The following is a 69,373-nucleotide window of genomic DNA, read 5'->3' as shown; positions in this document are numbered from 1 at the left end:
GAAAACACACAGATCACCAGTGGCCTTCATCAGACCTAGGATCCAAGGAACATGCTTTGGAGGAAAAGGTTCAGAGGTCTGGAGAACGTTCATTCCAGGCTGACCAGGGCCTGGGTCTTCTTTACAGGGACTGTCAGGATAAGTAGAAAGGTGAGGTGGAGCTTTAAATAAAGCTGTTTGGTGTAATAACCTGAATCTCCCCACTTGTCTACCTCTTCCCTGTTCCTGTGTTCTCCTAATGGATGTTGTACCCAAGTCTAGCATGACAACCTCCTCAAGAGCGTAAGAATTGTCACATGTCACTCTGGACCAAGGATATTGGCACTTTTGTTTTCTGGTTAAAGCACCTTAGTCGTGACCTACTTACTGCATGTTCTACCCCATTGCTTTGTGCTGGTTGCGCGCTCTCTCTCTCTCTCTCTCTGTATGCATGTTTGTATGTGTGTGTATGTATGTGTGTCTATTTTTCATATCAATGATACCTTTTCACAGCCAAAGCTGACCTTTTATTTGCCACTACTCTTTCCTTAGCCTCCTGATTCCAGGTTTGGGCCATCATACTCTTTTTTTTTTTTTACACCAAATACTACATTTTAATATTTTTAGTGTATAGTTCACAATCTGTAGCCAGGTACTTACAACATTCTGAATAATGACAGACTGTGTATATAGTAGGGATCTTTTTTTTTTTTTTTTTTTTTTTTTTTTGTTTTTTCGAGACAGGGTTTCTCTGTGTAGCTTTGCGCCTTTCCTGGAACTCACTTGGTAGCCCAGGCTGGCCTCGAACTCACAGAGATCCGCCTGGCTCTGCCTCCCGAGTGCTGGGATTAAAGGCGTGCGCCACCACCTCAAACTTTCCTGTTGCTTAATGACAGTCTATGAATCAATTGCATAAAGCATACTCTCTCAGACAGGACTTAGGTGATGTGAGTATCAACTGGAGGGGCCCAGACATATAAAAGTGTAGCATATGCATTTGTACACAGCATATGACATTTGATAACAAGAAGTGACCATCTTACTTGTCCATATCTCATCAAATTTAGAGTGTAGTTGTTACATATGTTACTTGGATCCTAACAGCTCCCTCGGGGTAGGGGGCTTGAAGGCACAGCGTCAACGACACAGACACCAGGAGTCCATTGAAAGCAAATAATGAACTCATTTATTTAATAACAGGGTAGGCCTTATATACCCTCCTTCCAGCACCAAGTCTGTGTGGTCATCCCTCATTGGCTGGGCACAATCAGGAACTCTGACAGTGATTGTTGCTAGGACCTCAGGCAGATTTGGCATGATCAGGAACTTTGACAAAGACTGTTGTTAGGCCTTTATGTAGATTATGTAGGATCAGGAACTCTGACATTGACTAGGAACTCTGACAGCTTCTGTTGCTAGGCCATCAGGCAGACTCCAGGTTGGCTCTTAAGGGAGTACATTATGTGCATGCCTTGGCTTCTGGTCTGAGCCAATTTTTTCGACCCTAGGCCATCATACTCTTTCTGGGAGTATTTGCATTTGATGATGCCTGAGGGCCCTCAGACCTGTGCTGACCCAATACTCTGGTGTCTCCAGCCTGACTTGTAAACAGCTTATCCCATCTTCACTGACAGCTTCATGGCTGGAGTCAACTAGGGGGGACATTTTCAATACATGTGTGATTTCTCTTTGTTACACACCCCAAACTGTAATAGTCCAAGGATCCCCAGGTCTTTGTCCCTTCAGGGGACTCATCTGTCCTCCTTTCCATCAGCATGATATAATTTCTCAGCAATCTTTATTTCTCATCTAATTGAGTATAGATCTTAAGGAGGGGAAAAGCCATCCTTGGGCAGTGTTTGGAAAGTGGGCCTTCAACCCCTACAGATAAAAAGTTTCTAATGAGGGAGAGAGCTGGATATCTGGCTTTGGAAGGAGGAGGTGCTGAAGGCCTTCTCCTGTGACCCTGGGGAGGCTCCTGGAAAGGACATCTTAGCTTCTTGTGAATTGGCAGCAGAGCTAGCTAGCAGGTGAGGACTGTCCCATATGACATCAGCAGTCCCTTCCCTCAACAATTTCTTGTAAGTGGGAGAGCCCTGGTATCCTCCGTGATGTCACCAGTGCTGTGGTGACACCAGCCTCCCTTGGGGCACTCATTCATTGCCTATCAGGTTCACCCATAGACATGTTGGCAAGACTGAGTAGGCTACTTGGGAGAGAGAAAGAAGAGTGTAGATAGAGTGGAGAGAGGAAGAAAGGAGCTGGCAGTTGGCCTCAGTATAAAACAAGAAATAAATGGTCCTGGGGAAGGCTAAAAGAGTTCTGGGAAGGGGCTGGGTACCTTTCTGGATATGTTGGGCTCAAGTCTTCCAGGGGTAGGGCTCAAGAGCTGAGAGCTTCTGGGAAGCAATGGGCCTATCCTGCTTCTCTGGGTTCCTAAAAGCAGACCCAGAGTCAAGGATTTCTGATGGTCAGTTCAACAGAGAGCCAGGAATTATCAAGGCTGTAGCTGCTGTGCTGGAGGCCCTCTGTTTTCCCTTTGAGTGGGACTGGAGGCACAGAAGGACTAGTGAGGTTTCAGTACCATCACTGCAGTTCACACTTCTGGATTCCTTTAGGTTGTATGCCACTAATAGCAGGGAGAGGAAACTGCCCTGGCAAAGCCTGAGGTTCTCATACTTTACATCACAGCCACTAGCAGGGCAGGAGCCACCTAAGCACTGCTGTCTGCCAGTGAGTCCTAACATTTCTGTGTTCCCAGCTGTGGGTGGCACGTACATCTCCAGTTTAGCCTGAGAGCTGTTAGAAGCAGTAGACCAGGACACAAATGGTCCTCTTCCTGCCATCTCTGGGTATCATGAGCTGTCAGTGATGATGGCTCTGTGACTCTAGGGAATGGACATGTTCTGCACCTGCCTGGCTTCTCCACTAATAAGAGGGTATGCAGGAGGCTGTCTCCTGGGTTAGGAAGGCAGAGGAAACCAATTGACTTCTGAGACAGCCACCTCCGTATAGCGAATTGTGAGAACTGACATCCACGGGGGTGGGGGGACCTCAAGTCTGGGCTTTCAGAACCTGCTAGGGCACAGCCTCATCTGCCAGTAACTTTCTGGGCATCCTTCTGTGTGCCAGGTTTGACTGAGATGATAGTGTAGGGACTTGACTTCTGGGATTGAGTATTCCTGAGATAGTTAACCTTGGCTAGAATGCCTTGTCTGTGTAACACAGCATGTGAAAGGACACAGTTCATCTCCTATCACTCATTCATTCTGGGGTCCATCAAGTACACTTCTGAAGCCACAGTCCAGATTCCTGGAGAATTGGCAATCCAGGATGAGCATGGTGCTAGTGCTTCATTTCTAGGGCTGTCAGTAAATTTCAAAGGGTGAATAGGGGCTCTGGTAAAGCTCTAGGGCAAAGGAATCCTAATCTGTTCTATTGTGCTTTCTGCCTGCCCTTCTCATGATCCACTGGGTAATGGATATAATAGTGGCTGTGCCACCTTTCCTAAGGGCATATCACAGGTAGCTCTAAATCAAGGAATTTGGCTTTTGTGTAGCTCTGGGTGAAGCATCATAGCAGTGACATGCAACATCCTCTCCCATGGTTGATTTTCCCACTGAGAATGTCTTTATGTAGTCATTTCTTGCCTCTCAATAGCCAGTCATCTTTCTCAAACTTGAGTGTAGAAATGAGCCATCCTTCTTCCTGGGAGTGTTTGCTCTTGGTGTCTGAGGGCTCACCTGTGGAGCCCCAGTCCTTATTATCAGCAGGCTGACCTGTCAATAGTTGAGCAAGCGCACCTTTGCTAACATCATGATGGCTGCAGTGTATTCTGCTGCAGCTTTGGGGAAATTTTCATCATCACCTATGGGACTTGTGTTCTGACAGGACACTCACAATCCATTACCACCTCCACACATTTAAAGAGCCCCATGGATATTCCCCAATGTGACTGTTCACTTTGGGGGACTGATGTTTCCTCCCCATCATCCTGACCTAATTTCCTAACAACCTTTATTTTTTTATCTTACTGATCAGAAATTTTAAGGTAGGGAAGACATTTTGGGCCATGTTTGGAGAGTGAGTCTTTGAACACTCAGAAATGAAATTGTGAAGAGATTCTAATGAAGCAGAGAGATCCCTGGCTTTGGAAGGATGAGGTGTTGAAGGTCTTCCCTTGTGTCTCAAGGAAGACTCCTAGGAAGGGCAGCTTGGCTTCTCGTGATTTGGGGAAGAGCTAGTGAGCAGTATGTTGAAGACTGCTGGCGGTGACCCTAACTCTGGACATTCTGTTGTATCCTGGAGAGCCCTTACTATTCCTTGTGATATTATCAGTGTTGTTACTACAGCAACTGCCCTTGTGGTATTCTTCAGTGCCTTCGATGCATGGGCAAGACTGAGCAGGCTACTTGGGTGAGAGAATAAGCCAGCTGGCCTTTGGTCTCAGCATAAAACAGCAAGAAGTAAGTGGTACTGGGGAAGGCATAGTGAGTCCTGGGCAGGGGTTGGGGAGCTTCCTAGAGGAGGTAGGGCTGGAGCAGCACTTACAATAGTGGGGCTCAGCACCCGAGAGCCTCTTGGAAGTGATGGACCTGTTCTGATTCTCTGGCTTCCTAAAGATCAGCCACAGAGCTAAGGGTTACTAAAGGTTGGTTTGACAAAGCCATGAATTGTCCAGGCTGAAGCTGCTCTTCTGGGAGCTCCTTAATTTCATCCTAAGTGTCAAAGAAGGCCAGCAGGAAGCACAGAGTGACTGCTGAGCTGTCCTTCTCAGGGTAGAGTGTTGCTGCACTTCATTCTCAGTGGATTCCTTTAGTTTCCATGGGAATCTGATGCCAATAATAGGGAGGGAAACACTGCTGGCCATGCTCCAAGGTCTCTGATATTCAGAATCTTTGGTCCTAGACACGTGATTAGGACTTGGTGGTGCTAAGCAGTAGGGACTCCAGGACTTACCTGCATCATATCCAATATGAGCTCATCACTGCTTCTCTCTGGTCTTGTTCCTCATACTCTGAGACAATGCCACCTCTGCACACGCTTTGGAATTCTAATTCTGTGGATGTGGGTTTGTGTAGCTGTGTGTTCTCCCAAATCCTAGAAGTCCAGGATCTATAGTAGGGCATGAGGATCTGACTGTCCCAGTTTCTAGGTGATATCAACACTGAGGTCAGGGAACTCCACTTAGAACAGCACTGCTTTTGGCCTGTTTGCATATTAGAATCCCTTGAAGACTTTGTAAAGTCATCCTGAAGTTGAGACTCCTTCCTGGAAATACTGAATATGGGCGCTGGGTATCCATGTAGCAATAGGAAGTCAGAAACAAAAATCTCTGTTGTGAAGACAGGAGAAATGTCATCACAGTTTTATTTTGTTTTTGGGGCAGGGAGCATTCCCATCCCATAGAATCCTGAGAAGCTCTCAGAGAGCAAGTGTACTTCTCTAGGCCCACTAAAGGAGCTTCCTTTATTTATACCCCTACCTCTCCTGGCCTGTGGTCAGGATAACAAGTTTAATAAGTACCAGGATAGCCCCATGCATAGGTGCTAAAGGATGTGGCACCCACTGGGCCAAGGTAGTTCATGACCAAGCCTAAATTCATGTGATCCTTGATGTCTGTGTTCATGGGGTTCTTTGCTTCTGGGGCTATGCCCTACCACAGGTATGAGCTTGAGATGACAGAGTTGGGCGATGAAGAGATGGTAACATTTGACCTGCAGAAATTTCAGGAGGCGATTATTGAGGCCTTGGAGAAGTGCAAGGATAAAAATGTCTTCAACACGTAAGTGACTGACTTGGCTGGGACTCCAGCACTTAAGAGAGACTGCTTCTGTCCTCCTTTGTCTTTTATCCCAAAGTGAAGGCTCTGGTTCCAGCCTGTCTGCCTCTAAGCAAGCAGCCTGCCTTGTGGCCCTTGGACTTGCGCCTCGTGGACTCAGTTTTGCTAAGTGTGAAGAGACGGTGAACCCCTCCCACTGTTGTCCCACCAGCCTCAGGAGCCTCTATATAGAAAAACAGCTGGCACCATGAGGCAGACATCAGGCCGCCCTGGATCTATGGGGCTTGGGCAGGGTTTTACAGAGCTGGTTTCCATGGGACTCATAGATGAATTTTATTCCCTTTGGGGCTCCTGTCTTCCCTCTGAGGGTATTTACCCTTTACTGGCTGATGTTCCCCAATCCTATGGACAGATAAGCACAGCTGGGGGCCACTTCATGTTCCTGGAGGCACAAGGATCCCTTTTGGTTTCCAGGATTTCAGAAGTACTTTGTTTTCCTGGAATTTGGCTGTTCTATGGATTTGGCCTGCCTCTAGGTGATGCTGTGATGCTCTAGATTGGCTACCATGGGCTCCAGTCTGGGGCTTTCCAGGGACCATGGACCTTGCAGGGATGGTGGCACCTGAGATGGAGGCTGGCTGGGGTTCACCCTTTTTTTTGGTGGTTGTTCCTTATCTTACACAGCTTGCTCGAGGGTGAGAAGGCTCTGCTGGAGATAATATTGCAAAGGTTGAAACAGAAGAACACAGAGTTTCAGGAGGAGGAGCGTCTTAGACTGCAAGAGTGCTGTGAGAAGGTGAGGAGGACCTGTGAGGAGCTCCTGAGAAGATCAGAGACCTCTGAGTCAGGCATCAGCAGGTACAGTGAGCCAGCAGGGGCAGGCTGCCCAAATGTCTAATCATAGACATGTACACATGCACACACCCATGTGACCATGCACCTACTTATCCAGCAGCTGACCAACATACCATCCAGTTGTTCATTTGTGTGATCATTCACAAGTATTTCTGGGAACTTAGCCTCTTGTGAGAAACTGAATGATTGACAAGTAACCCCTCCCTCTCTGCTAGAAGTTGCAGTCCATTGAGGGAGACAGGTCAGTCACATATCACACACGTACATGTCATTGCAGTAGGAGGGGCCCTGTGTAGGGATCCACTTAGGGGACATGACAAAAACTTGAGTAAATTCAGCGACCTGTGGCTCATTTACTTTGTTGGGGTCATGAGGGGTCCCCAGTGGGAAGCACGGTTTCAAGAAGTGCTCAGTGCAAATGCCGATTGAGTGTTTCGCATTGTCATCTTTTTGGGGGGCATGTGACCCTTCTCCCTTGTTTTGTTCTTTTCACTTTGCTTAGGTATTGGTTCACACTGATATGAGCCTAAGCGGTATTAACTTGTCAGCCCTGTTTTCTGTGAGTGGTGCTGGAGAGCTCTCCATCCTGAAGCTTCCAGCCTGGAGCTGAATGGATGAGCATAGATGTGGGAAGGACTTTTGACAGGCAGGCAACTTAGGGGTGGGATTTGGGGCTTCAAGAGAAAATATTCTCAACATAGTCTAATCAAATAGAGCACACTGCCCTAGACATGAGTAGCAGAGTTGTGGGTCTCTTTCAAACAGCTGGTGTGCTTAATCTAAATTCAACTGTTGATCCAGCATGAAGTCCTCCTCATTACTTTCTGCTCACGTATGATTTCTGTGGTGTGTCTGTGTGATGTATGCATGTCTGTGCAGATGTGTACTTTGGTGTATTAGAAGGTCAGATAACGTCACCTGTGTCTTCCTCTGTTGCTCTCTTCCTTATTCCCTTGAGCCCAGGTCTCAGTGTTACAGAACCCAAAACTTCCTGTTTGGGCTAAGCTGGCTGCCCATAATTCTTTGGATTTTCTGGTCCTCTACCAAGTGGAGTCTCCCATCTTATTCTGTCTCATCTAATTGCTACAAGGTTAAATTGCTCAAAAAGAGACTTGGTGGCTTTCTCTTAATGTTTATACATTTTTATTACTTTGGAATCAATGTTTTTAATAAATAGCAAAAATGAAACAATAGAGCTATTTTAAAAATAAAAAGTAGACTTCTTTCCTCTTGCTACACAAGTAACACCACAGGAAATATCTAGTTTGTCTCAATGGCCTCACAAAACAATCCTAGGATGCATCTTGTTGCTGACTGTATCATGTGCATGGATGTGTCTTAACACAAACTCCCCCTCATAGCTGTGCAGAGTGCTACATTTCAGAAAATCACTGAAGGTGATTTCATTAGCCTTCTCCTGCCTGACATGGAGACTGTTTTCATTGTAATTATTGAAATGTAATCTGTTGAAATGTTCCTGGGTAATGACCATGAGTCACTGGTCTCCTCTGCAGTTATCAAGGTCTTCTGTGGAGGAGCCAAGGCAGGTTTAGTGAAGAGACTATGATGGGTCCACTTGGAGCTAGCTGGAAGACTTGTTGTGAGCCCTCCTCCTCGGGGACTTGGTCTTGTATGGTCCAGCTTAACTCTGCAGACCTTGTAATTTCCTTGTAGGATCAGGGAGTCCTGGGAAGGAAAAAGGTCCTGGAGGGGTAAATAAATACAGGCCAGAGCAGCAGAGCCTGGCTGAGTCTAAGAGCCTTGTAGACAGTAGGAAGGACCCACTACCACTCCCTGCAGCAGAAGAGGTGTTACAGCAAGCTAGTCCTCTCCCTTGCCTCTCTGGGTTCAGTGTGTGCGTGTATGCATGTGAGCACACACATGGGGGAAGACATGTGTGCATGAGTTTGTGTTTGTGGTATGTTTTTGTGAATCTGTATTGGTGTGGGAGTGTCTGTGTAAGCCTCTTTATGTGCTTGTGTTTGTGTGTCTGCATGTATTTGAATATTTGTGCGTGTGTGTGACTTTAAATATATACAGGCCTTTGTGTACATGGTATTGTCCCTCAGTGTGTGTGTATGTTCCCAGGTATGGGTGAGCATGTTTGTGCCCATGTTGCCTGTAGGTGTAGGGATATGTGCCTTTGTGGGTATTTGTGTATATTTATAATCTATGTGTGAGTGTGTGTTTTGGCATTGAACATGACACTAGTGTGTATGTTTCTGCATACATCTATGTTCACTTGCTCATGGAACATCTTTAACAATGATGGAGACCAATTTTCATAAGAAAGTACTGTCTGTCCTGTTCTGGATATTAAGACTTTGCATCCATCAAATAATCACATGCGGCCACCCAAATTTCGGCATGTAGCTCCCTAAAACAAAAGGACACAAAAACTGCTGTAAACACAAATGTTTTCTGGTGTTTGTAGAGGCAAAGATATTTACCTGGAAATATATCCTTTGGAGAAAACCAAAAGAATGGGGTACATGAAGGCGTGGAGGAGGACACTGTGGCAGATGAAGGTGCCTGAGAAGTAGGAAAGGCTGGCTGAGGGTGTGTGTCCCTTCTCTGCTCTGGAGGAATGGTAGCTACACGCTTGACAGTCAGGTGGTTCCAAGTGTTCTCTCTGCACCATGTTTTGTTCTTACCCTCACTTCCGGCCACCATTTTCTTTCTACCCTTTGCCCAACTTTGGCTCGGTTAACTTGGCCTGGGAGCTGGACCTGGATTTTATTCCTTGAGAAATTCTGAGTTGCAGTGTGCTTGCAGCTGCTTCTCAGTCCGGCAGGAGTCCCATAGCCATGATTAGCGTGAGAACAGCAGCGTCTCAGTGTGGCCCACTTAGCTCGTGTTATTCTAAAGCACTAACCCTGTGCTGTTTGCAGCACTCAGGAACTGAATTAAAGTCAGCCTCGTGGAGGGTTGGGAGAAATGAGAACCCTCAGACATGGCTGGTGGTGTGAAACTGTATCGCTCTGTGTAAAAGGCAGTACAAGTCTTTGAAAGTCAAACTGCACTTACTAGGTGACACTGTTATTCTAGGATGAGAAAGAGGTGTCCACAGAGAAATTAGGGGACATCCGGGTTTTATCAGCCTCCCTCATAGCAGCACCAAAATAGATACTATCCAGATGGCTATCAATCAGCCTAAGGGTGAAAACGTACAATGTGCTTGAGCCCTTCCATGGAGTATTGTTCAGCATGAAGTAATAAAAACAATCATTTGGCCTTGGGTTAGCCTTGTGTTACTCAAACAAATCCCTGACCCAATCACCTTACAGAGTACTGGTTTGTTTTAGCTCCTGGTTGTAGAGATTTTTCTAGTTATCTGAGCTCATTGCTTTGGACCCAAAGTAAGGCTGACTATGATAAAAGGAACAACTTTTGGAGAAAGCTTCTTGACTTTGAGCAACTAGAAAACAGTGAGTGAGAGTAAGGAGATGATGGTGGACCACCATTCAGTGGTCCTGTGCTGGCTTGGGGACTTGCTATGCAAGCCTGGCTAACAGGCCCAGGACTCCAGAGCTCCTCCTGTCTGTACATCAGGTTTATAGGGCAGGCACTTCATTGACTGGGCTGTCCATTGCCCCTGCCCACTGCATTCTTCTTCAACAAAAGCTCACTTTCTTCTCCATAGTACCCCAGGTAATCTCTTCTCATGTTGGCATTAACTGGGAAACTAAACATGTGGCTGCAATGTAGTATGTTTGTATGTGTCCATACATGTACTTGTGCATGTTCAGGAGACTGTGTGTATGCATGTGGATGTGCAAACGTCTGCTAAGAACAGAATCTTTGAATGAGCGGGAGCCTGAAAGGCTCCTTGAAAAGTTTCAGGACCTGCAGAAGCAGAAGGAGCTTTACCCAGGAAAGCAACTTAGCAGAAAAGCCAGGGCGTCACTTGGATGGTTGTGAGATGAAGTAGGGGCCCAAGCTGGGAGTAGGGGTTAGAGCTGTGTAGGCCCCCTGTACCTGGATCTCTGTTCTTGTTGGAATTCTCCCCATCTGCATAGTTCTCAGCCACAGCAAGGGAAAGAAACCCTCAGAGTATTGTGCTGGTTCAGTCAACAAGAATTTCTCTCCAAGAATCAATGTTTGATCTTTAGTGTTCTGGGGGGATTGTGTACCCTTTCCTCCATTCTGAGCTCTCTTGGCATGCTCTGAATACCTTGTCCCTTAAGTGTCCCCACAAATCTCCTTAGGGCATGCCCCAACCTAGGAGGATGAGGGTTAATTGCGGAAGACAGTGCATCCTCCTGACACTTTGTTTTTCTTCCAGAAATCATCTTGAGACAATTTCCTACTCTTGGGCAGATTTGTACATAGAACACTCCTGATTTCAGGCTCTCTGCAGTTTGCATTGGTTTCCTGTGAAAAGGTTTCTCTGGTTATAAGCAGATTTAGGGGTTAGGGGGTTGATCCCATGTAGGGTTCTGTGCTATAGGAATAATCACAACCTTCACTGCAGTGTTGTGTAGGCTCCTCTAGAGGGCAGTGTTCTGTAGGCTCCTCTAGAAGGCCTCCATATAGTTTCCCAGGCTGCTCACATTCACCTGGTACCAAATCAAGCTGTGCATCTCTCCTGTACTGTCTCTCAGACATTGCTATGCTGCTATTTTTCCAAAATAATGTATCTGGACAATGTGTTCTTTTTTTTCTATTTCAGCACAATGTGTTTATCTAAGTTCAACTTCTAGCAGTTTTAAAAGATGAGAGAAAATCCAGGCCCAGATACTCTCTGACCTTTCCCCCTTGGAGATGCAGGAAATGACCTGTGCTGAGATGTCACAGTAGATTAGCTGGGGGAGGCTGCAGAGCTGACCTTCCTGTGTCCCAGCTGCCTTCCTTTAGATTTGAAAAAGTCCAGCATGAGCTAGACCAGGCCACAGTCCAGGATGAGAGCCTCCTGCAGACAGGGCTGCTGCAGCAGAGCACTGAGTGTGCCAGGCAAGTGAGCCACTGTTGAACCCTCTCCTCAGCAGCCATGGAATTCATGGAGTGGGTTTTTTCCTTGACATTGATATGCTTTAGGAGAATAGGCCCCAATTTTGTCTAGTCAGTGGCCCAGCAAGGCTGCATCTGGGTCTGATTGCCTTTCCTTTTTTAATAGCACCCCTTCAGAGAACTGAGGAGGCTGAAGGAAGCCATAGCCACCTTGAATACATGACATTCTCCAGTCTGGGATCAAGGCCTCCTCAAAAAGGACACCAGCTTATAGCTGAGAATTCAGCAGTGAGACAAATATCAGCCATCCCCAGAGCACAGGATTCTCTCTCCAGTTCAGCACTGAAGCTGTCTCCGTGCCACACACAAATGTTGCTGAAGATAATGCTCTGCAGAGGTGGCAGGAGTCCCTCTCTCCTCCTGCTGGTCATTTGTTCCTCTATAAGAAAAATGTCTGGAAATGTTCTAGTTTCACAGCCTAAATTGAGGTGACCAGTCCTGATGTCAAGGTCACCTTTCATGTCTTTGGACCGGAAGATGCTCCACATCAAGAAGATGAACTTTCAGACATTTATCTCCTTAAGAGTGGGAAGGTTTGAGCAGAGGAAATGCCATGGCCAAGGGAGACCTGGGAGGTACATTTCCACACAGAGATTGCAATTTCACTCTTGCACAAGTTGCAGCAGGGAGGGCTTCAGAGAAGTGCTCAAGCCTATCTGGAGCTGCTGGGCATGCAGGAGGAGTCTGATAGTGTAAATTACTGCTTGTCATGATGGGTCATCAAGGATACTTTAGTACACGTGTGTCAAGTGAATTCAAAAGAGTGAACAAAAGCCTGTGATATGTGACCTTGGTGAGGACTTGAACTACAAAGCCCCAAAGAGCTGGGCTTACACTCAGCCTTGAAAAGTCTATTACAATCCATGACTGCCTTCCTACCCAGTATCTAAGGCCAGCCACATGTACATCAGTGCCACTAAATCTGCAGCAAGACAGTACTGCTCAGCTTAATTTTTTTGTCTGGTTTCTCCTTGGATTTTTGGTTCAATTTGGTTTGGGGTTTTGTTGTTATTTCTTTTGTTCTTGTCATTGATTTGATATTTTGGTAAGGCTGTACACTGTATATAATGACTGCCATTTTAAGCCCATGTTGATTAAAATGCATATTTTTATGAATAAAAAGGAAATTTCTTGCTCTTCTCTCTTAAGACGTTTCTTTACTCAGGCATGGTCTCCCAGTACTTAATCCCAAACCTCCCAGAGTTTTCACTGTGGTAGACGGACCTTGAATTTTGGTTGGATTTATTTGCTATCCTATGATGAACTTGTGGGTTCTCAATGAGTCAAAAGTGGTCGCACCTCCAGCTCACTTGCTTTAATCAGCATAATGTCATCACTGCAGGTTTATTTTTCTGCAACTTGACCTCCGTGACTGCTGGAGAGAAGATTTTCTTCCTGGGTACACTTAGAAACCTTTGGTCTGTTTATGTGCATCTGGAGCTGGTCAATTTTATCACCAAGTTCATTGTTGTCCTTCACTATGTTCTGAGATGCTAGAAGCTGGTTCATTTTATCAAGGAGCTCATTCCTATCCTTTGTCAATTATCCAGAGATGCTAAGAGCAACCAACCAACATCATAATTTTCCTCATTCCCCCACAAACTGTCAGAAGTTTTATATATAGTTAGTGACTGAGTCCGTTGCTGCCCCCAACTGGTGAATCAGAATAATCAAATGCATTTATTAAATTTGTAAAGTAGTTTACATTTTGGGGATTTTAGCACACTTTTAGCTGCCAGGAGAGGACTCAGGAACCAGAGAGGCTGCTTCACTTCTGTAGGTGTTGGCAAATTGAATAGCTTATGCAAGATACATAAAAAATTCATTTTCATACTTCAGTTACTCTAGAACCACTTCTGGTATCTAAATCTGTATTAGTCAAGCTTCTCTAGAATAGCGGAACTTATCCAATGAATGTCTCTTCATCTCTCTCTCTCTCCCTCTGTGTGTGTGTGTATATATACATACAGAGGTAATTTAATAAATCATATATATATTCCAAAGACTACTGCTCAGGTCACCACAGGAACCAACAGAACCTCAGTCTGGTTCATGATCAATCCCAGTCCAAGCAGCTCTGACAGCTCAGCCAATCTACTCTTTCTGGTCTGGAGATAGTGGACCCCACATTCACCATGGCATGGCTTGTGGTCTTCCTTACAGCTCCCTACAGCAGAACAAGAGGAGAATCCTGGAAAGAACCTGTAACCTACCTCCTGCTGGTGCTCCTGGTGGCTAAGCCTTCCCAGAGTCCCTCATTAGCTAGCGCCACCCAGCTGGGCTTCAGGACATTAGTAGTTACCCAACTGGGTAAGCAGAGGTAAATAACTCAGACAGCCCAGGCTGTCTCAGCTCTGCCCTTCCACACTAAAGTAAGACAGGACCCTTATCTGGGAAATCTGTACTGTAGTAAAATCTTACATTCTCTCAGAGCACTTACTGTTCCTCTCCCAAGGCACAGGATTCTATGTGTGCACATTCCATTACACACTCAATGTCCAGTACAGCCAACTCTTTACTTCATAGCTGGGAGGTCCTGCAACCAAACACAGGTCACATTCCAATAGTCCCTGTTGTTAAACAAAAGAGGCCATGGGTTAGAGCACAATGAAGGGTCTATAAGAAGGGTTGGAGGCAGGAAAGAGATAGTGGAAATAATGTAAATCTGATCTCAAATAATTGTTAAAAAGTTTAAACAGGCTTCATGACCATGTACTCCAGAGACTAGGGATTTGTATTAGAGCACACAAAGTATTACTTACGCTATTTTTTCAAAGAATACATCTCAAACCTGGAAAAAACAGTCATATTAGACAGGGCCACAGCATTTTATCCTCTTCTATTTTGGTTGAACTAGTGTAACTACAGTATTTGGATTCATGAGAGTTCAGTTCTTTATTCTGATTTGATTGCCTGGTCAGTGAAACTGAGAAATGGCCACTGAGGATATTTGTGGAACATCTAAAAATTGATTTCCTCACTACTCAATGGTAATGCCAACTACCGTCAAAGCTGAAAAGCTTTCACCCTCCTCCTTGCCCATCCCTTTCTCTGCTGTGACTACACCTGCTTTATAGTTGATCAGTGGGCTCAATTCTTATATAGGTCCCATTTTATTTGTAAATTCACAATAAAATCTAGAGAAGTTGGAGGATACTCATTCACTGGTATATTTTTCCTGGAAGGAGTTGCAGTACTGTCTTTCCAGAACTGGGCAACAGAGATGGAATTAGGTTAAAACAATTCTCAATTTTATAGCGTGAGGAAAGCCTGAGCTACAAGAGACACTGATCTAAACCAGTGGTTTTCAACCTTCCTAATGCTGTGACCCTTTAATACAGTTCCTCATGATGCCATGACCCCCAACTATACAATTATTTTCACTGCCACTTTACAACTATACTTTTGCTACTGTTATGAAATATAATATAAATATCTGTGCTTTCTGATGGTCTTAGGCCAGTCCTTTGATAGGGTCACTTGATCCCCCAAAGGGAGTCATGACCCCCACGGTTGAGAACCTGGTCTAAACTGATACAATTAAATATATAAATAAACAGCACTTATGAAAAAAATAGAATGAAATTCTTAAACCAAGAAACATTGAGAAAAACAGCTATGTTGCATTTAAGGAAAATGAATTTCAAAAACTATATCAATAATTGATGTTTTAAAATGATAAAAATAATTGGAAGAACACATAGCTATACTGACTTTGAAAGGAAGTGGGTACCTCCATGGCAGAGTGAATACCATTAATAAGAGACTGTATGACTTTGATCCATGTAAAGTGTTAGCCACTGAGTGCTGTAAGCTAACACATGGAGTTACAGTCAGTGGCCTGTGTCTCAGACCTCTCAGCTGACTTAACTGTGTCAACCAGGATTGCACATATCTGCAAAGGAGAGTTCACTAATTGGAAACTGAAGACTTAGTAGTTCAAGCTGTCCTCCTCAAACTGTACAGCCCCCAATTCTGTCTGTCTTCTTTCACGTGGAAGGAATTAATACATACAGTAAAATAACAGAGAAAGTCACTCACCCTACCCCATCAGTCCTTCTTTGTAATGGAGACCCCGCAGCTCACGCTCACTGCCTTCCACTTCAGTCATGATCTAGCTGTTGTCTAGTGTGATTTCTCTGCAGTGTACACAGTACACTGCTCCTCCTCTTCTGGTCTGAAGAGAGAAGCCATGCTCCACACACAAATCCTCTCCCTGTTCTGCAATGGACAGTCCACTATGTGACTCAAACTTGTAAATTTAGAACTCTGTGGTGCTGCAGAAGGGTAAACCAAGATCTAGGGTGGTTAGTCAGGAGGATAACAAGGGCAATGCCCTGTGGGGCTATAGACGGGGTTTGAGTCCACCTCAATGAACATAGAAGACCATGATTCAAAACAGCTTTTCAAAAGACTGGAAACACCCCTGTTCTAGAATTTGTTGTACCCAGAGTCCCCCAAGGACCACCAAGAAACCGAATCTGATGCAAAAGCAAAGAGTCTTTGTATTGTTACGAGTTAACTCAGGTCTCTCCATCCATCTGATGCAGCAATAGAGCAGGAGAGACCCTGAGTAGCAATGGGGAGGGGTTTCTAAAGCAAGGGGTTTTGGGGCTACAGACTACTTAGGAACAGACTCAGAAATGGTTTATGTGAGTGGCAATCATGTTAGTAACTTTTAAATGGCTAGAGCTAGTTGGGGGTTACGGTTACCCATTTTTGGGTAGGCCTGGACAAGTCCCAGGCTTTGTCCTTGAGCTGCCATGGAGGCTGGCTGGCCTAGCACGTACTGACTGTGGGGGCTGGCTCAGTGGCCCAGGCTCTGTCTTTGACAGAGGGGTCCCAGACAGTAAACAGTTGGGTGGACCTTGAGCAGTAAGAGTACATCCAGAAGGGGAGCTACTGCAAGGACTATGTCTTTTGTTCATGGCCCTCCCAGAGACTGCTTGCTCAAGTCTCAGTCAAACTGAGATTGAGGCCTGATCTCTGAGAGAAGACTGAGCAGCCTGTTATGGCATCTGCTTGGTCCTTTCAGAATTAATATACCTTTATGGCACACCAGGACTTAATGTTGGTTGTGACCCTGTAATGGTCTCTTGAGCAGGATTTAGAGGCCAATTTTTTAATGGAGAGATGGGCCTTTCTGCTGGTTATAAATCAGGGTTGTCTACTCTGTTTTGAGAATGTAGCTGGTTAATCCTGGGGAACAAACATTTACATCTTATCATACTAATCTCTAACAGGCATGGTTAACATGATACTTATCTTTGTGATATTTGGGATGCAGCCCTCCCTTACCTTAAATTACTTTTGTGAATTGATGTCTCTAAGAACGGCTAAGCACTTATACCATCAATTCTGCTCTACTCTCCTATATCAATTCTACAAAGGAGATACTGTTTACAAGCTCCACAGAATTAACTCCAGTTGGATCCTAGAACTTAATGTTCAAAGTTCCAAGTGCAGTACTTCTGGAAGATACTAGAGGGACCAGGCCTCTCTGAGTTTGGCAAATCTATGTTCCATAGCAGCAACACAGGCACTAAGGGTACCGGCATTTTACATTGATGTCAACAACAAGGATATTCAGAGCACAGTCCCGCTCCCAATGCACTGCACAGATGCAGCTGGTGGAGTGAAGTTACACAGAGGCTGCCAGCCGGCCCCAAGAACTGCAAAGACCACGCAGGACCACAAAGAACCACACTGGAGCATGCAGGATGAGCAGGACCAGGCAGGAACATGCCAAACTTTACATCCGGCCACTTGCTCCCACCCAGCCAGGGGAGGATCCACCACAGTGGCTCCCGTGACTCAACTGACCACTCCTCCCATCTGGGGATGTCAGCCCCTTCCTTGCTCACCACATCGTGGTTTTCCAGCTCGTACCTGCTGCTCTCTGCTCAGCTTCCTGCAGCAGCGCTCACAGCAGAGCACACAAAACCACTAGCCCAAGTTGTCCACAAAGCCAAGACTGAAGCTGACAGCCGGAAGGACCCTGCTCAAACTTCTGACTGGCAGGTCGCCTGAGGGTCTGATTGGCTAGTGAGGCCTAAGTGACAAGAGCTCCTCCCATAGGGTTACACTGTGCTTAAAGACACAGCACAAGGGTTCCTGATCCTGCCTTCCACCCCAGACCCAGACCTTTTCTGACCCAGTGGAGATTTGTATTTCAATAGCACTTGCTCCCTGGCTCTAATAACAGACTGCTATCTTCCTGCTCTCCATAGGCACTTCCCCTTCTCCCTCTTGGAAACAATGTGGCTAGCTAGCTTGTACAGCAGCACATTATACTATGTAGGATGGAGTGATTCCCTTTCACACAGGTGGAAAGGTGCCCAGAATATTAACAACTAAAGAGAGATTTAAGGACACAAAATGAGATGTGTGTTCTGTGGCTTCACACTGAGGTCGGGTGAACTGAAGGTACTTTTTACCTGGTTGTCACAGGAACTTCAGATAACCAGGAAAGAAAAGCAGGAACCAGATCACCAGATCTTTTTTCTACCAGAGGGATGGATAATGGCTCCATTACTTTAGGAGTTTTATTCCTGAACTTCAGAGCAAACTGTTGGCAAATGAATATTAATAAAAAGAGTAGGCTTCAGAGAAAGTTGAATAGTTAGAGAATAATGGAGCTAGGAAGAATATGAGCTATATTGTTAGTCAGCACATCTTCCTTAGTGGGCAAGTGAAAAAAAAAACACAGCTGCATTAGTCAAGGTTTTCTATGTGATCAGGACTGCTAGAATGAATCTCTCCACGTATGTAGAAAGTAGATTTATTAGAATGTCTCACAAGCTCAAGTAGAGCTAGTCTAACAATGGGTGCCTACCAATAGAAATTTGAAGAGTCCAGTAGTTGTTCAGTCCATGAGCCTGGACATCTCAGCTGGTCTTGAGTATACATCAAAATTCCAAAGAAGTAGGCTCTAATGCTGGCAAAGGAATAAACTTGGTAGCCAGAGCTATGGCAAGCAGGGAAAGAGAGAGAGCTTCCTCCTTCAATTTTCTTTATATAGGTAGGCTGCTAACAGAAGGCACAATCCAGATTAAAGGTGGATCTTATTTTGTGCTTGATTGGGTTTTTGGGTGTTTTCAAGACAGTGTATTCCCTCTGGTTGACTGAGGAAGAGAAGACTAGGGCCTGATTTACTGATGGTTCTGTACATCATGCAGGCACCACCCAGAAGTGGAGAGGTGCAGCATTACAACCCCATTCTGGGACAACCCTGAAAGATACGAGTGAAGGGAAATTTTCACAGTGGGCAAAAGTATCTTTCAGGCTTCTATCTGTATGGGGAACGAAAGCTAGATACTCTGAAAGAATCTTCACTGCTCTTAACTGCTAAGGTTTATTTCCACCCTAAGTTTTCTATTCTTGATTATGTTTCCTGTCCAAGGCAGCATAGTCAGGGTCAGACACCTGGTGCTGATTAAAAAGTGGAATTCTCCTCCATTTGAGAGAATAAGCCTCAGCCAGGGATGAGCTCCCTGATTGTTTATCCAATACAACATGATCAGCCAGTTATCTGTATATGACAACTAATAAAAATGGACATAGCATGTTGTATTCATTTTTCAACTTTCCACCTGTGTGACAGGGAATCTCGCCACCCCACATAGTGTAGAGGATTGTGCGAGCTAGCCACATTGTGTCTCAGAGGAAAAAAGGGAAGTGCCTATGGAGAGCAGGAAGGTAGCAATGTCAGCTATTGGAGCCGGGAGCAGATGCTATTCAAATGTTGATCTCTGCTGATCTAGGAAAGGTCTTTGTTTGGGGTGGAAGTCTTGACCAGAAACCACTGTGCTGTGTCTTTAAGCACAGTAACGAAACCACTGTGCTGTGTCTTTTAGCACAGCGTCGCTCTAAGGGAGGTGCTCTTGTTACTCAGGCCTCACTAGCCAATCAGGCCCTCCAGGAACCTACCAATCAGAAGTTGTGCAGGGTCCTTCCGGCCGCGGGCTTCGGGCTTGGCTTTGAAGAGAAGCCGGGGCCTTTCATTTGGTGTGCTGTGTTATGAATGCTGCAGAGAGCTGAGCAGGGAACATGGATGAGCTGGAAAATCTTGACATGGTGAGTAGGGGCCGCCGTCCGTCCCCAGACTGGGAGAAGCAGTCAGTTTAGTCATGGGAGCCAGTGTGGTGCGTCCTCCGCTGGGCAGGTGGGTGCAAGCGGCCAGATGCAGATTTGGGTATGTTCTTGCCTGGTTATGCATAACTCAGCCGGGTCCTGCTCGTCCCGCCTGCTCCAGTGTGGTTCTGCGTGGTCCTGTGTGGTCTTTGCAATTCCCGTAGCCAGCGATCAGACTGCATAACTTCACTCCACCAGCAGTATTGGGAGCGGGACTATGCTTTGAAATATCCTTGTTGTCATCTATCATGGTATCTTCCTCCCTGCCTTCCCACTCTGTCCCTGTTGCAGCTCGACCCTCCCATTTCCCTATGTTCTCATCCCCCACTCCTCGCCCTCTGCCACCCCTCCCCCCACCCAGTCCACTCATGTAGATCTCATCTACTTCTCCTTCACAGGGTCATCCATGTGTCCCTCCTAGGGTCTTTTCCTGTTAGATAGCCTCTCTGGAGTTGTGGGTTGCAGTCTGGCCATCCCTTCCCTCCCATTTAGTATCCACTTATGAGTACATACTATGTTTGTCCCTCTGAGTCTGGGTTACCTCACTCAAGATGACATTTTCTAGATCCATCCATTTGCCTGCAAATTTCATGATATCATTGTTTTTTACTGCTGAGTAGTACTGCATTGTGTATATGTGCCACATTTTCTTTATCCATTCTTCAGTTGAGGGGCATCTAGGTTGTTTCCAGGTTCTTGCTATTACGAATAATGCTGATATGAACATAGTTGAGCATGTGTCCTTGTGGTATGATTGAGCATTCCTTGGGTATATGCCCAAGAGTGGTATAACTGGGGAATAGGAAGAGGGAGGGTACTGGGAAGGCTCTCTGGGAATCCACAAGGTTGACACCATCTTGGTCTGCTGGCAGTGGTCCAGAGGGTGCCTGGACCGGCCTACTCTGGTGACCAGCCTAGCAAATAACCTAGCTGCCATTATAGAGCCTTTGTCCAGTGACAGATGGAGGCAGATACAGAGATCCCCAGCCAGGCACCAGGCTGAGTTTCAGGAATCCAATCCATGAGAGAGAGGAGGGATTCTGCAGGCGGGGAACATGGAGATCATGATGGGAGCATGTGCAGAGATGACCGGCCACACTAGTGGAAACCCATGAACAGTGGACTGTTGGCTATGGAGCTCCCATGGGACTGGACTAGGCCCTCTGGACACAGAAGATGGTTGTTTGGCTCGAACTGTTTGGGGGCACCCAGGCAGGGGGATCAGGATCTGTCTCTGGTGCATGGGCAGGCTTCTGGGAATTCGGTGCCTGTGGTGTGACACCTTGCACAGCCTTGGTGCAGTGGGAAGGGGCTTGGACCTGCCTAGGCTTAGTGTGCTGGGCTCTGCTGCCTCCCCATGGGAGACCTCGATTTGGGGATGTGGGGATGTGGGGTGGCTTGGGAAAGAGGGCTGGGAGTGGGAGGAGGGAGGAGGGGGGCTCTGTGGATAGCATGAGGAGTGAGTAGAAAATTGCTTAATAAAGAAAAATAAAAAAATAAATAAATCCATTCTAAAGAAAAAGAAAAAGAAATATCCTTGTTGTTGACATCACTGTGTAATTTCGATACCCTTAGTGTCTGTGTTGCTGCTGTGGAACACAGATTTGCCCAACTCAGAGCACCCTAGTTCCTCTGATGTCATCCAGATGTACTGCACTTTTAACATTTAACATTAAGTTTAGGACTCACCTGGAGTTAATTCCGTGGAGCTTGTAAGAAGTATCTCCTGTGTGGAGTCCCACTCCACAGCTAAACTGCAATGTAGTAGAGCAGAATTGATGGTAATGGAATTGATGGTATAAGGGCTTAGCAGTTCTTAGGAGACATCAAGTCACGAAGTAGAATTTAGGTAAGGGAGGGCTGCACCCCAAATACCCCAAAGATAAGTAGTATGCGAACTTGCCTGTTAGAGATTAGTATGATAAGATGTAAATGTTTGTTCCCCAGGATTAACCAACTACATTCACATAACAAAGGAGGCAGCTTTGATTTATAACCATCAGAAAGGCCCATCCCTCCATTAAAAAAGTAGTCTCTAAATGCTGCTCAAGTGACTATTACAAGGTCACAGCCAACATTAAGTCCTGGTGTGCCATAAGGGTATATTAGTGTTAGAACAGAAGCACCTGTAGTCTTTTTGAAAAGCAGTTTCGAGTCAAGGTCTTCTATGTTCATTGAGGTGGACTTGAACCCCGTCTATAGCCCCACAGGGCATTGCCCTTGTTATCCTCCTGACTAACCACCCTAGATCTTGGTTTACCCTTCTGCAGCACCACAGAGTTCTAAATTTACAAGTTTGAGTCACATAGTGGACTGTCCATTGCAGAACAGGGAGAGGATTTGTGTGTGGAGCATGGCTTCTCTCTTCAGACCAGAAGAGGAGGAGCAGTGTACTGTGTACACTGCAGAGAAATCACACTAGACAACAGCTAGATCATGACTGAAGTGGAAGGCAGTGAGCGTGAGCTGCGGGGTCTCCATTACAAAGAAGGACTGATGGGGTAGGGTGAGTGACTTTCTCTGTTATTTTACTGTATGTATTAATTCCTTCCACGTGAAAGAAGACAGACAGAATTGGGGGCTGTACAGTTTGAGGAGGACAGCTTGAACTACTAAGTCTTCAGTTTCCAATTAGTGAACTCTCCTTTGCAGATATGTGCAATCCTGGTTGACACAGTTAAGTCAGCTGAGAGGTCTGAGACACAGGCCACTGGCTGTAACTCCATGTGTTAGCTTACAGCACTCAGTGGCTAACACTTTACATGGATCAAAGTCATACAGTCTCTTATTAATGGTATTCACTCTGCCATGGAGGTACCCACTCCCTTTCAAAGTCAGTATAGCTACGTGTTCTTCCAATTATTTTTATCATTTTAAAACATCAATTTTTGGTTTCATTTTTAAAAAAATTCATTTTCTTTAAATATATTACTGCTAGTTTTTTCTATTTTTCAGTGTTTTTCAGTTTAAGAATGTTATTCCATTTTTTTCTTAAGTGCTGTTTGCTTATATATTTACTTATATCAGTTTAGAGCAGTGCTTCTCAACCTTGGGGGTCATGGCTCCCTTTGGGGTATCAAATGACTCTATCACAGGACTGGCCTAAGACCATTGAAAAGCGTGCACGCGCACACACACACACACACACACACACACACACACACACACACAATAATTGATAACGAGCAAAAATATAGTTATGAAGTAGCAGTGAAAATAATTGTATAGTTAGCGGGGGTCATGGCATCATGAGGAACTGTATTAAAGAGTCACAGCATTAGGAATATAGAGAACCATTGTTTCAGATCAATATCTCCTGTAGCTCAGGCTTGCCTCACAGTATATAATCGAAATTTGCTTTGAACACCTAATCCTGCCTCTGCTGCCCAGTGCTGGAAAGACAGTCCTGCAACTCCTTCCCGCTGGTCCTTGATTGGTCTGTGGGAAGCTAAAATGGATCAGTGAATGAGTATCCTCCAACTTCTCTAGATTTTATTGTGAATTTACAAATGAAGTGGGACCTGTGTAAGAACTGAGTTCACTGACCAAAACTAAAGCAGGTGTAGCCACAGCAGAGAAAGGGATGGGCAAGAAGGAGTGTGAAAGCTTTCCTCTATGACAATAGTTGACATTAGTAATAAGTGAGGTCATCAATGTTAGATGATCAATAAATGTTCTGACTGGCCATTACTTGGATCCACAGACCAGGCTTTCAAGAATCTGGACAAAGAACTGAATTTTTGTGAAACCAAATTACGGTGATTACATACCAGTTCAACCTAAATAGAAGAACTGGATAAAATGGTATGGTCCTGACTCCCATGACTGTGTTTTCCAGGTTTAAGATGTACACCTTGAGAGAAATGGTGTGAGTAGTACTTGGTGTGCTCTAATACAAATCCCTAGTCTCTGGAGTACATGGCCATAAAGCCTGTTTCAATTTTTTAACAGGATTTTTTGGAATTGTAATTACATTATTTCCACTGTGTCTTTCCTGTCTTCTAGCCTTCCCATAGACCCTTCCTTGTGTTCTAACCCATGGCCTCTTTTTGTTTAACAGTAATTACTGTTGGAATGTGACCTGTGTTAGGTTGCAGGACCTCCAGCTATGAGGTAAAGGGTTGGCTGCATTGGACATTAAATGCGTTATGGAATGTGCACACATAGGACCCTGTGCCTTGGAAGAGGAAAAGGAAGTGCTCTGGGAAATTGAAAGATTTTACTAAACTACCAAATCCCCAGATTAGTTTCCTGTCCTACCATAGTGTGGAAAGACCAACCTGGGAGGGTTTTTGCTCTCTGAGTCATTTGAACTCTGCTCACCCGGTAGGGTAAATGCTAATGTCCTGAAGCCCAGCTGTGTGGCCCTAGCTAATGAAGGACTCTGGGAAGGCTTAGCAATCAGGAACACCAGTAGGAAGTAGCTTACAGGTTCTTTCCAGGATTCTCCTCTTGTTCTGCTGTAGGGAGCTATGAGGAAGACCACAAGCCTTGCCATGATGAGTGTGGGGGTCACTGTCCTCAGATCAGAAAGAGCAGGTTGGCTGAGCTGTCAGAGCTGCTTGGACTGGGATTGATCACGAGCCATACTGAGTTTCTATTGGTCCATGTGGTGACCTGGGCAGTGGCCCTGGTCCTCTGAGCCTCCCTGTGTATAGATTTCCTGGGTGGGGGAGACTCTGCATTCCAAGCATGGTATGATATGATGCTTGTAGTATCACTGTCCAGTGTGCACACATAGTGCTTTTAGTGTGCAGTGGGAAGACAGATGGGAAAACTGAACATCTGGTTTCCAGAAGTTCTGAACATTGCACTCCACTTTTAGGTTTGTCTTGTTACAATTAGTTTAGAAACTGGTAGAAAGATGGTGATGTGGATTGTCTTTCAGCAATACATGATTAGAATGCTTTTAAATTTCTGCTACCACCAGCCACAATGGTGTGATTCGGTGAAGTTTAGTTCTAGAGGAAAAAAGTGTTTCTGAGCTGCAGAGGTTTCTCAGGTGTGCATAGTGTTGGGCAGGTAGAAAGGGCAGAATCCACATCTTGTGCCATAATCCATGTGACAGGAAGCATATTTAAAGTTTTTCTTCTCTGTTGCTTTGGGATTGGGCTAGGTTTACCTGAAAACACAAGGAGGCACAAGGGGCTGCAGAGCCATAGCAAGAGATCACCTCATTTTGCAGCGAGAACTCTAGAGCATGGGGCTTCTGTCTTTGAAAGAAATATCAGTAGCTGGGGCATTAGAAAGAGCAGTTTAAAAGTCACTTTGTGAGTTCCTTTTGTGAAAGCTGTCAAGATTGTGTTTATTTAATTTCTATATACATAGAATTGTAGGTATCTGGGTAACATTGGTCAAGAACACACTTTTCCTGGTTAAGTTTTCTTAGGTCTTTTGATTAATAGTTGACTCTATTTTTCTTCCTTTGTTCTTAGCTTTTCTCTCTATCCCCATTATTCTATCACAAATATTGTTCACATTCTTGATTGTTGTAGCTTTGTAGTAAGTATAAAAGTCATATTATATCAATCTGCATACTATTTTTCATAATCCCATTGATCATTCTGAATGTTTCCACTGTTAATGTAGCTTTGTAATAAGCTTTCCTTTTATAAATTGTTGGGCATTGTTGTTGGATTATATTCACTTTATGTTGCAAGTTTACCATACACAACAGTTTAATTTTGATGCAGCATGTTTCTAAGGATTATTTATTTGCTTCTTTATTTGTTTAGGTTATATTGTTCTTGTTGTTGTTAATCTGAAAGACTTTTGGTTTGTTGGAAAAACATCTTGGTAGTTGGCTCAGCACTTATTCATTTTGGGGATGACCTGAGTTCAGATACCAACACTCAAGTTGAGATGCTCATAACTATCTACTATTACAGATTCTGTATACATATAAAAACCATTCTCTCTCATGTACAAACAAATGCAAAAATAGCAATAAACTTGTTTTCAAAAGTGCTTGTGACTTATAAAGCAATTAGAGCAAACCAAGTTGCTTTAGGTGTATACTGATTCTTTAAAAATCTGTTATCTTGCATTTTGTTTTAAAAAGTTTTATTTTCTTACTCTGATGCAGACTTACAGTCAATCACCAATCATAGGAAACAAAATATTATCTAAGTGATCCTAACAGACATCCTTTTCTTTATCATAAGAGAATGAGATACTTTTAGTAGTCAAAATTATTTTCTGCAATGTTAAAACCTCAGAAGGCTTCAAGGGAATCTCTCCAGTTTTGGTGGAACACGCTCCTCACACAACCCATTTTCCATTATTGGTAAAGGAGAGAACAGTGTGGACAGGATGAATGATGGTTAGTTATTTCTTGTAGTTTGATTTTGATTAGAACCTTGCCATTCTTGTTTAAGGTTCCATGATATATATTTGTAGGTATGTCTTTATGTCTCATTTTTTTCAGTGGTGCCATCTATTTTGTTAGTTTTATCATCATCTCTTTATATTGTTGTTTCTCTGGAAAATGGTTGGCTTCCACTAATTTTGTATTCAAATAATTTCTTGTTATGATTTCCTTGAGGTTTTGTTTGTTTGGGAAGTTTCTGTGGAGAGACAGTTTTAGTTTTCTCTTCTTGATCTTAGAGGCTTGCCTCATCCCATTTCCTGGTGTACCTGTGTTTTCCAGTTGTTGCTATCCTTATGTTTGGGTTTTTGCTGCTTAAGTGATTGGATATAACTAATATATTGGCCTTGGATCTTTAAAACCTTCTCATATATTATTATATCTTTTTCCTAAGAAAAAAGCATGAGCTGTCAACATGACATAGCTTGGAGTCATCTGAGGGAACATCAATTTAGGGTGTGCCTAGACCTGAATATCTGATTGCTGTGTCTGAGAGAGATGGTGTTGATTATGATTGATGTTTGATGTCTCTTCCACTGAGTTGGCAATATCTCTAAGCAAGTGGGTCTGGGCTGGATAGAGAGCTACCTTAGCACAAGACAGTGGCAAAGTGAGAGAGAAAACTAGGAAGCAATGTTTCCTCATGTTCGGTCTACATTTATTAGCTTGAGTTTCTATCCTAAGCTCCCATAAGGATGGACTGTGACCCAGGGTATCAACCAAATAAACCTGTTCATTACCTGAGTTGCTTTTGGTAAGAGAATTTAATCATAGCAACAGAGAAGAAAATTGGAACAAAAAATGTTACCGCAAGTGTGACTTTCTTGCTGCAAAGGACTTCAAATTCTTAGGCCTGCTCTTACTATCCTGAATGGAATTATTTTGTTGTTTTGCTATCTAGCCCAGGGAGGCCACTGATTCATGGCCACTCTCCTCCCAGGTTCAGAGGGCTGGGATTATATGTCATGTTCTCCTATCAACTGTAAAAAGTTAGTGTTAGATCAGAAGAGCCAAGTTTACTGCTTCTTGTACACTTAGAATTCTCCATTGGCCACTAAATATGAGATCTAGCATGTATGTGCACTCACATATCAAACAGACACCCACATCACACACACCTCTCTCTCTCTTTTACACACACAAATACACACACAACATACACATAGCACACACACACTCATACACTACTCAAACACACAAACACAAGTATACACACAAACTCAAATATACACATACACACAAATATACACAAAAACATAAAGACACAAACACACTCACAAAAACAAATAGACACATATTACCTAAACCATACACACACACACACACACACACACACACACACACACACACACACACACAAATACACACACAAACATATACACACAAAGAAACTTTCAAAAAAAGTATTAGTATTTAAAGAACACTTAGGAGATGTGTTAAATAAATTTATACAATTCTGCATTTTTTTTCTTCAAATTTTATTCTTTATTGTATGACATAACAGCGTATTTGGAAAAGTTCTGACTTCATAGAACAAGTCTTTTTTGGTAGCCATAAAACATATTTTGGCAAAGTATGATATTGGAATACGTTGGCTCCTATGAGGAGAGGATAAATTAAATATTTTTTAATTCATTTAAAAATGGTTTAATCACCATCACACCAACTATAGCCTGACTTTCTTGAACAATCAGGATACCCTTCCCTGCTGAAGCAGTCCCAGGCCTGACTTTCCTGAGAAGTCAGAAAAACTTCCCTCCAGGGCTGAACTGTCCCCTTGCAGTTCCAGCTGTCAGAGCTGTGCTGAACAGCTCCAGGTGTCGAGGACACCTTCAGGGCAGACCTACTGTTCTGAGCAGCTGAGGTGTCCAGGATACCTCGCCCTCCAGGGCTGAATTGTCTCTTTGCAGTTCCAGCTGTCAGAGTTGTCCTAAGCAGCTCAAAGTGTTTTCTGACTCCCAGGTAGTCAGGACACCTTTCCTCAGAGTTGCAAATCTCACATTTTGGTGCCAAAATCTGGGACCAAACCCAGAGTTGTTGCAACCAATTTACTTACAAATACATTTTAATGGTGTTAATTTTAAAATACTTAATAGATAATATAAAAAAATCATTAAATACTTCATGTATGTATCCAAAGAAACATTTTCTTCTATCCCATGCATCTCCATGTCCTCATCTGTTATGCATTTGGCACTTCATCCCAAAGTATTGTCTTCTAAGGGAATTATCCAGAGATGCCAGATAATGTAATAGCAATGAGATTTATTTTGTGGGTTCCACTTTTGTCCAGCCTCATATGGTGATCAACATAACATTACAGACTTGTACAAGAAAGACATTTCCAACACAGCTGTCTCATTGATGCTCAAATTAGATTAGTTGTAATATTAAATCAATAAAATATCATTTTTTTCAGATTGTAAAAATTTTCATTTGAAAGATAAAGCAAAGTAGTACAAATTTGATGATTAAATCCTATTTGCAAATGAAAATGAAAAAAATAATGGTTTAGAAGAATTATTTTGAATCTTGATCATTACCATAAAAGACTGTGACTGTTGGAGACACTGAAATTTTAAAGACTCTTTAGGCTTAAATAATAAAGGACTTCAATGTCTTGATATAACAAAAATAGACCTTGTTTTGTTTTGTTTTTTTGACACATTCTTTCTATGTAGCCCTGGCTGTCCTGGAACTCATATGTAGACCAGGCTGACCTTAAACTCACAGATAGATCCTCCTGTCTCTGACCCTCAAGTGCTGGGGATGAAAACTTACACCAGTATGCCTACCTTTGTTTTAGATTCTTTGAAACAGTCTTAGTATGTACTCTTGGTGGGCCTGGCATTGCTGAGTAGAGCAGGCTGGCTTCAAGCTCAGCTGCTTCCCTTGACTCCAGAGCCTGGGGATTAAAGTATAAGCTGCCACACTGGTTGAGATCTTTTTTATTTGACCAGTAAATGTCAATATTGGTTGTTCTTTGAGAAAGTAGAATAACATATGTGTGCTAAAAATTTTGGGCCAGACTTACTTATTTCCTGACCTGGTTCTTAGTAGGCCGAGGTGGCTTTTAATTCCATATTCACCTGAGGGTTATCTTGTCTTGATGCTCTTAGCCCCACACAAGTCACTGTTCAGCTTATGACTTAAACATGTAAACTGTAAAAATGTTGCTCCTTTTTTCATACTGCATGGGTTTTGGTTCAGAGTTGAAGAATAACACTGTTTTTTATTCAGGTCTGTATGATTTTTCTTTTTGCTTTTTGTTCTTTTTTGCCCATGTATACACAAATTAGTTCTAAACCATCACTATTACTCAGCTTTTCTTTTAAAAAGCATATTTTCTTCTACAGTTATGGTATTTTTGCATATCTTATATTCCCCATTATTCTAAGTAATTTTCATCGTGGAGTGAAACCCAGGCAGGGCTCATGCTAGGCAGTTGCTCTACCACTCAGCTGCTCCCTTCCTTAGAAATACTTGTTTGATACCAAAGCAAGAAAATATTGATTAGCCTGTAATGTGGGTTTATAATTGTATTCTATTGCAATGCTTATAAAAGAAAACCACACTCATTGTGGCAGACTCCTTAACACCTGAAAAACACAGCACAAAATTCACAGTTCCATTTGTCTTTTCATTATTGTGTTTAATATATGGTTGTGGTTGTCGGAGGTCACAAAACTTCTTACTAATCATGTTATACACAAGGTTTGACAATGTTCAAGGAATATAATAAAATTTTAAGTTCTTTTAATATTTAAAATAAATTTAACCTATGCATAAAAAATACTTGTTTGATATTTGAAAATATTTTTTTCTTTGTGTGATTTCAGTAAATAGATCAAGCCCTTTGCTTAATAAATCTTTTATATTTGTTTTTATTTTATCTGTGGGTTTTCTCACAGTAGGGTAATTGTACTGTTAGATGCCTTATTTTTTAATTCAAAGATTCTTGCTTTTCTTGTGGATAGTATTGAGACTGGGGATAAGGAAGTATTTTTCTTTTTGTCACAACGCCTAAAAGAGGTTTTAGCTAAACTACATTTAATGCGTTTTAAATTTTTAATTAGGGAAATAATCAATATATCTGAGCTAGTTTTGCTGGGTAGCTTTCCTGGAATTCAGTGATGTAGACCAGGCTGGTCTCACACTTGGGTAATCCTGCTACCGTCCAAGAGCTGGGATTGCAGGTGTGTGCCCAGTAAAACATCATTTATCTTCCAGTTATTTTCTACCCTAATATTTGTCAAAATTAATGATTGTGTATTGCCACAAATGTGAAATCTAACATAGCTCTTGCTTACAGGTAGACAATCATTGAGATGGATGTTTTCTATTCTTCAGTTGGAAGTTAGGATTTTTGAGTTCAGATTAGTTAAATTCAGGATACATTTTCAGTCCTATGGAAGTGTGGAGAGAATGTATGTTTAAGTGAAGCTATTATTACTTTCTTATAGCAGTAACAATGTAGCAGGAATGTACAAACAGATACAAATTAAGGAATAAGTTTCCTGCAGTTCCAGGTTATGTTCCCTCTAGGCCACTGAGAACAGGTTGTGCTCCTTGTAGGGACACTCAGTACCTTGCTTCGTCACAGCACTAGACCTGCTTAGCCAGCTTGGCTTTTATGATCAGTATGGTGTTTGCTTTGAATGTAAGGGCCCTGGGTTAAGAATGAGGTGAGCAGGAAATTAAGCAGCCAGTATCCAAGAGTGCCCTTGTCTCTAATTCAGCTGACTAAAACCACGTATACAATCCAGGTGCTTGTTTTTATGCTATTGCCTCTTTACGTTTTTAACCCAAACCATTGTGTAGCCACTTCTGCCCCACTTTTTTTCATAGGAAATTTCTTACTAGGAGATAGTAACTTTTATTTAAGGTTTCCTATGTTTGTACTTTGCCTGCACATGTTTGTGTACTGCTGGCATTTCTGGTGCCTATAGAGGCCAGAAGTGGATGTCAGATTCCCTGCAACTGGAATTAAAGATGATTGTGAGATTTTGTGTGGATGCTGGAAATCAAATCTAGGTCCCTATGAAAAGTAACCAGTGCTCTTAATTGCGGAGCCTTTGCTCCAGTCCCTCAGTTTTTGCCCCCATCATAGGAAATCTGTTTGATCTTATCTCTGTTTGACATTATTGCTATTGTTTGTTTAGTTTAGTTTTTTGAGACAGGCTCTCAGATAGCCCAGATTGACCTTGACTTCATTTGAGTTTGGATTTCTGACCCTTCTTCTGTAGCTAGAGTTTTCCTGCCTTGCCCACAGTCAGGACAAATCTTTGTCACCTGCCAGTCCCACAGTTGCTCAGACTCAACCAAGTAAACGCAGAGACTTATATTGCTTACAAACTGTATGGCCGTGGCAGGCTTCTTGCTAACTGTTCTTATAGCTTAAATTAATCCATTTCTATAAGTCTATACCTTGCCACATGGCTCGTGGCTTACCAGCATCTTCACATGCTGCTTGTCCTGGTGGCGGCTGGCAGTGACTCCTTCTGCCTTCCTGTTCTTTCTTTTCTCCTCTCTGTTAGTCCCGCCTACACTTCCTGCCTAGCCACTGGCCAATCAGTGTTTTATTTATTGACCAATCAGAGTAATTTGACATACAGACCATCCCACAGCATTCTTCTATGTCCCAAGAAGTGCTGGGATTATAAGTGTGTACCACTACCACAGCTGTTACAAGGGTTGTGTTAGTACCGTGATTGCAGGGCAAACACTCCACCAACTAGGTGAGCTATATCCCAAATCTCTATTATAGTGCCTTAATGGGAATTTGTGATTTTCATGTGTGGTTTATATACTATGCTATAGGCTTCTGGTAACCAGAGATTGTTACTGTGCCCATCCCTAAAAATGCTGACACATTGTTTTGTATAATTTTCATTCTTGAGAATCACTATTTTAATTTAAACCTGTGGCTTCTCTTGTTAGGATTTTATTCCCGAAAGGACCAGTGTTAACTGAGAGTCCCTTTGAGTCAGAATAAAAATGAGAATGCCAGAACTACATGAGCAAACTTTGGTTTTTGCACATTTTTTTTTCAATAAATTGACTTTTGAAAGTAAACCCATTGAAAGCAGAAAAGCTCTCCTCATTCAGCAACAGCTCAGTGTTTAAAAGCCTGGGAGGATGACCTGACTGATTTATGTTGCAGAGGGACTCGGCAGGTAAGCTTTGTCCCCTTAGTCACATCCGATTTTCATGTGAAACATGGTGAGCCAAGTTGCCTTCTGTTTCACAATATTTTCATTGAATTCCCTGATTTCAGTAGCTAGACCTGTCCTTCGTTACAGAGCAATTAGGTTATATTGGAGCGAATGTTTGAGGCTCTGAAACGGCTACTTTTGAAGGAATACGAAATATTTTAAGAACTGATGTCGACGCTCTGTCAAGTGTTGTGGTTGCCCACTCCTTTCAAACCTTCATTTTGTAGCAATGCTTGCTTCTGAACAACCAGCACACTGTCTCCTTTCCAGTACTTTCTTCTGCAGCTTTTTTTTTTTTAAAGCTTGTTTTCTGGGTTTATGAAGCATTCATTTCATTAATAGGTAATAGGGTGATATGTTATGTTGCAGTTGCTTTCCTCTGCTATGGCTCATAACTGACCAAAATCATGTTGAGAACTTCAGGGTTATTGACTGTTTTGGCTTGTTAGCCATACATTAGCCACCCTTTATTATCTTATGATTTCATACACGAGTATAATGGATCTTGATCAAGCCCACCCTTCTTTCCTCCCCTTCTGTGCCCCTGTCTCTTTTTGTTTCCTCTTCTTTAGACTCACTGAGTTCACTTGGTTCTTGGGAAGGAAAGGGTTGATTTGACTAAAGGTCCAGTTCACAGTCCATCCTGCGGGAAAGTCAGTCAGGAACTCAAGGCAGAAGGCTAGAGGCAGGAGCTGAAATAGAGACCCTGATGGAATACTCCTTACTGGTTTGTTCTTCCTGGCTTCTTCAGTTTTCTTTCTTTATTCTTTCCTTTCCTTTTTTAATTGAAAATAGATTTTCATACAATATATTTTGATTATGATCCCCCTGTTCTCAATTCTTCCCAGATCTTGCCCTCCCATCCAAATCTATTACCCCCCCCCCCCACTTCTCTCTCATTAGAAAAGAAATGGGCACCTAAACATTCTGTTTACTTTATTGTGCACTACTGAATGATCTTCCCAGCAATAGCACAGCTCCACAGTGGACTGGGCCCTCCCTCATAAATTATTAATCAATAAAACAACGTATAATTGAAGGTCCTCTTTCCAAATAATCCTAGCTTATGCCATATTGAGGAAAAGCCAAGGACTATGGGTTAAGAGCCAGCCTGGGCTATATAGTGAAAATAAACTCAAATAAAATAACTTACTAAATAAATAAACTCTCACAATTAGTTTATCTTTTAGCATTACTCCTTTCAAATAATTTGATCCTCTTCCCAAGACTTAGCAGTATTTGTTTATGAAAGCATCTAGTATTTTTTGTCTTTTCTAAAGTTTGGCTTTTAACCAAGCTTGCTGAGTTTGTTCAGAGGTATAAAACCAAGAAGGATGCTTTGAATGTGGGTGGGATCTGCTCCAGGTATCATACACTTTGATCTTTATTCCTAAATCAAATCTCAGGATGACACCTGAGGAATGACACCCAATGTTGTCCTCTTACCCACTCATGAACATTGCACACCACACACATGTGCACCTTCACATGAATACACATGCAAAAGAAAAAAAAATAAAGATTAGGAATAGCGAGAAGTGGAAATGTCTATGAGTTCATTCATATAACTGATTTTTGTTCACTAGAGGCCAAGTTGAATTTTTGAACGTAAGTGGGCTAATTAAAGTCTTAAAGAGAGAATAAGATTCATAAGAGCCATTTAAGTTAAGAGAGTTTGTAGAAAGTAATTGAATGTAAATTAGTGGAGCAGATGTTAGCTAGGAGTAATGTCTATAGGGTACCAGAAAGTGTACCATCATTAGGGGAATGAAAGATCAAACGCTCACTACTTGTCCTGTTAATGTAATCACATGTGTTCAATATTCTGCTGTTTGCACACACAGATTCCACAGTGCTTTTGTGGAGGCCAGAGGACAACCATAGGGCATTTGTTTTCTTTTAACATATGGGTCTTGTGGATCAAACTAACCTTTGTTGTTTTTGTTGTTGTTGTTTTTTCGAGACAGAGTTTCTCTGTGTAGCTTTTGGAATGATCAAACTAATTTTTAGCCTTGGTTGAAACAGTCTTTATTGTCTGAGGCAGCTCCTTAGTCCTCATATTTTTTATAACTTTTTTTTTTTTATTTGTCAGGGCTAATTTGTATGTATGTCTAAGGATCTGAATCAGATGGTCTTGCCTGTCTATCCTTAATGTATTATGCATACATAGGTTTGCCTGCCATCCTAGGACTTAATGCAGTCTGGTTTAACTTTCATTCAGATCTACAATATACAACCATGTAGATTGCTTCTGGGCTTTATTATTTGTATACTCATGTATAGGTGTCTTGGAGAGCACATGTACATACAAATATCCTTAATGTTATCAGAATCAGGTTGTTTTAAAATTATTACTTGTAACACAATTTTGCTATTATTGTCCTCTTTAGTCACATTGTTCTATCAGTCATTGTGTACATACTTAAACATTTTTCAAGAGAATGAGTTCAATTTCTGTGTTAATTAAGCAGCAATATTTGTTTCTGGTGTGCAGTAACATTAAGTGTACCACATTTGCTCATAAAATCTAAGGTCTCTTCTTGGATAATGTGCATTTTAATGTTTGGTCATTTCATACTTAGAGCAGTTACAGTACATATATACATAACATATTAATAGCAATTTTTTTATTTTTAACTTATAAGGCTCTTGAGCTAATATTTTCAGAGGTACATTTTGTTGTTGCTCTGTACTTTATGATAAAATATAAGCAAAATATAAAAAGTAGTGATAGTGCAGTGATATTTATATCAAAGTATATACCTTTACACTTAATATTTATATATTTATAGCAAAGTATATACTTAGACCATCATTGTTGAAACACCCTCCCAGAACTAAGAATAAAATATAATTCTGGATTTTAGGCTGCATTTGAGGGTGTATAGGGGGCTTGAAAGGGTGGCAGCGTATTTTGATAGATATTAAAGTGGCTGCACAAGCACATTTCATATGTCCATTTGCTTTTTTTTCCCTACCCTTTACTGAGTGGTAATATTTATCTTTGTTGTTGAGGTGTGTTTCTTGTATGCAGCAGAAGGATGGACCCTGTTTTCACATCCATTCTGTTTGTCTGTATCTTCTTATTGGGTAATTGAAACTATTTATATTGAAAATATCAGTGACCAATGGTTGTTGATTCCTGCTGTATTGTTTTTGTTCTTAATATTTGTGTGTGTGTGTGTGTGTGTGTGTGTGTGAGAGAGAGAGAGAGAGAGAGAGAGAGAGAGAGAGAGAGAGAGAGAGAGAGAAGAAGAGAAAGAGACAAACATACAGACAGAGCATGTTAGTTTCCTGGTTTCCTTTCTTTTGGCTTTGCTGTTGTGGGATTCTTTATTTCCTGTATTTCCAATGTGTAGTTACCCTCCATGGGTTGGAGTTTTCCTTCTTTTTGCTTTTGTTTTTATTTTTTCGAGACAAGGTTTCTCTGTGTAGCTTTGGGCCTTTCCTGGAACTCACTTTGTAGACCAGGCTGGCCTTGAACTCACAGAGATCCACCTGCCTCTGTCTCCCGAGTGCTGGGATTAAAGGCGTGCACCACCACCACCCGGCTGGAGTTTTCCTTCTATGAAGCACCTTCTGTAGGGCTGGGTTTGTAGGTAGATCTTATTGATATTATAAATTGTTGCTGTTTCTATAGATTGTGGTTTTAGTCTGTTGGTAAGCGTTGTGGTAATTGCAGTAAGAATGTTAAAGATCTATCAAACAACAGACAACAAATGCTGGAGAGGTACTGAGGGATGTCAGAGTAATGTCATGAGCAAGAAGGTAGATCTGTGTAGTTGGTGTAACAGAAGTTATATTTTGTTATTCTGATGGTCATCACACAAGGCTCACACTCTCTCTTCCTAACTAAGGTCTCCTTCCTCAAGAGTCTCCTTCCTCAAGACTGCTCATGTGTGCTAAGTGTGTTAGCTGAAGGTCAGGTCCAGTCTCTAACAGAAATCTATTTTGAGGGTCAGGATCCTGGGGAAGACTTTCCAGATTCAGGGTAGATCAAGGTGTTGTCTCTCCAGATGTACAGAGCAGAGCATTGCTCTTGATTTCTGCTTATATACTGTCCAGTGAGTGCCATGGGGTTCTGGGACTGTGTCTGCTTGTCTTGAGTGAGTGATGTCACTGGGTTCTGCTTACCAGGGACAGCCTTGTGTATAGTGTTGTTACTGACTAAGCCATTGTTACATGTCTAAACTTTTTTACAATGCTCATTCCAATTAAGCTTCTGATTCACATATATGTTTGAGCATGAATAACAAATAACACGCCAGGATGCCTTGGAATTCATAATGATATGAATTTTTATTAGGCACCTGAAAAAAATAAGAAAAATAAAAGTTTAACCTGTACAAGTTAGTTATTGGAAGCAAAGTTATTAAAACAGGCATCTCAAAAAACATACCTGGTATTAAAGAAGTACCTTGCTAACCTCTCTGTCTAATTCAAAGACAAGGCGCCACCTTGTCATTATTCCCACATTGGGTTACATTGAAGCTGAGTACTTTATGTAATCTATTGTGGGATCTTAGGAGGGCCCCACCAAAAATTTCATGGACTAATAAATTATGATATGGAAACAAAGTTATACTTTTAGTCTATCTCAGTAGTATGGCTTCACTGTTTTCTCACACAGGAGGACATTTCTTACTTCCTTGTGAACATTAGTACCTAGTTCCTGTGGTAGTCTGAATGTAATTGGCCCCATATGCTCATAGGGAGTGGCACTACTAGAAGGTGTGGCTTTGTTGCAGTCGGTAGGGTCTTATTGGAGGAAGTGTGTCTGTCACTGTGGGGGTGGGCTTTGTAGTCTCATATATGCTCAAGGCATGTCCAGTGTTCCAGAACACTTCTTGTTGCTTGCATGTCAAGATGTACAATGCCCAGCTCCTTCTCCAGCACCATGTCTGCCTACACAACACCATGTTGTACCATGATGATCACGGACTAAACCTCTGTAAGTGTAAGCCATCCCAATTAAATGTCTTTCCTTTATAAAAGTTGCCTTGTTCATGGTGTCTCGTCACAGCAATAGAAACCCCAACTAAGGCAGTACATGATTCATTACCATTTACAAAGGAAATATTATGAGAAAGCCTGCTAATTTTACTTTTGATAGAATCATATTATGCATAGGTTTGTGTAGTTGCTCCTTATGTTTTATTAATAGAAATTCTAATAATCCATTATAGTCATTCTTTATGACATGTAACATACAATAGCAGCTATTTAACTCAATGTTGATAGTACAATAAATAATTGTATAATTATGTATCAACAACCTCCTTTTACTTTTTGATCCCAGTAAAATTTAAAATGAAGGGGTTTTTCAAAAAATTTCAATACAATATTTGGAAATTTTCTAACTGTTATAGAAAAATATTCTTAAAAATTCATTGGGTTACAGGCAGCTATAATATTTACTTTAATAGGTACTGTTTCAGCTTGCACAGTTAGAGTCTTGGCATTTAAACAAACTTTAAAATACCTCAATTTACAAATAACCAGTTAAAATGTTTCTAAATTAGAAAAAGTTTAAGAAAAGATTGATATTGATTTATAGAATGATTTGATGAAAGAAGACAACGTAGAAATATAAACATTATAAAATTTAAATTCAGTAAGTTGTCAGGTCAGTAGTAGAATCAAAATCCAGTGGGCTGATAGAGTAGAAACCACCCTTGCTTGTTATGTGAATAGAGCCCAGACTGTTTGGGAGTTTGCTGGGATTCTTCTGCCTCAGTGGCTTGACTGCTGAAAATCAAGGAAGTGACACTGAAATTATAGTGCTTTGGAGCCAAGGATACATGTCAATCAGGACGTTTCACTTAAAAGATAGATGTATCAATGCCACAGTTCTCACAGAAAAAAAGGACAGTGAACACAAATATAGAAAACATCAAGGAAAAGTCACCTAACAGCATTGTGGTCACTGCTCTTAGTTGGATGACTCAGCTGAGTTATGTTTGTTGAGATCAGAACAAGGCTGCATTTGCCTGTGTGTAGACTGTCTCATTAGAAGGACACAGCTCTGTCCATGTAGGACAAGAAGGAGTTCATTTTAATTATCCCCGACTGATGTTTCCCTCAGGCCTGTGAATCACTGCAGAGAATTCCATTCTTTTCTTTTCTTTCTGTTTTTAACCTGTTTTTAATTTTAGTTATGTGAATGTTTTGCCTGCATGTGTCTGTGCACAGTACCTACAGAGGCCAGAAGAAGGCAGGAGATGCCTGGAACTGGCTGGAGGTACAGCAAATTGTTAGCTACCATCTGGGTTCTGGGAATAGAACCTGGATCCTCTGAAACAATAGCTGACCCTGTTATCTTCCTGCCTCCATAGGCACTTCCCTTTCTTCCTCTGGGACACAATGTGGCTACCTTGCACCGTCCACTACACTGTGTGGGGTGGAGAGATTCCCTGTCACACAGGTGGAAGGGTGCCCAGAATATTAGCAACTAAAGAGAGATTCAAAGACACAATAGGAGATGTTTGTTATGTGACTTCACACTGAGGTCAGGTTAACTGAAGACACTTTTTACCTAGTTGTCACAGGGACTTCAAAAAACTAGGAGAAAAAAAACAGAAACCAGGTCATAAACAAGGTGATCAGTTCTTCTCCCACCAGAAAGCTGGAGGATGGCTCCATTGCTTTAGGAGTTTTCCTTTGAAATTCATTTCAATCTCTGGACAATTTAATAATAATAATAATAATAATAATAATAATAATAATAATAATAATAAAAGTGAAGTCTTCACCATAAGCTGAATACTTAGAGAGAAATGGAACAAGGAATAATGCATTTATGAACACTATTGTTAACTAGTACAACTTCCTCAGTGGGCAGGTGAAAAACAACAAAACACAGCAGTATTAGTCAAGGGACATTCTTACCTCCAAGTCATGTAGGAACAAATATAAATTACAAAATGATAGAAAGAAATGCCTCTGGCATGTTCATCTTATACCACTGGTTTCTGGAGCTTTTAGCTGTTACAGTTTCTTACTTGATGATCTGTGGACTCCAGTTCTGTGGTGATCCTGTAACCATTAGCTGAACAGTTGATTAGAAGAGGGAACTAGAAAGAGAAAAGCTTGTGGTGCATGAGAACTTATTTCTTTGTTATTAGGGATCAGGGCCCTGTCTGTGTGTATGGGAAGGAGAGGCACTTCTGACAGGTCTGGAGTTAGGCACATGGAGGGAGCAATGAAATGAAAGCTCCTATCTTAACAGGAAAATCTTTTCCCATTAAGTAACCCTGAAAGTACAATTAAATCTGGTGAGGTGGGTAAGGCCGCCCTCCCTACCCTGACAATAGGGAAATGAGGAGAGGTGAGACCCCAAAACTCCCAGGACTGGGTTAGTGGCTCTGGTGTCCAGAAGGAAAGAAATGGATTGCTTCCATGATGCATTCTGGGTTTCTGCAAATGAGCCTGTGGCTGAGCCTAGGTCTGCTGGAGGTCTTTGTCTGTCCTCCTGCCTCTTGGTGCCTGGGGGCAGTCAGCTGACTGGTTGCCTTTCTAGGTGGCACTTTGAACAAGGCTCAGTGATAGCCTGGCCTGGCAGGGCATGCACTAGCCCATTTAAAACAGGGACCCAACGGCTTTCAGGAGCTAGCGTGTGCCAGCACTTGGCAATTCTGTTCTTGGGCTTTTTTTAAATCTCTCCCCAGTACACCTTAAATGCCATAGATGAAACTTCTGCCTGTGGGGTCAGGAACCTTGCTCTCCAGATGCTTAAGTTTTAGTCCTATGTCAAGAGGGTCTGGGGGACAAGAGACGGATTTTACCCCATGTCTTGAATTTTTTGATGTCTGCTGGCTTGAGGACAACTTTAGGAAGACCTGCCAGGAGGCAGGCTATAAACTGATCTCTGGCTAAAGAGCCATCCTTATTACTGTGATCCCCATGTGGGTCCTGATCATAAACTTATTTGCATGCATCTTAGCCGGCTTTCAGACCTGTCTGAGCTTCTCATGGCAGCTTGAGAATGAGTGGGAGGAGTTAAGGTGAGTTAAAGCCCACCCACTGGCAGAGAGCAGAAAGCAGAAGTCAGATAGACAGAAATAGTTGCATGTGGCAGAGGAAGAACCAGAAGTGGAGAGGGGGGTGGGAGTGAGGTTCAGAGCTTCGGTAGAAAACTTGGGGATAAGGTAACTTTTCATTTGCCCGTTCACTGGCAGAAGCTCCCATGAGGCTGTTATGTGGCCAAACTTACTGGTATCCGCCCCTATATCCCACGGCTGCAGCACAGAGAGAGAAAAATGACAAACAGGATCCCAAGCTTCTATCTCAAACATCCTTGAGACTAGGCAGTCTGAGAATTGGCATTAACAGCACAGGTTATCCTGACTGTAGGGGTAAGGGCTGGGGCATACATACCGGCAGAAAAGTCACAGGTCACAGCCATGACTACCAGAGTTACAAAGAGCTTTATTAGAAAGAAGTAGGGGATAGGAGGGGGGAGAGCCAGGCCTGGAGAGAAAGAAAGATGGCGGGAACAGAGCAGAGAGCAGGGAGCAGAGAGGGAACAGAGAGAGAGCAGAGAGCAAGGGTGGGGGTCCGTGTCTGGCTTTTTTAAGGCACAGATTACATGACCACGTAGTCGCCAGTGCCTGCTGATGCCGTAAGATGCAAGACCCCAAGCTGCACATGTACAGGGTCCTAACAAGTGCCTGCCCCTGAATAACTTTGCTCTGTGGCCTCATCTGTGCAAAGTGTTGGGAGTAGGGAGCTGCATGTAGAAAGATCTTTGTACTCAAGTTCAACATGCTTTTGGTTCATCCATGGAAGGCAGGTTGCCAGATTGGGGAGGCTTAGACATTCATCACTTTGCATTTAACCTTTATGTGTAAAATACATTTATAGTTAATTTTGTGGAGATTGTAAAAGGCATCTCATGTGTTGGGTAGTACTCCACTACTAAGTTGTGATATAGAAGAGTGGAATTGGTGAAATAAAGGATTTACCAATGCTTAGGAGATAATAAGGCTCACAAAGTACAATTTAGTTGAGCAAAAGTAACCTCTAAAACACCCCAAATATAAACAGTATGTTAACCAGGACTGTTAGAGATTAGGATACTATGATATACATCTATTCACCAGGATTGTCCCAACATTCGGCCCCAAAGAGACATCCTTGATTTACAACCAGCCACTAAGCCCATCCCTATATCAAATAACAGGCCTCTAACGAGCTGCCCAATGAGGCATTACAGGGTCACAACCAACCTTAAGGTGTTGTACTCAGAGTCCCCCAAAGACCACCAAGAGGCCAAATCAGATGCAAAAGCAAAGAGTCTTTGTATTGTTACGAGTTAACTCAGGTCTCTCCATCCATCTGATGCAGCAGCAGAGCAGGAGAGACCCAGAATAGCAATAGGGCAGGGTTTTTAAAGCAAAAGGGGCTTGGGGTGTACAGACTACATAGGAACAGACTCAGGACTGGTTTATGTGAGTTGCAATTGGGTTAGTAACTTTTAATTGGCTAGGGTTAGTTAGGGGTTACAGTTACCATTTTTGGGCAGGCCTGGACAAGTCTCTTGCTTTGTCCTTGAGCTGCCATGGAGGCTGGCTGACCTAGCACATACTGACTGTGGGACCAGACTCTGGCCCAGACTTTCACATTGACTCATTCAGGTAGCTCTAAGTTGGTAAGGTGTTCCAGACAGTAAACAATTGGTTGAATCTTGAGTGGTTACCATACATGCTGCTTGCTCAAATCTCAGGAAACTGAAATTGAGGCCTGATCTCTGAGAGAAGACTGAAAAGCAAGACTTGTGTAAGACCTCCCCATCCCAGCTTTTATCTTTTCTACCTTCTACTTTTCCTCTCTTTCTCATCCCCTGAGACCTTCACCTCAGGACCCGTCACTGAAGAAGGTCCTGCTGTTTGAGGTCCCCGGTGTACTTAAATAATTCTGGGAATATGTTTGCTGTGTAACGCTCCCATCTGCCTAAGTGTCTAGACTGGCAAGTTGCTTGTCTCTGTTTAAATTGTTCAAAGTGTAACTGGGAGCCTGAACCTAAAAGACACAAGGATGACAGCATATGTAGAATGCAAACCAGAGATGAGTGCATGCTGTCATTAAAGAGAGTTTTCTTTATTAATCTCTTAAGTGTGTGGAGTGATTGTTTTCTCCCCTGGGAAGGCATACAGATTCTGGAACAGCTGCATTTCTAGCCTTTTAGAAAAATGTTTCTGAAACAAGATCTCCTATGTTGACACAAGTAGCCTTGGCCTCAGTCTGTTGCTCTCCAGGGCAGTAACGCCTTGCTGTCCTCTATATTACACCTGCAAAATCTTAAATTGAATGATTTTACCACCTCAGAGTTTCAAAATTATCCATTTGAGTCATGTAATTGAATATCCATTGCAGTAAAAGGAAAAAAGATTTGCATGTAGAGAATAGTTTATATTGTCAGACCAGAATAGAAGGAATCATTTATTGTGTACACTGCTGGAGTAAATAGGGTAGGCAACCAGCTGCTGGAGTCAACATTATGAAAAAGGACCTGATTGTAGCTGGGATGGTGGTGGTGGTGATTTTGTAATTTCCCAGCGTGTACCAATTGATGACTTGTGAATGAAGACAAACCAGACTTGTTTGTATACAGTTTGGGAAGGTCAACTTGCACCAAAGGATATTGAATTTTTTATTAAGCAACTCTCCTATGCAGATATGTTCAGTCCTGCTTGACACAGGTATGTCAGCTCAGAAGTTTGAGAAAAAGGCCATTGAATGTAACTCTCTGTGTCAGGTTACAGATCTCAGCAGCCAACAAGTGCATAAGGGAAAAAAAATCAGTCTATCTCTTACAAATGATATTCCATCTATTAGAGAAGGTCCTACTCTTTTTTGAAGTCAATATAGCTAAGTTTTTTTTAATCTTAATATATTATTTTTTATCATTTTAAAATATCACTTATTGGTATTATTTTTAACACTTTCTTTAAGTACATTCCTGCTCTTATCTCTACTTGCTCTGTTCTCTAATGTATTTAGGTCATTAATAGTTTCATTCCTTTTCTCTCAAGAGGCGTTGATTATTGATTTCTATTTAGAGCAATGTCTCCTGTAGCCCAGCCTTGCCTCATACTATGTAATTGAGAATTGCATTGAACACCTTATTCTGCCTCTGCTGCCCAGTGCTGGAAGACAGTCCTGTAACTCCTTCCAGGCTGGGCCCAGTGAGAAGGAAAAATAGACCAGTTAATGAGTGTCCCCCAGTCTCTCTAGCTTCTTTGGGGGACATACTAATGAAGAGGGACCTGTGCCAGAACTGAGTTCACTGACCACCTTTGAAGCTGGCGTAGTGACAGTTCAGAAAGGGAGGGGCAGAACAGAGAGCAAGCGCTTTCCTGCTTCAGCAATACTGAGATTAGCAATGTGCAGTCATGTAATCAATTTTAGATGCTCCATAAATGTCCTGATTGGCCATTTCTTGGGGTCCACAGACCAGGGCAATCAATAATCTGGGTAAAGAACTGACCTTATCATTAAGCCAAATTCCTGTAGTCACACAAGTTCAATCAGTATAGAAGATTTGGGTAAAATGGTGTGGCCCTGCCTAACAGGACTGCTATTTTCCTTATTTATGATGTATAGCCTCAGGGGGAAAAATGTGAGTAATCCTTGGTTTACTTTCATGCAAATCCCTAGTCTTTGGAACACATGGCCATGAATTCTGTTTCAACTTTCCAAAATAATTCTTTGAGATTATGACTACATCATGCCCACAGCCTCTTTCTTGCTGGCAAGCTGTACCATTGATCACTCATTGTTTTCTAATACATGGCCTGTTTTTCTTTAACAACAGTTACATAGTAACAATAGTTCCTTTTTTGAATGGGACCTGTGTTTGGATGCAGGACTTCCTAGCTATGAAGCAAAGGATTGGCTGCACTGGACAATCAGTGTGTATTTGTATACAAAGGACTGTGTGCTTTGGAAGGGGAGCAGGAAGTGCTCTGGGAGACTGGAAGTATTTCTACTAAAATACAGATTTCCCAGATTAGGGTCCTGTCTGCCCCTAACGTGGAAGGGCAGAGCTGGAAAGGCCTCTGCTTTCTGTGTCATTTGATCTCTGATCACTCAGTAGGGGAGCTGCTACTGTCCTGAGTCCCAGCTGTGTGGCCTTAGCTAATGTGAGATCCTGGGAAGGCTTAGCAATTAGGAATACCTTTGGGAGGTAGCTTGCAGGTTCTTCCCAGGACTCTCCTCTGGCTCTGCTGTAGGGAGCTGTGAGGGAGATCACAAGACATGCCATGGTGAGTGTGGGGACCACTGACCCCAGACCAAGAGTAGCAATTCAGCTGAGCTGTCAGAGCTTCTGTGACTGGGATGGACCATGAGCCAGACTGTGGTTCTTTTGGTCCATATGGTTACCTGGGTTGTGTCCCTTCTTCTCTGAGACTCCCTGAATGCGTTTTGTGAGGAAGGGGAGGCTCTGCCACCCTGGCTACAGAAGGCTGTGATACTTGTAATATATTTGCATGTTGTTAGACAAGTGGATGAAGCAGATTCCAGATCATGTGCTATAACCCATGTGGCAGGAAATAGACATTAAATTATTCTTCTAAACTCTTTTGTGATTGGGCATCCGAGGGGCTGGGTTTGCCTAAAACCACAAGGGGACATGAGACTTTGCAGAGCCATAGCAGGAGATTACCTCCATTTGCCAAGAGAGCTCTAGAGTTTGGGGCCTCCCTGTTTTGAAGAAATATCAATAGCTAGATTGTCAGAAATGTAACGTTTAAGGGTCGCTTTGAGTTAATTTTGTGGGAGTTGTGAAGCCTGTGTTAATTTCTATACATATGGAATCATAGTTAGCTGGCTAATGTTGATGAAGATCACCTTTTTCCTCCTGAGTTTTTTTTTTTTTTCTGTCTTTTGATTATAAGTTGACTATATTTTCCTGTTTTTGTTCTTGGCTCTTTCTGTCTCCTTTATTCTTTCACCAATATTGTATATATTCTTGATTGTTGTAGCTTTGTGGTAAATTTAGAAGTCACATGGTGTCAATATGTGTATTATTTTTTCATAATCCTGTTGAGCATTCTGAGTGTTTCCACTTTGCATGTAGCATTGGAATCAGGAATCCTGTCATAAATTGTTGAGGTTTTTCTTTGGATTATATTTAATTCATGCTGCAAATTTACTATATACAACCTCTTCATATTGATGCATCATGTTCCCATGGGTCATTTATTTACTCCTTTGTTTATGTAGGTTTTGTTGTTAATCTGTGGAAGACTTTTATATTATTGGATAAAAAGTAATATAGGGATGGGTAGGTGATGCAGCATGTATTCTTCTTAGGGATAACCTGAGTTTATATCCCAATATCCAAGTTGGAAGGCTCATAACTATCTGCTACTCCATATCCAGGGGATCTGACACCCTCTTTTCTTGTATGTCACCTGTATATGCATGGAAGACATTCTACATCATACAAACATACACAAAATGTGGAGATAAACTTGTTTTCAAAACTTCTTGTAACTCATAAAGCAAGTAGAGCAAAACAAGTTGATTTAGGTGTACAATACAAATCATACACCGTTTCTTTAAAATTCTCTTGCATTTGTTTTGGAAAAGTTTTTATTTTCTCACTCTGATGCAGACTTACAGGCATTCATCAGTCATAGGAAACAATATACTGCCTAAGTGATCCTAACAGTTATCCTTTCCTTTATTATAAGAGAATGTGATCCTATTAATAATCAGAACTATTTTCTACAAAGTTAAAATATCAGAAAGCTTCAAGCAAATCTCTCCAACTTTGGTGGAACAGCTCTCCTCGACCTATCCATTTTCTATTATTGGCAAAGGACAGAAGTGGAGTGCACAGGATGAGTGCTGGCCAGTGACTTCCTGTGGTTTAATTTTTATTAGAATCTTGTTCTTGTTTAAGGACCATGAGATATACTTGAAGATATGTCTTTTTATCTTGTTTGGTCAGTGGTGCCATCCATCTATGTTGTTGATTGTGGTGGTATTGTGTTCCCCAAAATATTGTGTACCTTAATAAACTTATCTGGGGTCAGAGAACAGAAAAGCCAATAGTTAGGCAGTGATAGCACACGCCTTTAATCCTAGCATTCCAGAAGCAGAAATCCATCTGGGATCTCTGTGAGTTTAAGGCCACATTGGAAACAGCCAGGCATGGTGACTCACGCCTTTAATCCCAGGAAGCAAGCCTTTAATCCTAGGGAGTGATGGTAGAAAGCAGAAAGGTATATAAGGCATGAGGACCAGAAACTAGAAGCATTTTGGCTGGTTAAGCATGTGGCTGGTTAAGCTTTCAGGCTTTGAAGCAGCACAGTTCAGCTGGGATTCATTCTGGATGAGGACTCAGAGGCTTCCAGTCTGAGGAAACAGGACCAGCTGAGGAACTGGTAAGGTGAGATAGCTGTGGTTTGTTCTGTCTCTCTGACCTTCCAGTATTCACCCCAATAACTGGCCTTGGGTTTGATTTTATTAATAAGAACTTTTGAGATTCCTTGTACAGTTGATTTTATTAATTGTCATCTAAATTTATTGTTTCTCCGGAAAATGATGGACCTTTACCAGTTTTTTTTTTCCAGAAAATTTGCTACATGACATTTGTGTGGAGATACAGTTTTAGTTTTCTCTTCTTGATCTTTGAGGCTCACTTCTCTTCATTTCTTGCAAATCTGTGTTGTTGTTGCTACCTTCATGTTTTGGGTTTTTGCTGCTTAAGTGATTGACATGGTTAATAGATTGGATTTGTGTTTTTAAAATCTTCTAATATTATTGCCTCTGTCTTAATTAGCTTCAGCTATCAACATGATGTAGCCTGGAGTCATCTGAGGGAACATCAATTGAAGTTCTGCCCAGATCAGAATCTCTAGTTACTATGTTTGTAATTGTGTTGATTGATATGGGAAGGCTCTTCCACTGAAGTTTCAATGCCCTAAGCAAGTGGACCTGAGATGGTTGAGAGATATAGCTTAGGACAAGACAGTAACAAAGCAAGAGAGAAAACCAGTAAACAGTTCCCTGTGGTTTTTGCCATTAGTTCCCAGCTTGAGTTTCTATCCTAAGGTCCCAAAATTGTGGGTTGTGATCTGGCATTATCAGCCAAATAAACCTGTTAATTACCTGAGATGCTCTTACTTAGAGAATTTAACCACAAAAGGAAACAAGTAAGTTGGATCAAAATGTGGTACACCAAAAGTGATTTTGTTGCTTGGTAGAATGTGGAAATGTTGTCTTTTGGAGGAATGTGGAAGATATTATGACTTTAGATGGCAAAAGCCACAGAAAGCTGCACACAGAGCTTAATCGTCTCTTCTTGTAGGACTAGGAATATGGGAGTATTGAAAGTAATTCAGACGGTGGAGCTTGAGGTCATAGGATTTAAGTGGGAAATAGACACCATGAAAAATTTAGCTAGAGGTCATTTGTATAACATTTTGTCCCCAAATCATTCCTATTTTCTCTGTTCTCTGAGAATTAAAAAGTAATTGTCTGATTTCTTAGACAAAGTGTTGATTCTGTTGGGTGTTTATTACTGATGACTCATTCAGGTCTTCAGTGGAAAAGAAACAAGTGGTGCAGAAACAAATGAAGTCAGTGCCCACATCCCTTTCTTTCTTTTTTAAAAAATTTATTCTTCTCTCATACAATACATAGAGGAAAACAGCATGAGGTAGTTTCAAATGGCAGTCATGTGGTGAAGCAGAGGCAGGAAATTTCAAGTTTAGCACTATTAAGGAGAAGACCTGTCTCAGCATTTGAAGCCTAGGAAGGTACCCTAAGGACAAGACTCCATCCATCTAAGCCTTTGATTTGTGGAAGGAATAGGCAACTTGATTTCTAATTCAAAGAAGCAACTTCATACAGAACCTGTTGTAACTCTGGTGCAAGCATAGTAGTGTCCATCACAACTTAGAAGCCAAATTTGGGGGGATAACCCATGTTGTACTGGTTCTGGAAACAAGAAAGATGCAAAACTTATAGCTCATGGTTTCTCCCTCTGTGGTTTCAGTTCAGCACTGTTGCACTTATCTCTGTTTGGCAGAGTCAGAAACCCAGTGAGGAGACTGTGAGAGTTCATTGCATGAAGCTGTGAAGATGAAGCCAATGTTGTATGTTGAGATGATAGGATGTTGAGACACCCAATCTGCCATGGAGAGCTGCATACAGGGAACAGAAATAGCAAAGGAGAGACAGGCGTGAAAATTTTCAGGGACAGAGTTCTCTAAGCCCCTTGAGAATGAAGCCCCACCTATCTTAGACAGAGCTACAGGATTTGTTGTTTGCCCTGCTGAGTTTAGTCTTGCCTTGTTCTATTCCTCCCCTCACTGTGCTCACATCCCTTTCTTTCTTTTTTAAAAAATGTATTCTCTCATACAATAAATACATCCCAACTGCAGTTTCCTGGAAGTGCCCCAGAGGTGCAGCCTTTAGACCAGCACTCAGGGACCAAAGGGAAATCCACAGCATGGTACAGCTATGCCTTTTCTCTCTGAGGGTTACTAGGGAAATAAGGACACTCATGTACTCTCTTGATGGTTTCTTTATCCTCTCATGTTGTTCTCATCATGCTGTTCTCTCTCATTTCTCTGTCCTATCATATCTTTTTACAGTTTATATATTCTAACAAACTCTTTCAGGCAACAAAAGTCATAAAAAAGTTGCATTCATAGATAAAGACATGACTAAAAACAGAGACATCTGACATCTCTCATGCAATATATCTTTTTTCCACTTTAATTTGTTCTGTGTGTTTATTTATTACTAAAATTAAGATAAGATTGCCTTTATTGCAAATTTCTGTGAATTAGAAAAAAAGATCAATTCCAATTATTACCTTCTAAACCAAACCATCCCAAAATTCTGCTGTCATTCTTTCAAGTCACTGTATTTAACCCCAGACTTGAGACTTGTAAAGCTCACAGAATACTTGAGACTCATTTTTGCTTTTTTGGTTCAAATTAAACTTAAAGTCACTCGTATGTATTCAAACTTCATGCATTCTCTATCATTTAATGGTAACAAGTGTGGAAAGAGATCACCCAGCACCAGGAAAAAGACTAAAACTAAAACTATCATAGAACTCACTGGTGTACAGTTTAATCTTAAAATTAAAAAAAAAAAAAAAAAGCTTTCGCATCTGCTGCATGGCATTATCAGCAGTAAGAGCAGTGCACAATTTAGCCCTGAACTGACTGTCCTAATTTTGTCCTATTTTAGCATTCTCAGCAGGATCGCATCCTTGTTACAGGCAGAAAGTACAGAGGCATCTGAATGGCTCACTTTCTTCATATCCATTTCCATTATGACTTCTTAGTTTCTTTTCAGTCCGTATAAATCTTTTCATCCTTGCTACGGGATCTCTCCGCATAGACAGCAACGTGCAGACTTATCTCCTGGGAAAGGCACTTTGGACCTCTCTCTCAAGATTTTTTCACTTTTGCTCTCCACCAGTCTCATCTTCACTAGGGGTCAGTGGTGAAGATTACGTATTGGCTGAAAAGAAGGAGGCTTCTTGGCACCGGGGTTGAGGGTCAGCTTTTTCAAGTCCGTTGCTAATATTTTTGGCTGTGAGACTGAATCATCACAGGAGTCTTGTTCATTGCTTGTCTGAGGAGATTTTGACTCCAGAACAGGGTCAAACAGCTCTGATGACTCCTCTCCATGGTGCTGGGCAGAAGCCTTTAAATCTCCAAACAAAATTGCTTAGTCTTGGAAAAGACCGAAACCAAACTCACCAGCAGAGGCAAAGTGAGCCCCTCATGCAATATATCTAAGTAGCCTCTCATGAGCAAGCAAGGAGCTGTGTGTAAGGTTCTGATTATCTAAGAAGACCTGTAGCCTCTCCCAGCTTGGGCTTCAAGTTAGACCAGTCATTGCTTGGCCACTATAGAAGCTCTGAACCACCATTGCTCCTTCATATCTTGCAGGCAGGACAAGTGTGGTTCTAAACGTGTGTGGCTGGCTTGGTGTGCCAGTCTCACCACTGAGAGCCTTATATACTTACAGAAGATGGCTGATTCAGCCTCTGTATTCTTGATTACTAGGAGTCCTCACTGGGGTCACCCTTATAGGTTCCAGGAAGTTTGTACTGCCCTCTTCTGACATTCCCCGCTAAAAGCTCCCCAATTCCAGTCATCTCTCCCTGTCTTTTCCTTCTCTGTCCCTTCCTTACTCACCTGACCCTTTCTGTTCCCATCCTCACCTGCCTCCAGTCCACCCACAAAAATCTATTCTATTTCCTCTTTTTCAGGGAGATCCATGCATCTCTCCTAGAGTTGTTTTTGTTACGTAGCCTCTCTGCATCTATGGATTGTACTGTGATTAACTGTGGTTACAGTGATTCTACTTTACTTAACTGCTAATATCCATGTGTAAGTGAGTACACCATGTTTGTCTATGTGCTTCTGGGTTGCCTCACTCAGGATAATAAAAAAATCAAGAAACTAGGCAACAACAAACCAAATAATCCAATTATAATGGGGTATCTCTCTAAACAGAATTCTCAGTAGAGGAACCTAAAATACCTGAGAAAGACTTGAAGAAATGTTCAGCATCTTAGCCATCAGGGAAATGCATATCAAAACTACTTTGAGATTTCATCTTACAGCTGTCAGAATGGTTAAGTTCAATAACACAAGTGACAGCTAATGCTGGCAAGGATGTGGAGCAAAGGGATTCATTGCTGTTGGAAGTACAAACTTGTACAGCCACTATGGAAATCAATATGCAATCCTCAGAAAACTGGGAGTCAATCTACCTCAAGAATCAGCTATACCACTCTTGGGTATATAACAAAAAGATGCTCCTCCATCCTACCAAAATGACACTTGCCCAACTATGTTCATAGTGGCTTTATTCATAATAGCCAGAAACTGCTATGTCTGTGATAGATTGTGTTGATTGAAGATTGATGAGGGAAGACTCCTCCACTGAGGGTGGCAATATTGCTAAGAAAGTGGGTCTTGGCTGGAAAAGGGAGCAATATGAGCATGAGAGTGACTAGGCAGGAGAGAAAGCCAGGAAACAATCTTTGCCCATGGGTTTTGCCTTCAATTGTTAGCTTGAGTTTCTGACACAATCAGCCAAATAAACCCATTCATTGCCTGAGATGTTTTTTGTTAGAGGATTTAATCACAGCAGCATAAAACCAAGTTAGAACAAAAAAATGGAAGAACAAAAGTGATTTTGTTGCTAGGGAACGTTGTCTTTTGGAAGAACGTGAAAGATATCGGGACTTTAGGTGGTGAAAACCAGAGTAAGTTGTATACAGAACTTAATTGGCTGTTCTTGTAGGACCAGGAAGATGGGAATGTTAAGAATAATGGCAGAAAGTGGACTTTGAGATTATAGGGTTTCAGTCAGAAATAGACTCCATAAAAATTAAGCTAGAGGTCATTTGTATGATATTTTGGCTCCACAATCTTATTCTGCCCATGCCCTGGAAATTTAGTAATGCAGAATTAAAAAATAATGGGCTAATTTCTTAAATGGAATATCAGATCTGTTGGATGGTTAATACTGATGACTCATTCAGGTCTACAGTTGAAAAAAAAAACAAGTGGGGCAGAAATAAATGAAAATGAAAGGGTAGTTTCAGATGGCAGTCAAGTGCTGAAACAGGCAGAAATTTTCAAGGAGTTTATCACCATTATAGAGAATGCCCTTGCTATGGAATGAAAGCCTAGGAAAATGACCTAAGGGCAAGGGTCCATGCAGCTAAACCCTCAATTTATGGAAGGAGTAAGCAAAATGATTCCTAGTCCCAGGAAGCAGCTTCATACTAAACCTGCTGCACCTATGGTCCACGTATATTAGTGTCTACCCCAGTTAAGAAATCAGACTTTGTAGGATCACTCATCATGTGTTGGTCCTGGAAACCAGAAGGAATCATGATTTAAGGTCATGGATTCTTAGTCTGTGGTTACAGTTCAGCATTGTTGTAGGCATCTGTGTTTCGCAGAGTCGGAAACACAGTGAGGAGATTGCATGAAGCTGTGAGGATGAAGCCTAGTGTTGTTGGATTTTTTTTTTTTAATTCTTTACTGTTTTAGGGGCCTGCCTGCACCAACTCTCAAATAAATCACAAACATTGGGGCTTATTCTCATAAATGCCTGGCCTTAGCTTGGTTTGATTCTAGCCAGTTTTTCTTAGCTTAAATTACCCCATCTACATTTTACCTCAGGGCTTTTAATCTTTCTCCATTCTGTGTACCTTTTTTTTTAACTTCTTATTCCATGGCTTCCTGTGCAGCTGGCCCCTGGTGTTCTCTTCTTTTCTTCCTCATTCTTTCTTTTTTTCCTCCCAGATTTCTCCTCCCATTTTTTCTCTCTGCCTGCTGGCCCTGCCTATCTTTTCCTGCCAAGCTATTGGCTGTTGAGCTCTTTACTGGACCAATCAAGGAATTTACACAGGCCTTAGAAGTATCACAACTTCACAGAATTAAACAAATGCAACATAAAAGAATGCAACACATCTTTGCATCATTAAAACAAATGTTCCACAGCATAAACAAATGTAACACATCTTAAAATAATATTCCACAACAGCCTGGGTTGCATTTTTTGACCACAAGATGTTGAGATACCTAAGGTTTGAGACATCTTCCATGGAGAGCTAGCTGTATACAGGGAGTGGAAGTAACCAGAGAGAGAGAGAGATGTGTGAGAAGTTGCAGGGATAGGGTCATCTGAGCTCTTTGAAACTGAAGCTCCGGGGCTGGAGGGATGGCTCAGAGGTTAAGAACACTGGCTGTTCTTCCAGAGGTCCTGAGTTCAATTCCCAGTACCCACATGGTGGCTCACAACCATCTGTAGTGAGATCTGGCTCCCTCTTCTGGCCTGCAGGGATACATGCAAAACAGAACATTATAGCATACATAATAAATAAATAAATAAATAAATAAATAAATAAATAAATAAATAAATAGATAAATAAATAAATACATGCAAAACAGAACATTGCAGCATACATAATAAAGAAAGAAAGAAAGAAAAGAAAAGAAACTGAAGCTCCATGCATCTGAAGCAGAGCTACAATTTTGCCTTGGTTTAATCTTTCCTTGCTATGTCTCCATTTCTCTGTTTTGGAACGTGAATGGCATTTTGTGAAAGATAATAACGCATTTTCTGATTGTATAAGATGTCACTGTCAAGAGATTGTCTTTAGTGTCCTAAGAGACTTTGGATATTTGAACAGTATAAGGGCTGCTGCAGATTATGAGGATCATTGAAGTGACTAAATGCATTTTTCTTTATGGATGACCATGAGCCTATAGTGACCTGGGTCAGAATGTTGTTCATTGAATGGAAAACTTCCCAAATAGAATGAAGTATTTGAACATGTGTCTCTCCTTGGTGACTTTCTTTTGATTGCTTGTAAAACCTTAAGTAGGATGAGCCTTTCTGGATGAAATTCCTCACTGGGGGTGTGATATGTGTCTCTATAGCTTCAACCCATTTCCTGTTTTTTGTGTCTACTGTGTTGTGGTTAAAACTAATTATCCACCTTCCTTGTATTGTCATGCCTTCACCACCATTATAGACTATATCTCTAAATCACATAAGCTATAGTAGAAGCAATTGCTATTCAGTGCTAAGGCAGTTTGGTAGCCTGCTCTTTTAAATTTTGTTTGTTTTTGAAGACAACATTTGTCTGTGTAGCCCCGACTGTCCTAAATATCTCTATATACCAAGCTGGCCTCAAACTCAGAGATCACCCTGACTCTGGCTCCCAAGTCCTAGGATAAAAGGTGGGCCATCATGCCTGGATTTTTTGTTTTTATATTATTGGGTAATGGGCCTGGGATGTAAGTTTTTGTACATGTCAAGCATATGCTATTGTACTAAGCTTCACCCATATCTTGAATTTTAAAATTAGGCAGAATGTATCATTCTGTTTCTCAGGATGCCATGTATTCATCATATTCATACTGCCTGAGCTTTCTGAGTCATTGGATTGCAGGTGCATGACCTTCTTCCTGTCTGTTGTGTTTGTTTTGAATTTTTAAATGAATATGAGTATTTTACCTGTATGCATGGATATGCACCACATGGGTACTTGGTCCTCACAGTGATCAAATGATAGTCTCAGAAATCCTGAACTTGGAATAGTGGATAGTTGTGATCCCCTGCATAAATATTGGTAATTGAGCTCACCTCTCTGAAAGACCAGCAAGAGCTCTTTACTACTGAACCATCTCTCCTGCCCTGTGTTGATTATTTATGATCAACATTCATATTGCTAATGTTTTCATCTGTCCATTTATAACTGTTACAACATGCAGTGCCTTTTAGTAAAATCGTATTGATGTTACAGTTTGAATTGGGACACTTCAGGTTTCTGGAAGATAGATTTAGAACTGGAGTGAATGCATAGCTCTTTGTAAGAACATCAGTGAAACCCCCTTGGTTCTATCTTTTTGTTTGTTTGACTGATTTTTGCATGGGAGACAGGGTTCCAATATGTACTTCTGGCTGTCCTGGACTTGATTGCATAGGCTAGGCTGGCATTCAACTCAGAGGCAGATTTAACTGCCTCTGCCTTTTGAGTGTTGGGGTTGAAGTGTGAGCCAATACATTCAGCTTGTCAATCTTATTTTTCTTCTTTGTAGTTAGTAATTGTTCATACAATTTCTCTCATGTACTCTGTACTGTTTATCTGTTTTCTTGTCTCTCTATGTTTGGTAGGCATTTCCCTTGCAAGGTGATATCCCATTCAAAGGGTAAAGAAATTACAGAGGTGACCCTCCTATTCAGTTTCCTTCTAAAGTGACTTTGTGATTACTTTATAATGTCTATAGTATAAGTGTGGGGAGAACCAGAATTATATGTCTATACTGTCAAAGAAGTATACATTTACAATATCAGTATCATGCTTTCTTTTGTACACATGTATGGGATGTTTTAGAATTCAGTGACCTATGATGATGTGCATGTTGACTTCACTAAAGAAGAGTGGGCTTTGCTGAATCCTTCCCAGAAGTATCTCTACAAAAATGTGATGCTGGAGACTTACAGGAACCTCACTATTATAGGTAAGACTGCATTTTCCTTCACATTTTAAAATAAGATGACAACTGTTATTTGGTTATTGATGCTGTTCTGTAATTTAATTGAAAAAGAAGAAGATAAGGTGAATAAGTCAGGCATGGTTCTAAGATTCACTGAAGATAGTAACTTAAATTTTGCACACTTTTCAATAATATAACACACATTTTCTGGTGCTATATTTTAGGATACAGTTGGGAAGACCATAATATTGAAGAACATTATCAAAGTTCTAGAAGATATGGAAGGTAATTTTCATGTGCAAGCTGATACAAATGTGCCTCTGAAGAAATTGTAATGTGTCCTGGAAGTTTTAAATAAAAGCAACAGTGTAAATAATGACCCACTTAAAGTATATTGATGATTATGAAGTTCTTACAAAACCATATACCTCAATTTTACATAGATGAATTGCATTTGCAAGGCATTCCTTTAAGAAAGAAGACAAGGAAACAATGCCTCAACAGATAGCACCATTTGAATCATAGCACCATGAGAGCTATGCTGTAGAACTGTCAATCCATTTATTTCATCCTACTTGTATTACAAAATGTATACACAGTGAAGAGGTGATAAGTATATCTCCAAAACTTTCTAGTAAGAAAGACTCCATAGTAAAGCTAGTATTGCTCATATACTTGTGACTATGCTGTTTAGTGAGAGGGGTTTTTAGAGTCAAGAATCAAGAGGCATTGTCATGGAGAAACCTTAATCCATATACCACAAGTCTATGAGGACAGAAAGTCAAACTGAATTCAACGTGGAAATTTTTTATTTGTTATTATTTCTTAACTAGGTATATCATATGTCACTGTGGATACAAGCCATAGGATCATAGGGATATAGAAAAACATAACATTCCTCTCTCTCAGTACAATTAGAAAATATGTAGCAGTCCCCACATTGAATACACTTGTTGAATTTAATTCAAGTATACAAGTAATTGGTTTTCTACCTTCATTGTTAATACATCAAGAAACTCACATTACAGAAAAGCCCTATGAGTTCGAAGACTGTATAAATACAACATGAGTGTAAACACAGTGATTAAAACCTTAAAATCTGATTACTCTTTATAATTGTACCAAATTGTAAAATTAATTCATACAGATATAAAGAATCAACAGTGCATTGAATGTGGTAAGGCTTTTACATGTGCCAATTATCCTTGCAGGCATGAAAGAAGCCAAACTGGAGAGAAACCTTCTGTATATACTCAATGTGCCTTTGCATATGATAGTCAGCTTCAAAGTCATGAAAGAATGCATACTGGAGAGAAACCCCATGAATGTAATCAGTGTGGTAAAGTCTTTGTACAGCACAGTCATCTTCGAAGACATCAAAGAATACATACTGGAGAGAAACCCCATGAATGTAATCAGTGTGGTAAAGCCTTTGCACAGCACAGTCATCTTCAAAGGCATCAAAGAACACATACTGGAGAGAAACCCTATGAATGTAATCACTGTGGTAAAGCCTTTGCACGTCTTAGTACTCTTCAAGTGCATAAAAGAACACATACTGGAGAGAAACCCTATGAATGCAATCAGTGTGGTAAAGCCTTTGCTTATCACAATACTCTTCAAATGCATGAAAGAACATATACTGGAGAGAAACCCTATGAATGTGATCAGTGTGGTAAAGCCTTTGCATGTTACAGTTATCTTCGAAAGCATAAAGGAACACACACTGGAGAGAAACCCTATGAATGTAGTCAATGTGGTAAAGCCTTTGCACAACAAAGCAGTCTTCAAATGCATAAAAGAGCACATACTGGAGAGAAACCCTATGAATGTAGTCAATGTGGTAAAGCCTTTGCACAGCACAGTCATCTTCAAATGCATAAAAGAACACACACTGGAGAGAAACCCTATGAATGTAATCAATGTGGTAAAGCCTTTGCACAATATAGTAATCTTCAAGTGCATACAAGAACACATACTGGAGAGAAACCCTATGAATGTAATCAGTGTGGTAAAGCCTTTGCACATCACACTCATCTTCAAATGCATACAAAAACACATACTGGAGAGAAACCCTATGAATGTAATCAATGTGGTAAAGTCTTTGCACGTCACAGTAATCTTCAAATGCATAAAAGAGCACATACTGGAGAGAGACCCTATGAATGTGATCAGTGTGGTAAAGCCTTTGCACGTCACGGTACTCTTCAAATACATAAAAGAACACACACTGGAGAGAAACCCTATGAATGTAACCAATGTGGTAAAGCCTTTGCACGTAAGAGTAATCTTTTAAAGCATAAAAGAACACATACTAGAGAGAAACCCTATGAATGTAATCAGTACGATCCCTTCACAGCTGTAGCTATATCCTGACCTCTGAGTCAGGGTACATTTCTCTCCAAAGCTGTAACACTTGCACTATGAAATGTTAGACCCTTGAATCTTGTAGCAGGAATTACAGAAAGTTGTCAAAAATCTTACCTTGATCCTGGGAATGAACATTTCTTAACTGCCCAGCCATGTCTCTAGTGCTTTAAATATTTTAAAGCCTATTTATATCATTTTGAAGTCAGAAAATGGGAACAAACTCACACAAGAGAAAAACCTTATTTATATAAATGATTTGGTAAAGACTTTAGACATCACAGTTATCTTCATCTTCAAAAAAAATCACATTTCATTTATTTTTCATCGTAGCCTTGAAGGAAGTAAATTGCTTACCATGTTCACTGAAGACTGATGGAAATCACTGCATTGTGGTTTCTATTTTGAAACATCTGAGGTAGATACTAAAGTGTGCTTATATGTGTGGCAAATCCATTTAATTTAAGTTTATTTTGTGGTCTTTATATTCCTTCTGTGGCTTTTGTTCATCTTCTATTGTGCTTTTACTTAGTGGTACTTATTTTTCTGCTGTAATGTTTAGATTGGTATGCCCATCATCTAAGTGGTCCATTGTTTATTTAAATATCAGGCAGTGTGTGATCATACATTTCAAATAAGGATGTCTGTAAAAGGATGGTGGGTTGTTTCTAGTTTTGTTTTTATATTTTCACAAATTCCCTTGAGATTTTGTTGTTTGTTATTCAACCTTTCTTGTATGTCAGTATTGATTCAAGTATACATTTGAACTCATAAAATCCTCATGTGTCTGCCTTTTGAGTACAAGTCGAGGGTATATGATGTATTCCTAATGTGTGCTGTTTTGTCAACACAATTTAACAATGTTAATGTTAAAATGCTTAATAGAAGAGAATATAAGAAACATTAAATGCTTCATTAATGAAAACTATTAGGATCCAGCCTCTAATATTCTCCTTCCCAAGGTCTCCAGAAGAGGCGCTACCAACGTCAAGAATAATCTGAAGTGAAGGAATCTAATACACCAAGCTCTTTCATTCATCCACTTTATTCCTCTGTAACAAAGTTCTGCCATTCCTCTTGGGTCACCAGTCTACAAACTCACCAGCAGCCACTCTTCTACAATACAGTGCAAAATCTTTCAAGGTCCCCACAAGAACAGTGAGAGTCAGCTTCATTTGCAAACCAAAAGAGGCGTGAATAAAGGAGAAGTAGGGTCAGATAAGGCCTAAAGTAAGTCCAAAAGATAATTTATATGCTCAAAATATGTCCCTAGAAGTGGTTAGGTGAAACATTATGAGTCCATCATAAATGTGCTCAAACTACAGTCTTACAGATGGTGAGGTAAGAGAGTCTATGATTCACTAAAATAAAACTGCCTTTATTTTCCTATGTCACCATTTTCTGGCAGGGCAGGGAAAGGATACTTGATAGCTAGGTAACTTGCATCAGAGCTTGAAGCACCTGGTAAGAAGTAAACCCCTTTGTTCTAAGTAAGTTGTCCTGTGGTGCCACTTGGGGTGTGAGAGAAAGTGAGGTCTGAGTTTAATTTGCACAAGAAGCAAAGCTATGTGTGTAACATCTGCCTGGCCAAGGTAGTGTCTTCATATGGGTGTTTACTTTAATTCAGGGGCCTCAGGGGCCTAGCAGGTTTGTCATTTGTCCTTGGATCCTGTCTGGAGTTGTCCCTGACTTTGTGTAGCAGGAATCTTAAAAAGTTCTTATTAATAAGAACAAACCTGGAGCCAGGTATTGGGGTGAACCCTGGAAGATCAGAGAGACAGAACAGGCCACAGCCACCTCACATTGCCAGTTCTTCAGCTGATCCTGTTTCCTCAGACTGGAAGCCTCTGAGTCCTCATCCAGAATGAATCTCAGCTGAACTGCTGCTCAAAAGCCTAAAAGCTTAACCAGCCAAAATGCTTCTAGTTTCTGGTCCTCACGCCTTATATACCTTTCTGCTTTCTACCATCACTCCCTGGGATTAAAGGCGTGAGTCACCATGCTTGGCTGTATCCTTGAACACATGGATTTCTGCCTCTGGAATGCTAGGATTAAAGGCGTGTGCTACTACTGCCTATCCTCTATGTTTAATATTGTGGCTGCTCTGTCTCTGACCCCAGATAAGTTTATTAGGGTGCACATTTTGGGGAACACAATGCCACCACAACTTTGGATTTTTGCTAAAGGGGATAATTGTAGAAGGTGGACATCTAATTCAAATGCTAAAAAAAAAAAAAAAAAACAACCAGAGATCCTAGGGGCAGGAAACCTTGCCTAAGTGACTATCCAAATACCTTAAATGTGTGTGCTGAAGGAAGGATCAATCCAAGCTGTTAGAAAGTCTTGGAGAAGCTATGAGAATATACATAAAATTCATAGCAGAAACAGCTTGATATATTAAAAGCTAAATAACACCAAATATCCTTGAGACTTAGGTTCCTCTAGAAGAATTCTTTGATGGCTTTGTCATGCTGAATTTCTATTTCATATTTCTGTTGGGGCCCATAGCATCTCATCTGTATTCAAAGCAGTATTTTCATTTATCTGATTGAGATGTTATAAAGTACGCTAATCAACTATATCTCATACCATAGCTTGATGATTATATATATATATATATATCCCATACTTCTCTCGGTCCCCATTAGTTAACCATTTGGCATTTCATCATAAAGTACTGCCAGATAATGCAATGGCACTATGATTTATTTTTTGACAAACATTTATAGTGTGTGTGTAATGTGATTATGGGTTTGTAGGCCATGGCAGTTATGTGGAGACCAGAAGACAGCTTTGTGGTTTCTACTTTTGGTCCTCTTCATATGGTGATGAAGGCCAGGTTTCCAGCCTTGCATACCAGAGTCCCTTCCCACTGAGCTGTCTGTCTTGCTGGTGCTCAATTAATATTAGTAGAAATATTACAACAGTAAGCTGTTGTCTTCTTTTCAGATTGTAAACATAGTTTCATGCAAGGATAGAGGAACACAGGCCAATTTAAATAATAAATCCTCTTTGCATATGAAAATATTTACACTATCATATATATTTTTTATTTGTTTATTCTGAGGACTAGACATTTTTCCAGTAGTCATGCTGGGGTCAACAGGTGATGATTGAGGTTCAGGGTGTTGGCCCACCAGGAGGCAACCCCCCTGTTGGATAATTCTCAGGCAAGGCCCCCAAGACCACAGACCACAGAATGTCTTTTTCTTCTGTTGTCCCTTTGCACACTTGTTGTTGCTATCTTTCTCTGATATCTGACATGGTTGAATTGTGTGGTGGGAAATTTTTTTACCATCTAATTTATAATGTTAACTTATACAGAGCTTTGATGAGTAAATGTATATACAAGGATATGTCTCACAACTAGGGCCTAAGGAGCTGCTTTCGATTGCAGCTCGGGTTAATGATTAAGGAGAACAACTGAAACTCCTCCAGAGCCAAAGTGGCCATTAAGTCTCTTAGTGCTAAAAAGATACAGTTAAAAATCTTGTTGTGTATCATTTGGCTGAAACCAAGCCTTGTAATAACTTCAGGTTAGACCAGTTGGTTTTTATTTTTTATTTTTCATTTTTCTTTATTAAGAAATTTTCTACTCCACATACCCCCTTCTCCCACCCCGAGCCCTCTTTCCCAAGCTACCCCGTAACCCCACATCCCCATATCGAGGTCTCCCATGGGGAGTCAGCAGAGCCCAGCACACTGAGCCTAGGCAGGTCCAAGCCCCTTCCCACTGCACCAAGACTGTGCAAGGTGTCATACCATAGGCACCGGATTCAAGAAGCCTGCCCATAGACCAGGGACAGATCCTGATCCCCCTGCCTTGGTGCCCCCCAAACAGTTTGAGCCAAACAACCATCTTCCATATCCAGAGGACCTAGTCCAGTCCCATGGGGGCTCCACAGCCACCAGTCCACAGTTCATGGGCTTCCCCTAGTGTGGCCGGTCATCTCTGCACATCCTCCCATCATGATCCAACGTTCCTCACCTACAGTATCTCTCCTCTCTCTCATCAATTGGATTCCCCGATCTTGGTATGATGCCTGGCTGTGGATCTCTGTATCTGCCTCCATCTTAGACCAGTTGTTTGGACAATAACTTTAAGATGAAAAAATAAACACAGAAAACAATCTAATGTCCATAAGCAAGTGTTGCAACTCTGGGGAGAAGGAATACTGACTGTTCAGTGGAGTAAGGCAAAACCTCAAGCTGCTAGGACAGCTCTGGCAGCTGGAGCTACAATGGGACAGCCAGCTCAGCTCCAGAGGGAAAGGTATCCTGACTGCTTGAGAGAGTCAGGCAATACCTTGAGCTGCTAGGATAGCTCAGCTCTGGAGGAAAAGGTATCCTGACTGTTCGGGAGTCAGGCAATTCCTGGAGTTGGGGTGTGGTGGGGGATGGTCTCACCATAGGATATAGCAATCCTGCTCTTCTCCTGGAGAGCCGCTACAGCTGAGCTTTGCTCAGACCCCACTTAAGGGGGCTTTCCAGCAGAGCTCTGCTTCTGCAGACCAAGATGTTGCTTTTTTTGCTTCACTCTGCTTCAGGGGAGACCCTTGATAAATGTAACAATCTCCTCCAGCTCCAGAGAAAAGTTGTTACTTTTTCTGTTCCACCTTGCTTAGTCCCCGAAGGGAAAGTCACTACGAGTTTTTTTCTGTTCAGTTCACTAAGGGATGTCTTAGTGAGGTTCTTTTCTGCACTGGCAAATGAAGATCTTCACACCCAAGACTCTCGAGAAAAAGATTTTTGGGGAAGGAGTAGTCCAGGAAAATGACTGACTATTCCAGGGTGGGAAAGAACAGCCGACAACTGGAAAAGGGTGGTTTATATAGGATCTCTTGGGAGTGAAGTTTCTCCCAGGAGAATTTTTCTATCCAGGGATTGGTTAGTTTTATTGGTCGGGGCCAGCGATGGCCCTGATTTTAGGGCCAAACTGTGTTTCTTTCAGTGGCCTTTCATAGTGTTTTGGTTCTAATTCTAAGGCCAGGGCATATTTCTTTTACTGACTCTGATGCCAGGGACAAAGTGTGTTTCTTTGGCACTGGTTTTAGAGTCAGGGCATGTTTCTTTGGTTCTAAGTTCAGGGATAAAGTGTTTCTCTGACTCGGGTCCCAGATCTAGCCTGTTTTTCTTTCCCTGGTTCTGGGCTCCAGCGTCAGGGTGGGTTTCTTTAGGTAGCCTCTTTTCCCTACAGTGTCCATAAGGACACATAGTTGAGGTTAAAAATACTAAGCAACCAAACTGTTAAGGTTGTTTGTTGATCAGAGGTGATGATTAACTTCTTGTACCCATTCCTACTTTCAATATCTTGATATAAGAAACTAGTAATAGATGGGTGTACACCGTAAAGGTATACACTACAGCTGACTGTCTTTTATGTACAAAAGTTAGGTTTGAGATTTTTTGTAAGATTATCTTTCAAGATAGACAGTAGAATTCTTGCTTGGTCGCCACAGTATGTGGCCTGCCAGCAAGGGAGTTGGCTGTGAGAAGATGCTTTCTGTCTGCTCATGTTCTGTTAATCTGTAATAAGTTACTTCAATGTAAATGTATATGGGATATTGGGAAGATTTTGTTTTAAATCATGTAAGAGAGGTGAAAAACATGCTACCTGTACTCTGTAGGAATTAACAAAATCACTGTATGGGATAGAGATTAGAAGAACAGATTTTGAAAAAAAACCACAAGAATCCTTGTGGAAAATGATTGTTTTACTGAGGGGGCCCTGCGGCCATTCCATGACTTTGGTCACAGGACACCTTAGGCACACCTTGCATTTATTGTATATTGTATATTGCATACAATGCTTAATGGAAGACTGCAGTCATGGAGACAGGTGGTGCTCCCCTTCAGTAAGACATGTAAATTAGGTTAGGGACTTTGGTATGAGGAAATGCGTTATGTTACAATCTATGCATATGCTTTTGTACAGCTGTGTACTGCAGCAGGTGGACCTGCCCTTCTACAGGTGTCCAATGCAGTCAGCATGTGTCTTGTGTGGTCAGAAGATGTCCCCAATCCATTAGCAGGTGCTCCCATTCCCTCAGCAGGTGGACCTGCGACTTTGCAGATGGTTTTGCCTCTCTCCAAGTGTCCTGTGACCTTAGCAGGTGCCCCGTGGCCTCAGCAGTTGTCTCAGGCCCTCTGAAGGTCTTATGTCTACTCTAGGAGTCTCCACATTCTCATAAGTTGACCTGGTCTTAAACAGGTAGTCTTGCCTCCCAGCAGGTGTCTTGTGACTTCTGCAGGTGTTCCAGAACCTCTGCATGTGTCCTTTGTCCTCTGAAGATTTACCCATGATCTCACCAGTTTGTCTTGGTCCTCAGCAGCTAGTCCCTATCCTCAGCAGGTGGTCCTGACCCTCACAACATGTCATTTTCCCTCAGCAGATGTACTTGGCTCTCTTCTGGTGTCTTTCATCTCTATGTAGCTGTTCCCATCACCTCAACATGTGTTTCCAGTTCTGAATAAGTGTTCCTGCTCCTAAAATGTGTCCTACAATCTCAGCAGATTGCTGTGCCCCTCTGCAAGTGTCCTGTGCCTCAAGGAGTATCCCTGCCCCTCACATGGCTCTGGTCTTCTCCAGGTGGCCCCGACATCTAATAGGCATCCTCTGCCCTCAACAGGTTGTCCTATTCATCAACAGGTGGCCAGGCCCCTTAAAGATATCCTTCGCCCTCAGCATGTGTTTCCGCATCTCAGCAGGTATCCTGTGCCCTCAGCGGGTGGCCCTGCCACTCAGCAGGCATTCTGTGTCCTCAGGAGTTGAATCTGACCCTCTGCAGGCATCCTATGACCTCAGATGGTGTTCTGTGACTATAACAGGTGACCCTGGTCCTCAGCAGGTTTCCCTGGTCTTTAAAAGGTGTCCTGTGCATTCAGCAGTTTCCCTTGTCCCTCTGCAGATGTCCTGTGCCCTGAATAAATGACCCTGCCTTTCTGCAGATGTTCTGTGTTTTCTGCAGGTTCCCCTTTCCCTTTGCAGGTTTCCTGTGTCCTCTGTGGGTGTCCTGTGCCCTCAGCTGGTAGACCTATTAATTAACAAGTGTCCTGTGCCCTTAGCAGTGAACCCTGTTCCTTAACATGTGTCTTATTCCCTTAACAGGCAATTCTACCCCTTCTGCAGGTGTCCCATGCCCTGAACATGTGACTTCTCCCCCTTTGAAGGTGTCTTGAGTCCTCTCTAGGAATCCTGTGTCCCTTCCCTCAGGTGACCCTTGAACTCAGGACGTGGCCCTGTTCTTTAACAAGTATTCTGTGCCCTTAGTAGGGGATCCTGCCCCTCTGAGGGTGTCCTGGGTTATCTATAGGTGTTCTCTGCACTGAACATGTGATCCAGCCTTTCTGAAGGTGTCCTGTCCTCTCAGTAGGTGTCCTACATCTTCAGCATGTGTCCTGTGCTCTCTGCAGATTTCCCTTCCCTTCTAGAGGTGTCCTATGACCTCATCAGATGGCCTCTCCCTTCTGCAGGTGTCCTGTGTCCTCAAGATGTGTCCCTGCCCCTCAGAAGGTGACAATGCCATCTGGAGGCATCCTGTGTTGTAGTTAGAGTTTTCCTGCCTTGCCCACAGTCAGGACAAATCTTTGTCACCCACCAGTCCCACAGCCGCTCAGACCCAACCAAGTAAACACAGAGACTTATATTGCATACAAACTGTATGGCCGTGGCAGGCTTCTTGCTAACTGTTCTTATAGCTTAAATTAATCCATTTCCATAAATCTATACCTTGCCACGTGGCTGGTGGCTTACTGGTGTCTTCACATGCTGCTGGTCATGGCGGCGGCTGCAGTGTCTCTCTGCCTTAGCCTTCTGCTTCCCACAATTCTCCTCTCTCCTTCTCCCACCTACTTCCTGCCTGGCCACTGGCCAATCAGTGTTTTATTTATTGACTAATCAGAGCAATTTGACATACAGACTGTCCCACAGCACTTCCCCTTTTTTTTTTTTTTTTTTTAAAAGGAAGGTTTTAACTTTTACACACCTCCAAAGTCAGCTTGGTATATTTGGGAATTTGGGCGTAGCTTCTCTTACTACTTCCTGCTGGAGGGGGGCGCTGTATCTTATGGGGACACAAAGAAAATTTTAGGATCATGGAGTAGTCCGTGAGACCATATCGTCTGAGCCAGTTGCCTTGAAACGATTCTGGATGTTGGATCATCTGGGCCATGGTGTCATCGGAGACCTTTCAGGTGGTCTTGGCTGGTCAAACCTGATGTATCTTAATCTGGAACAAATCCATAGCCTCTGGCTTTCTGTAGAAACAAAAGCAGAGCCTCCTTTCCAAAGCAACATATCCTTACATCCACATTTTGAAGTCAAGGTACCTTTAAAATATACATTTTGGCATAACTCAACAGCTTTTGTAATCAAATGTTTTTCTTCAGTTACAAATATCAAAGAGAACATAATCCAGATTCTCTGTGTGGTAGCCATCTTTATGTGGCTTATTTTTTATATTACCTTGAGCCTATTGCTTTAAACTGCAGCCTTTTAAGCCTGAAACGGTGCTGTGGCTGCTGGCTCCACCCACTTCAGCTTCCCAACATGGCGGTGGTACGTTTTCCGCCAGCTCTGGGAGCCATCGGGGGTCTATGCTTTTATCCAAGCAGAGTGTAGCCCAGAAACCTCTTTTTTTGTTTTGTACTAGCAAAGGCTAAATCCACCACGCAGCTTAATGTGCCACTTGCAAAGGCCTCATTCCCACCATACTGCAGATCGAGTGCACACACCAGGAACCCGCCAGTAACTCAAACCAGCAGCTGCTGCTCATTTGAGAGAGACAATTAGGAAGCTGTTTTTAGCTCCGTTTTAGAATCTTTTCTCAGGTTTTAGGTGGAAACTCTTGCCCCACGTTGGGCGCCATTTGTAGCTAGAGTTTTCCTGCCTTGCCCACAGTCAGGACAAATCTTTGTCACCCACCAGTCCCACAGCTGCTCAGACCCAACCAAGTAAACACAGAGACTTATATTGCATACAAACTGTATGGCCGTGGCAGGCTTCTTGCTAACTGTTCTTATAGTTTAAATTAATCCATTTCCATAAATCTATACCTTGTCACGTGGCTGGTGTCTTACTGGTGTCTTCACATGCTGCTGGTCATGGCGGCGGCTGCAGTGTCTCTCTGCCTCAGCCTTCTGCTTCCCACAATTCTATAGTTGTCCTATGCCCTCAGCAGGTGGCTCTACTCTTCTTCAGGTGTCTGTGTCCTCAACAGGTGACCCTGACATTCTGGAGTAGTTCTATGTCCTCTCAAATGACCCTGCCCCTTTCTAGGTGTTCTGTGACTTTGGTAGGTGTCCTGTGCCCCCAGAAGGTGACCTTGGCCCTATGCATGTGTCCTGTTGGTGACCTGTGCCCTCAACAGGTGACCCTGCACTTTTGGAGGTGTCCTGTGTCCTCTGTAGGAGCCCTGTGGCCTCACTAGGTGACCTCTGCCCTCTGTAGGTGTCCTGTGCACTCAGCAGGTGGCTCTGCTCTTCTGCAGGTGCCCATGAGTCCTTGGCAGGTGGCCCTGACATTCTGAATGTGTCCTGTGTCCTCTCAAGTAACCCTTCCCCAACCAGGTGTCCTATATCCTTGGCAGGTGTCCTGTGCCCTCACTAGGTGCCTCAGCCCTACTGTAGGTGTCCTTGATCCTCTGTAGGTGTCCTGTGCCCTCAGCAGTTGTCCTCTGTGCCCTCAGCAGGTGTCCTTGGTCCTCTGTAGTTGTCCTGTACCCTCAGGAGGTGGCTCTACTCTTCTGTATGTCCTCAATAGGTGATATTGATGTTCTGTAGGTGTCCTGTGCCTTCTATAGGTGTCCTTTGCTCTTAGCAGGTGTCCTGTGTCCTCTGTAGGTGACTCTGCCCCTCTGGAGGTATCCTGTGTCCTCTGTAGGTGTCCTGTGCTTCTGCAGGTGACCCTGCCCTCAGCAGTGGTCCTGACATTCTGTAGATGTCCTCTGCCGTCATCAGGTGTCTTGTGTGGTCAGAAGATGTCCTAAGCAGTTGGCAGGTGTTCCCTGGCACCACCACATCTGAATGGAATGTCAGAAGTCAGAAAACCAGAACAGCTGCTTGACAAAGAAGCAAAGCTGAGACACCTTTGGTTTTTATCTCCACCTGCTGCATACTTGAGGGACTTTTAATACTTGTACAATATGAGGATATTTGATTGATGGAATTTTTTTAATGAAACATTTATGCCTTCTCCTAGAAATGGTGCTTCTAAGCTTCCCCAGGACAGTCCTCAACATACTACCCATCCTACTTTTAGGGAGATTTCCTTATCTACTTGAAAGTCTTCCTTATGCCTTGGAGGTTATGACACAAAGAAGCCAGAAGTCTATTCAAAAAGCTATGACATTCTTGAAATATCTATCCCAGTACTTACACAGGAACAAGATATTCAAAAAAAGTAAACTCTGCTGCTGTTGTTGCTGTTATAGCAGTGGCAGCCACCACTGCTACTGTTTCTGGGATTACCATTTCATAATTGCTTACTACAGCTAGCACAGTGGAGACCCTGGCAGCGAAAGTAGCTACCACAGTTAATTAATCTTTCTATTGGGCTGATAAATTTAATTCAATAGTTATATAAATTTTGATTGGCTTTGAAAATTATAAATTTATAAACTCAGGTTCCATTTGCTTTTGGGATACCATCTTACAAGGACTCCAGTTTGCAGTAAGGCTTGTTAAGGAAGGGAATGGCTTAGTTGCCTTTAGCCTACTGGCTATGGGTGAGATAGGACCTCTGTTGGTCTTTTCTGTGTCAAACACACAGATTGCAAGCCCAGTGCCACTTTGAGATCTTTGGCAGCAGTTAACTCTGCAGCTCACACACAATTGAGCCTGTATGGTAATGAGTATTCAGAGATGGGTAATGCCTGGGGGGCATTCACCAACCAAAGACAGAGCACCTGTGTGGCCTGGACAGGCGTCTCCATGATGAGTAAGGTGACCTGCTGATGTCCCATGCAACCTAAGTCAAAAGCTCATTTTTTAGTAGAAGGGGGACCTGTAGGGTCCTAGCCCCTGTTTTGGGTAACTGTTGCCTTGCTTGCTGACCTTGACCTTGATATCCTCCCTAGGCTAATTCCCTGCTGGGTTCCACCCACTTGAATGCTTAAGGGAAGTTCCTTGTTTGTATATCCTGCATAATGGGCGTTAACAGCTTAGATGCAAGATTGTAAAACATCGGTAGTGAACTTCTGCCCTCTGGGGTTCTCCCATTGTGCTATAAGCCTGTATTTAAGACCTCTTCCCTCCTTCAATAAACAGCATTTGACATTAAATAAAAAAAAGTAAACTAAAAAATGTCAACAAGATTGGGTGGGCTAGAGGAGTTGGCCACAGTTCAGATTACAATTACATGGCATACACCTCTGCCCTACACAGAGACATATTAATGAGCAAAGAATAGAGTGGAAAGATGATAAAAGAAAGAGATGCCAGGAGCTTTTTTTCTGAGAAAAGTTAGCACATGCAGAGCCACTGTGGTGTCATATAACCAAGGAACATGAAAATGCCAGGATTAGACATATAGATAAATCCTATAAAGATATAAAATATAAACATTGTATTATACTGGAATTTGAATAATAAATGCAGCAGCTTTGGCCTGAGGATTTTTCTTGGGCACTCTGACCATTAAGAGTTAATAATAAAG

At 42.0% G+C, this 69,373-nt stretch overlaps 1 protein-coding gene and 1 long non-coding RNA gene across 4 annotated transcripts; one reads left to right on the top strand and one right to left on the bottom strand.

Moving 5' to 3' along the window:
- Positions 1-8,557: 8,557 nt before the first annotated feature.
- LOC114709623 lies at positions 8,558-16,141 on the bottom strand. Its single transcript, XR_005092192.1, has 2 exons — positions 15,668-16,141; positions 8,558-14,196 (listed from the first exon to the last, which is right to left on the bottom strand). It is a non-coding gene; the product is annotated as an uncharacterized LOC114709623 (long non-coding RNA).
- A 3,376-nt stretch (positions 16,142-19,517) lies between these two features.
- Positions 19,518-59,485, top strand: LOC119086101 (zinc finger protein 431-like). 3 transcript variants are annotated; one of them, XR_003736950.2, is made up of 5 exons: positions 19,518-19,702; positions 55,251-55,377; positions 55,578-55,638; positions 56,565-58,138; positions 58,683-59,485. XR_003736950.2 is itself a non-coding variant. In XM_028893556.2 (4 exons), exons 1-4 carry the CDS (start codon positions 19,676-19,678, stop codon positions 57,727-57,729), a joined length of 1,380 nt encoding a protein of 459 aa, XP_028749389.1. In that variant the 5' UTR covers positions 19,518-19,675; the 3' UTR covers positions 57,730-58,645. The 3 variants fall into 3 exon arrangements, 2 of the variants coding, with proteins under 2 accessions (XP_028749389.1, XP_037064526.1); XM_028893556.2 differs by lacking the exon at positions 58,683-59,485 and having other exon boundaries at positions 56,565-58,645; XM_037208631.1 differs by lacking the exons at positions 56,565-58,138; positions 58,683-59,485 and having other exon boundaries at positions 19,527-19,702; positions 55,578-55,729.
- Positions 59,486-69,373: the final 9,888 nt, after the last annotated feature.

Source organism: Peromyscus leucopus, chromosome 9 (assembly GCF_004664715.2).
Source record: "Peromyscus leucopus breed LL Stock chromosome 9, UCI_PerLeu_2.1, whole genome shotgun sequence".
NCBI lineage: Eukaryota > Metazoa > Chordata > Mammalia > Rodentia > Cricetidae > Peromyscus > Peromyscus leucopus.
Note: the sequence above shows the minus strand (reverse complement) of the source record. Positions and strands in the feature narration are given on the sequence as shown.

Excerpts from the sequence above, each read along its gene's own strand:
- LOC119086101 (XM_028893556.2), top strand. The coding sequence starts at position 19,676 with ATGGATGAGCTGGAAAATCTTGACATG. Across the intron at positions 19,703-55,250 it reads AGCTGGAAAATCTTGACATG|AATTCAGTGACCTATGATGA; the intron begins GTGAGTAGGGGC and ends GGGATGTTTTAG. Across the intron at positions 55,639-56,564 it reads AGTTCTAGAAGATATGGAAG|GCATGAAAGAAGCCAAACTG; the intron begins GTAATTTTCATG and ends TTATCCTTGCAG.